Consider the following 72089-nt stretch of genomic DNA (forward strand, 5'->3'; position numbering starts at 1 on the left):
AAAATCCATGCTTCAGGATTTGACAAACTCTTGGAAAGCATTTTCTGCATCCTGCTGGTTGTGGAAGAACTTTCCCAGCAAAATGTTGTCGAGAAGCTTGAAGAAATGGTGGTTGGGCTGACAAGAAGTCAGGTGAATATGGCAGATAAGGCAAAACTCTGCAGCCCAATTTGTTCAACTTTTGAAGTATCCGTTGTATGATGTGTGGTCAGGCGTTGTCGTGGAGAAGAATTTGGCCCATTCTTTTGACAAATGCCTGCTGCAGTTTTTGGTGCATCTCATTGATTTGCTGAGCATACTGCTCAGATATAATGGTTTTGCCAGGATTGAAAAGAGCTGTAGTGGATCAGATGGATCAGATGGGCAGCAGACCACCAAACAGTGACCATGACCTTTTGTGGTGCAAGTTTAGCTTTGGGCAGTGCTTGAGAGCTTCTTCTCAGTCCAACCACTGAGCTGGTCATCACTGATTGTCATTTAAAATCCAGTTTTCATTGCACATTACAATCTGACTGAGAAATGGTTTGTTGTTGTTGCACAGAATAAGAAGATAACACTTCAAAACAATGATTTTTTTTGATTTCCAATCAGCTCACAAGGTACCCACTCACTGAGCCTTTTCACCTTTCCAATTTTCTCCAAATGCCAAATGACCATAGAATAGTCACCGTTGAGTTCTTGGGCAACTTCTCATTTAGCTGTAAGAGGATTAACTTTGACGATGCTCTTAGTTGATCATTGTCAACTCCCAATGGCTGGCCACTATGCTCCTCATCTTCAAAGCTCTGGTCTCCTGTGCAAAACTTCTTGAACCACCACTGCACTGTATATTCATTAGCATTTCCTGGGCCAAATGGGTTGTTGATGTTGCGAGTTGTCTCTGCTGCTTTACAACCCATTTTGAACTCAATAAAAATATCGCTTGAATTTACTTTTTGTCTAATACCATTTCCCTAGTCTCAAATAAATATAAACAGCAAGTAATAAGTCATTACCAAAAAACATAAAGCGAGAAATGCACATTAAAATGATGTATAACATAACCACATGTAAGAATGTATTCCAATATCAAACAACAAACTTCCAACAATTCAAAACCGCAATTACTTTTGTACCAATCTAAGAGTTTGATTCTCTTATATTTCAGGGAAGGAAACTGAGTCTCAGAGAGAGTAGATAACTGTCTCTATGATACTGAGTTAAGTGATGCTGCAAGTCACATAGCCAGTTAGTGATGGAATCATGACAAGAACCTACATCTCCTAAATGCAGGGCCTTACTGGTCTGGCCCATGGCCCCACTGGTATGATTCTGGTTTAGCTGGTGCCTGGTAAGCACTTGCCAAATATAACAGGCACTGTTGACTTATGGAAGACAAGATTTATGACTCGTATACCTGACTACAGGTCTGTCAACAATGGCCTTGTAAAAGATTAATAATCTTGTACATAATTCAGGCACTGAGCCACATGAAAAAACAGAAGGAACCATGCAGGCTGATGATGTAATCTAAGGACAAAGCTTCTTTAAATGTGAAATGCTATAAAAGACTCTACCACACAATTCTGTGGCAAAGAGATTGCAATTCCTGCTATTTTTTCAGTCACTCAATTCAAAAGGAAAAAAGAATATGTGCCCATTTCCCAAACCATTTACCTGGCCAAAAATGATGGCAAATACCCTCTCCACACCCAGCAGCACCACCATCTCCCTTCTGCAGGCCATGCTGGACCACATTAAAACTGTGTCCTGACATTCCCCTCATGCAGGAGACATTCCCTCACCAATCCTTTGTATAATATCAGAAATCTATTATTCTACAGATCATGAGACTCAGTACCTTTTTTTACTGGCCATAGTTCATGGCACATGGGATCTCAGTTCCCGGACCAGGAATCAAACCTGCAACTCCTGCATTGGACGCACAGAGTCTAAACTGCTAAACCACCAAGGAAGTCCAAGGCTCAGTACTTTGACAGAGGTGGCTTTGTCAGGCTTTTCCTTATTCATCCTCTCTTAGCGAGGGGTTCAGAAACTTCTTGGCTTAACAACAGGCTACCCTGCAGAAGGTACAAGACCATTCATCTTAGATTCAGGTGATATCCTACAAGGGGGCATGAGAGCCATTCATCTGAGGCAGGCCAAGTTCATATGCTTTTGCTCTAGTAAGAAGCTTTGGAGAGAGCTGTGACTGTCCACCAGTAGAAAGTTCAGAAGAGACTAGTTTCCTTCCAGGGATAGGTCTTTCTTCACCTGGCAGGCCAGTGGCCCTTGCTTTAGTAACACCTCCCTGCAGAATAGGTTGTTGGGCTAAGCTCATCAACAGAAAGACAGTGTGCAGAAACATAACATGAATGTGAAAAGAGGGAAGAGAACAACCGCTAACCACACTTCTTATGAATCAAGCACTGGTCTACATGCCGTACACATAAGAATTCATTTCTCCACTATGCCATCTCTCCCACTTTGCGGATAAAGAAACTGGCACAAAAAGGTCAGGGAACTGGTAGAGCTGAGTTTCGAACTCAACTCAAGCAACTTGGTCTCATTCAGCATCTTCTAAACCAGGAGTTTATAAACTCTATCTTGCAGGTTAACTCCAGCCTACCACCTATGTTCATAAATAACTCCCATTTTCTGTGCAGCTTTTATGCTTGCCTGGCAGAGTTTGTAGTTGCAACAGGGACTGTATGCCTCACAAAGCCTAAACTTGTTACTAGCTCTTTACAGAAAGAGTTTGTTGACCCTTCCTCTGAATTATACTGGGGAGGGAGAGGGACTGCCCTCCTCATACCTTTTAGAATACAAACACATCTGAAAGCTGTTATTACATAGACTAACATGCAATGCCTGGGAGAGAGTTTAGCATCTAATTCTTTCCCATTTGTCTTAAAGGTGAGGAAACTGAGGTCTGGGGACATGAGAAAAACTAGATCCCTAGATGACACTGATAACAACAGACACAGATCCAGAATCTAAACCTTCAATCTGCTGCCCTGCTGTGTTTGAGACAACACCTCAATTTTCAGTTAGCGCCTTAGCAGGAAATAGTCAAAGGTGAGTTGAGAGCAAGACTGAAACAAATCAGAGCGACCCTCCAGAAGATGGAGAAGGAAGTTAAAGGTAAGATCAGAGAGGCCGACAGTGAGAAAACCCAGTCTGTGCTGATAAATGTGTGACCCCATGAGTATAGTCCATGGAATTCTCCAGGCCGGAATACTGGAGTCAGTAGCCTTTCCCTTCTCCAGGGGATCTTCCCAACCCAGGGATCGAACCCAGGTCTCCCTCATTGCGGGTGGATTCTCTACCAACTGAGCCACCAGGGAAGCCTGATAAAAGTGTCTGGAGGCAGTTATTTCACAGTTTTGGCAGGGCAGGGCAACTCATGCCTGCCTGGATTCCCATCCCTTGACTTCTCTCTGAAACTAATGTAGACTGTCTGCTGGACTCTCAGAAGTAGAAGTTTTATAAATGTTATTAACCATGCATTCATTTAGTTCTAACTGGATGGTAAATGCCTTGAGGGACATTCCAAAAGTCATGAATACATGAGTATGGTCTGCAAAGAGGGCCCCACCCTGAGAACTTAGAATGGAAATATCGACCTGATTATTTCCTAATGTTTTTCAAGGCCCATCCATAAGAAAGCTCAGCCAAAATCTTTATTTCTGATCATCTTCATCATCTGTCATGTGCAAAGTCCTCATTTTATCTTAGAGCTTCAAAAGAAAACACTGTCAAAACCAGCTTCTTCATGACGTGTCATTTAATATGTTCGCCTTCATTTCCAAGGGAACAAAGTACATATTTTCCCAAATGCAATTGAAATTGTAACCCCTGCTCCTGCTTTTAGGGCTTTGGGGAGTCAGTGTTAATCAAATATTAATGAGAATCAAAAGAGCTAGAAATTGTTATATAATCTTTCATCTACAGAAGTGCAAATGATATTTCAAATCAGCATAATTCCACAGTTAGTGCATTGCTTTGTCGAATCCATTCAAAACCTCGTAGTCCAGATCATGAAAAGTGTTAGTTGCTTGGTCATGTCTGACTCTTTGCAACCCCGTGGACTTTAGCCTGCCAAGCTACCCTGTCTATGGAGTTCTCCAGGCAAGAATACTGGAATGGGTAGCCATTCGCTCTTCAGGAGATCTTCCTGACCCAGGGATTGAACCCAGGTCTCCTGCATTGTAGGCAGATTCTTTATCATTTGAGCCACCAGAGAAGCCGGTCCAAATCATATACATTCAAATACAAATATACTGGCATAGTCACTATCTAATATGACATTCTAGAAATTTTGGAAGCTTCAGATGTCATGATAGCACCAGTCCAGAGAAATAAAATATTTTGTAAATTATCAACCTTTTTGAAACTGTTTTCAGATGGAGCTGATGGCTCACATATGTGAATTTACTCAGTTGGGATGGATCAGAAAACTTGCCCTATTTGCCTAACCTCTGCTTCTCCAAGATTTGCAAGCCTGGTATTAATGCAGTCCCCACAGGTTATCATAGGAGCATCCATTTCAGCCAGAGTGCAGTGGGGTTTATGAATCAGTGTGGGAGGACCATCCCCTTTTCCTCAGCTCATACTTCCTGGCCACAACTGATTGGTCCAAAGGAGGACATGTGGCTCAACTGAGCCAGTGAGTTCCTTTCTCAGGATTTTGGATTCTGTGCTGAGTCAGTCAGTCTGAGCCCTAACATTTAAAGCTCCCAAACTGTCAGTTACCCTATTTTCTTTTATGCTGACAAGAAACGTCACGGAAGCTGGTTTGTGAGGAGAGAGAACAAAGCAGCTGTGCAGAGAGGAGGAACTGAGGAGAGCGACCATGGAGTCCTGAGTTCCTGACTTCAGCTTTTCCTGCAGATTCAAATTTGTATCCATGAGGATACCTTCATATCATTACAACAAAATGTTTTTTCTATTTAAGCTTATTGGAGTGGGGCTTCTGTCACTTGGCATTCAATGTCTTAATAAATAGACAGCATTAAAAAATTTTAAGGAGAAGATGAAATAGAACTGTGGTAGGGAAATATGTATACTTAACTAAGAAAGCTTTTTCACTCATAAGTAAGCTTCTCTGACTAAATTGAAAGCAGATTAATAAGGCCAGTGACTTGAACTTAGCTCAATAATTTTGTTGCTGTAGCTATTGTTTATTTTAATGGGTAATAAATAGCAAGGACTGGTGAGTGACATATTGATCACCTGGAGAAAAGAGAAGTAAAGCACGCAATGAAAGCATACTCCGCAGGCCAAAACTGAAGACCCACCCTCACTCTTACCATGTCTGGGGCTAGCTTTTGTCCCTGTCTCAATAAAGAGGACAATTATCTAGTTTGCTGTATAAGCAGAATCCCGGTAATCATCATCTCTCTCCTGTACCAAGTCCATCATTTCACCATTCCACCAGTCCCAGTTGTTCAGTCAAAGAGAAGTCCCTCATCTTTACCCATTTCTTTTCATTTCCACTGGATTCTTTACCACTAGCACCACCTGGGAAGCCCTCCATTGCTGCTACCCAAATCCAAAATTGTTGCATCATTTACTTGCTACTCAATCAGTCTTTCTGAAACCTTTAATTCCTAGCATTTCTTACTCCATGGTTCTAGTTAAAGGATGCTTTTTGAAGTGTAAATCTGATGATGACATCCATCTCCCCCCAAACACACACAATATACATCTTTTAAATGTTTTATCATTTCCTCTTTGCTGCAGGGCAATGATTCTCATTCCAAACTTCACAATAAAATCATCTGGAGGCCTTACAACAAGCAAACACACACACAAACAAAACTTAGGCCTGGGTCTCACTTCCAGAAGTCTGGATTGAGTTGTTCTGGAGTGGGATCTTCTTACCAGTATTTTTAAAACACTCCCTAGGTGATTCTGATGAAAAGTTAGAGTTGCAAGAGCTGCTCTAGGTATATAAGCCCCGCTTCATGCGGGCTGACATGGTCTTGCCTCTGCTTCCTTCTCTTCCCTCATTATCTGCCACATCCCCATCCACTGTTCTCCAGCCGCGCTGGTCTTCTCTTGGTTCCTCAGAATCCCCATACTCCTTCCTGCCTGGGTCTACGGCCTCTGAGCAGCTTTTTCCTGTGACGCACTCCCCTTTCTCTCCAGACCTTCACTCTGGGTCACCTCCTTAGGGAAGACTTCCTGGACCTTCCTGAGTAGGTCAACTCCCCATTCTGGCCCACTGAACTCTGCACCTTTCCTTTATAGCACTTGTCACTGCAAGCTTTCTATTTATGTGTAAGTCTCTGAATCACGTTTGTTTTCCCCACTAACCTATACACTCTGAGCAGGGCCCTGCTTGCTTTGCTCACCGCTGCATCTCCAGTCCACAGCTTTCCTCACAAAGAAAGAAGAGGAGGCCCTCTTTCTTTGTGATGAGGACCAGTGGAGGAGAGGGAAATATTTCCTGACGGCAGCCCTACTGCTATGGAAATTAAAATTCAGTGCCAAGATTTTTGTTATAAAACTAACAAAAACTTCAAAGGGAAATTCAAGTCTGAGTGGAATGGGCAATAAAAACCTTTAAGGGGCTTGTAGTTGATGGTGGATGGAGCGGGCAGGGCATAAAAGTCTCAAGTTAGGTGAAGGGTCCAGAGGAGAGGCTCTGACTTCACCAGGGCTGGTCTTCATTTCATCCCCATAAACTTCTACCTGTGGCTTACGTGGCGTAGGTTGAAAACACAAAAGGAGAACCTTTGCTCAGTAATCCCCCTGGGCCTTGGCAGGACAAGGCAGCAACCTGGTGGGGTCACTGGGGGGAGATTGTGGTTTTGTTTTGAGTTGCAGAGAGAGGACCCACTTCTCTAGATAGGACATCTAGTTTGGCGGCTAGACATGGAGCCAGACTCTCTCTTTTCAAACCCCTGCAGGGAGTTTGAGTTGCAGAGATAGGACCCACCAAACTAGATAGGACATCTAGTTTGGTGACTAGACATGGAGCCAGACTCTCTCTTTTCAAACCCCTGCAGGGAGCTCTGCTACTTACTTGCTGCGTGACCTGAGGACAAGTTCGTTACGTTCTCTGTTTCTGTTTTCAGACTGTATCATGAGGAAGATGACAGTGCAATGGGTATACAACATTATATAGATACAATCTCTTTAGCGATTCATTATAAAGATAATGGATTCTAGCTAACACAAGCACAAATTCTAGCTAACACAAGGCTTCTTCAGCCATTGTTTTTATAACTTTTTTTCTACTCTGAAACTCTACAAGGTTCCCCATTTTCACTTCTGCGTTGGCAGCAGTAGGAGCCCTAATAGTTGCAGGCTCTGAACCCTGCAGTCAACACCCCCAACCGCTAAGGTGCAGACTTGCTGCTGCGGTGGTTTAGTCACTGAGTCGCATCCAACTCTTGCAACCCCATAGACTGTAGCCTGCCAGGCTTCTCAGTCCTTGGGATTTCTCAGGCAAGAGTATTGCTGCTACCACGTGAGAAAAGGCTTCTGGTTTCTAAATAGGACCAAAGTGCGGCACATTTACAATATCTAAATTTTGGATCAATCATGATTGTGCAGATGGTTTACCTTCTGACTACAGGCACTAAAATGCCATTGCTGTCTGTGAACGTCTGTGAAGTGCACTATACTGTCCTTGCCCTGTGATACCTCTGAAGGCAAGTCTTTCACCTTCTGAAGGGAAGATGGAGGGCTTGCACCAGCACCCCTTCCTAGGATAGTGACTGAGGCAACCTTCTACATAGGACATCCTCCTGCCTCTGGCCCTGCCTTATCCCTGTAAATGCATTCCCAGGGCAGGGATAGGGGAGCATCACATTTATTCATATGTTCTGGAATGCCAGGATTCCCTGGTGGCTCAGATGATGAAGAATCTGCCTGCAATGCAGGAGACCTGGGTTTGATCCCTGGGTTGGGAAGATCCCCTGGAGAAGGGAACAGCCACCTACTCCAGTATTCTGGCCTGGAGAATTCCATGGACAGAGGAGCCTGGCAGGCTACAGTCCATGAGGTTAAGTTGCAAAGGGTTGGACACGACTGAGTGACTTTCGCTTTCTCCTTTACATAACCACAAACTTATTGTGGGCTTCGCTGGTGGCTCAGATGGTAAAGAATCAACCTGCAACGTGGGAGACCTGGGTTCGATCCCTGGGTGGGGAAGATCCCCTGGAGAAGGGCGTGGCAATCCACTCCAGTACTCTTGCCTGGAGAGTCCCCATGGACAGAGAAGCCTGGCAGACTACAGTCCATGGGGTCGCAAAGAGTCAGACACGACTGGGCGAATAAGTGCAAAGCACTGGAATGAAATGTTCTGAGCACACAGTAACACCTGATGGCACGGAGGACTGGATATTTGACACATCCTCAGGAACACATCCATTTAATCTAGAAAGTCCTTTTTGTTACAACCATACCAATCTCACCTGAAGTTCAGTTTGGCTAGCACTCATTGGAAGAGGAATGTGATGGTTCATTTCGTGTATCAACTGTACTGGACCACAGAGGGCCCAGACATTTTGGATGTGTCAGTGAGGGTGTTTCTGGATGAGATGAACACGTGCACAGGCAGACGGAGTAAAGCAGATTGTCCTCCCTACTGTGGGTGAGCCTCATCCAATCATTTGGGGACCTGAATAGAATAAAAAGGTTGACCCTCCCTCAAAGGAGAGGGAATTTCCTCTTGCTTGATCACCTTGAGCTGGGGCATTGGTTTTTCTCCTTCCCTGGAACTCAGACTGGCTCTTCCTAAAGTTGAAACTCTGCTGGCTTTTAGACTGGAACTACACTATTGGTTCTGCTGCTTTTAGGCTTTTGGACTCAGATTGGAAATAAACTGGTTTTCTTGGGTCTTCAGCTTGTTGAATGCAGATTTTATTGAGAGTGACTGCAAGTCTCACGGAGACTTGTCAGCCTCCATGATCACTAATTCCTTATAATAAATCTCTCCCTGTCTCTCTCTCTCTCTATATATATATATATACACACACACACACACATATGTATATTTATGTTTCCATACATATATATGGACTTCCCTGGTGGATCAAATGGTAAAGAATCTGCCTGCAATGTGGGAGACCTGAGTCGGATACCTAGATTGGGAAGATACCCTGGAGAAGGGAAGAGCTACCCACTCCAGTCTTCTTGCCTGGAGAATTCCATGGACAGAGGAGCCTGGCAGGCTACAGTCCACAGGGTCACAAAGAGTCAGACACGACTGAGCCACTTTCACTTTCTATACATATATATATTTGTATTTTTTTCTATTAGTTTTCTGGGGAACGCTAATACAAAGAGCTCCAAAAGATTTTTTGCCTTAATAAGGTCAGGAAAGCAAATGTTAACAACATTTCATTGCTAACAAAGAGTCAGAAGATTTTAGAGAAACACTAACATTGTGGACATGAGTCACTCACTATATAGTTCTGAGGGATTGGAAAAGGGGACTTAACACGTACTGAGTTCATGCTATGAGCCAGTCTCTTTCACAAACATCAATTTAATGGATTAAAGGCATATTTACAGAACTAAGAAATTAGTTTAAGAACAAGTCTGAGGCACCAGTTCTATTGCTTGTCTTTCCGCAAAACTATGGAATTTATTAAATTGAACAAGCCTCAAACATGGCCCTGACAAAGGCTATAGCAGGAGCCTTCCCTCACTAAAGGGAGCTGCAGAAACTTCAAAGAAGGTGTGATTTCTTTCCTTATATTAATTATCTGGGTGGTCACTTTAAAAATCCTATTCTTCCAGACAAAACGGCATCAATGTAGTGCAAAACAGGGGACTGGGCTATCTTTCTGCTTCCAAGACTCCAAACAGCTAGGACAGCATCTCACGTTGTCACAGTATGCCGGGTGGTCACTACCTAGAAATACAATGGATCCTTGTGACAGGTTTTAGGCAATCTTAGGGACACCTTCGTTACCTCACGGCTTTTTGTAGATTGCAGGAAGCCTTCCAGATTTCACACTGCCTGGTCATAGAAACTACAAGATTTTATTGCAAGATAGGAGGAAAGCGTTAGGAAGTTAGGTTTTCTGACCTGGGACTGAAGATAGCCACTCCTGGGGCCTCCCAGTGAGACATTTCTAGGACTTTTATCCACCTGATGAAATGGATAGAAAAGTCCAGTAATAAAAGAACTCGTGCTGAGTCAACAGGTTGGTAGAGTCTCAACCTCATTCACCCTTATACATGAAAAAGATCTAAACCACAGTGAACCAGTGAACACAGTGAAGGTGCTCGGTTGTGTCCAACTCTTTGTGATCCCATAGACTATAGCCTACTAGGCTCCTCCATCCATGGAATTTTCCAGGCAAGAGTACTGGAGTGGGTTGCCATTTCCTTTCTCCAGGGGATCTTCCCGACTCGGAGATCTAACTCAGGTCTCCCACATTGCAGGCAGACGCTTTACCATCTGAACTACCAGGGAAGCCCCTACAATTTGATCAAGTCATAACCCCAAACAGTGACTGACAAAAACGTTTTATAATGTACCAAAAGCAGTGACTAGAATTTATGACTGGAGACTTGATCTTTGTCATTTAGTTATGTCACTTACTTTCTCTGGGCTTCAGCCGGAAAAACTGGGGCACAATGAAAGTGAAAGTGAAGTCACTCTGTCATGTTCAACTGTTTGCGACCCTGTGGACTGTAGCCTACCAGGCTCCTCCTTCCATGGGATTGTCCAGTCAAGAGTACTGGAGTGGGGTGCCATTTCCTTCTCCAGGGGATCTTCCAAACCCAGGGAAGCCCTTGGGGTACAATGAGGAAGGCTGTAAGGAAGGGTAGGGCCATAGGATTTCTGAGATTCCTTTTACCTTTAAACCCCCAAGCTTTTCTGTTGTTACTATATAGAATGGTTTTATCAGCACAGTCATCCTTCCAGCTCACAAAAAGGTAAAAATTTGGCAGCCACAAACTCTCTTCATTTGGATTGCAGTGTCTTCAGCTTGTCAGTTCTCTGCTTAGTTTAACATGTGTGTGTTTCACTTGCTCAGTCGAGTCTGATTCTTTGTGATCCCACGGACTGTAGCCCACCAGGGTTCTCTGTACATGGGATTCTCCAGGCAAGAATACTGGAGTGGGTAGCCATTCCCTTCTCCAGGGCATCTTCCTGACCCAGGGATCTAACCCAGGTCTCCTGCATTGAAGGCAGACTCTTTATAGTCTGAGCCACCAAGGAAGCCCTGGAGCATTTGATACAACACAGTGCCCTGCGCTAGGTACTGGAAGTAAAAAATGAACTCACAGACTTGTGCAGTCTTGAGGAGGATCTAGGTTGCTAGTTTAAGATAATACACTCCAAGTCGTTATTTAACACACAAACACAGACATGTATCTGGCAGATTAAAAATGTGTCTTTGATATTTCTCCCTATAAGAGGGGGGTCAATCTTAGTGACTCACTTGTAACCCATTGAGTCTGTGACAGTGATGCTGTGTGATGTCGGAGGTTAGGTTGGCAAAGGCCTGGTTCTCTTGGGACTGATGGCTTGGGGGAAGTCATGCAGCATCCGGGAAGTTTGAGCACCCCAAGACCGTCATGCTGGTGTAGGTGCTCTGTTAATGAACCATGCCAAGCTCCCATAGAAATTCCACAACCACACACTCAGGAGAGAGCACAGTGGAGCCTTTGATGGTAGGAGCCCCAGCCAACATCTGACGGTAACAGCCTGAAAAATCCCCAGCAAGGCCTGCCTAGGCTGAGCTCTTCCTGAATTCCCAGCCCACAAAACTGTGACCAAAATAAAATGGTCAGTTTTAAGCTACTGATTTCAGGGTAATGTGTAACGCAGTAGTAGTCACCAGAACATCGGCACTGAAATTATCTTTGATTATTCCAGAATCAAAGTTAACACAGAGATATTTCTATTTCAAGAAAATTTTCCAATAAGTATATAGTCCATGCTCTAGGAGAAAAAGATAACAGTGGTATTAGTGACCTAAAACCCATATAAACAATCATGCCATGTTCTATACTATCTTATTTTTTTAAAGTATAACCTTGTGAAGTAGTTTAAGTTCCTTCAAATTAGAAACATATCCATGGAACTTTATATTCTGAACAACAAAAATTCAAGTTAAGAGAAATGAAACCAAGATGACTCATTAAATAACAACTACACTTGTCCTCTTTTGTGTTACCACTGCTCTTCTGGACAAATAAAAAAAAAATTTTTTTTCTGTTTGAAAAAAAAAAAAAGTTATCCTGAGTCTGTATTTACTCTAACTACAGTGAAACACTTTCTGGCCTGGGGATCGAAACAGTAATATAGGGAGATAAGAATAGTCTCCTGCCTCCTGTCCCTTCAGCTAGTTTGTGGGGCCCTTGACCATCCTGCCATAGATTCATAGATACTTTCAATACCATCAAGATTTGAGAGTTCTAATTAAACTGAAGTAGAGGGCATGATTCACCTCCTGAAAACGGCTGTGTTGTAACTCAGTGGACCTAGAGCTCATCTGAGGATGCAGCCTCCAGTCACTGCAGAAAACCTCTCTATTTACAGCTGACAATATAAAGGTCTACCTGGGAGAGCAGCTAAAAGCCAACCTTGCCTTTTCATTTTGGTTTCTCTATTTGCTAAGTGGTAATTATAGTCTTGACCTGCCTTAACTGTCACTGTGTAGGTTGTGGGAGGTTGCAAACTGAAAAAAAAAAAAAAAGCCTGAGAATTAAAACTGCCAAGTCAGCTTTGCAAATGTGGTAGTTTTCAAAATCAACTCAACTTGTTTTTTAAAAAAAGAGATTAAAATTTGCATTCACACTGGCCACATTTTTAATGGCCCACAGACAAGGGGAAAAAGTGGAAACAGTGACAGATTTTATTTTGGGGGCTCCAAAATCACTGCAGATGGTGACTGCAGCCATGAAATTAAAAGATGCTACTTGGAAGGAAGGCTATGGCAAATCTAGACAGCATATTAAAAAGCGGAGACATCTCTGCTGGCAAAGGTTTGCATAGTCAAAGCTCTGTTTTTTTTCAGTAGTTACATACAGATGTGAGAGTTGGACCATAAAGAAGGCTGAATGCTGAAGAATCAATGCCTTCAAATTGTGGTGCTAAAGAAGACTCTTGAGAGTCCCTTAGACTGCAAGGAAATCAAACCAATCAATCCTAAAGGTAATTAATCCTGAATATTCTTTGGAAAGACTGATGCTTAAGCTGGAGCTCTGATACTTTGGCCACCTAATGTGAAGAGCCGACTCATTGGAAAAGACCCTGATGCTGGGAAAGACTGAGGGCAGGATGAGAAGGGGATGACAGGGGATGAGATGGTTAGGTAGCATCACCGACTCAATGGACATGAGTTTGAGCAAACCCCAGGAGATAGTGAAGGACAGGGAAGCCTGGTGTGCTGCAGTCCTTGGAGATCACAGAGTCAGACTGGACTTAGGGACTGAACAACAACTGGCCACATTTGTCTGTACTGTTGTCTGCCTTTGCTATCTGAATTTTAATATTCACTGTATAAGTTGACTAAGTAAGTGGGTAAGTGTGAGTGAGAGACAGGGCATCAGAAAATAAACACAAAATTCATTCAAGGTCCTTCTGGGTTTCGAACTAACAAATGCAACAAGTAGGAAGACATCTATTTTCACCATTGCACCAACTGCAAGCGTATGTGTAATCCTATATTTTTAAAAAATAATGGAATAAGGGATTATCTAGATAAACAAATTACCCTTCTCCAGGGGAATCTTCCTGAGCCAGGGATCCAACCCTAGTCTCCTGCCTTGCAGGCAGATTCTTTACTATCTAAACCACCAGGGAATCCCAACAAACTAAGTAGGGTTTCTTTAAATGACTGTCCCTTCATTTATTTGGAATACGCTTAAAATTATCAAAGTTTGTCCAGCACAAAAGTTTTCAGGGGTGCTTCAGAGTATTATATATTCTGTATGTATATTACAGGAAAAAAGGATAAGTCTATATCAAATAACATTGGGTCTCAAGCCCATGACAAAAAGATGTTTTAAAATAGAGTTGTTTCTCTTTCTTTGCTAACTCAGTGTTCCCCCCATGATTTTCCCTTTCCTCCCATGTTTGTGAGGTCTCATTCTTCTCAGCTTGGCTCCTAGGCTGCATCCTCTCTGAGACCTTCTGATGGCACATGAATCCTCATCCTTCTGCTCCCAGGCTGGCTAAGGGCTGCCTTCCGTTCTCCGTCCGTGCAAGTCTCATGTTGAGCTGAAATGACTTGCTTACATCCCGTCTTCTCCATTAGTCTGGGAGCTCCATGGGGCTGAACACTGTAGCTTATTCTTTCACCTTCGTATCCGATGTATGGCTGTAGGTGTAGCAAGTGCCCAGACCATGCTGGAGAGCTTGTCCCTGGATCTGCCTGTCATCTCTTCTGTTATTCTGCATTTCTAATATGCAATATGTCTTTTCCTCTTAATCTTTATGATTTTCACTGGATCCCTTTGAATTTTGATTCCAAAGTTCTTAAAAGAGAGAGGTCCTGTCAGCTGGTGCACAGACTGCAGAAGTCGGGATGTGTGTGCGTGTGTGTGCGTGTGTGTGTGTGTATGTGTGTGTGTGTGTGATTATGTCTGAGAACTGAGTCACCGTCTCCCATTTCTGGCTTCGCGCCTCACATCTACAACCCACCCTTGTGCTCAATTTCCATTCTTTGTCTCATTTCCCTTTTGGAGCACATCTGAAGGTAAGAAAACTTCATCTTACTACTATATTTGTACTTGCCAAATACTATGCTGAATCCAGCTGCAATTCTTAAATTATTCTGGAGAAAGTGGTATATATCCAGTACAAAATAAATTTCCTTATACTCTCTAGCTATAAAAAGCTTGTTCTGTTTTTTTAAAAGTATGGCATGGTATAAGTAAAACTCTGTTTTGAACTTTTTTCTGGCATCGAAAAACATAGGGTGAAAATATTCCAAAGCCATTATGAGTCATTCTTTTAGGAATATCTAGTGGTATGGGGAATGGTCATGAGAAGTTAAAAAAAAAAAATAGAAAAACAACACATAGTATAAAGCTAAGCAAAATTGGATTCTATTTAAGTATGTTTAAAATTACTTTTTTCTCTTTCTTTCTTTCTCTCTGTATATAAAGGTGGCAAGGAAGTGTACAAAAATACAAACTCTAATTCAAAGATATAGTACTTACACTTTCTTCTTTATGTTTGCTTCCTGCATTTCTCGATTTATCACAATGATGATGTACGTTTCTATAGTCTGAAAAATCAAAATCCTGACATGCAATGTAAAGGATAAAAAACCTGAAAGAGTTAAAAACACAGAACAGACTGGGACATTTCAAAGAAAATCTAGGTTTTGTATTTTATCATAGATAAAGGGGCGAGGCAAACGGTCTTTCTTATTATAGAATTTTTTTCAAATGAATAAACTGTTTAAATTCTCAAGGGTAGAGAACAGTGTTAGGAAGCTCTAAACATCCAGCCCTCAGCTCACCCCACTAACCACATTGCCATCCTTCTTTTTCCTCCTCACTTTTTTCATAGCAGTTTTTCTTTTTTTAAAGGATCCCAGTTATCCTTTCATCTGCTTGGATATATTTTATTTTATACTGTTTGGATTTTCTCTTTAGGGATGGCTTCCAAAGCCTTAAAGCTTCTGAACGCCCACTCACGTGAGACAGCATCTTGACTCTGCAAGTATGTGCCCTTCAACCCCGCCTGGAGACGAACCCCATTGAAGTCCCTGAGAGCAAACATCTATGAAAAGCAAAGCGATCTGGTATTTACTCAACGCTACTCCTGTTCGGTGGGTCAGAGAACAGACTTCAGTGTCCAGGATAAAGCCGGGCCTTGGCAGCTCAAGCCTCCCCATTGTGATTCAAGATTCGGGGTGTAAACACATGCAGTGTTTAACCATCGCCAGTTTGCTTTGAATGTTTGATAGCCGTGACTGGGGCTCAGGAAGAACACAGTAGTGACTTCTTCACTGGAGCTGAAGTTGAGGCTTTATGTAGTATTTGGGCAAGCGGCCCCGGCAGCTGCAAGCCCTCAATGGGCGCTTTCTAGTCGCTGAGTGGGCTGGGCGGCGTTGCCGGGAGCCCCGGGGCTGGAGCTGCCGCCGGGCTGGGCCGCCCCGTCTCAGCGACAGGTGCTGAGGAAGAGGAGGAGAGCCCTCCCCACGGGCTCCCAAGCCACGAACTGCCATTTTTATCGCGTTTTTGTTTCGGGAACACAGGACCTTGGCAGGCAGAGATGTATCCTGTGGCTTGGTCTTTCTCTGCTCGGCCAGTGGGGATGAAAACAATAACAAAGACCCTGACTTTGCTAAATGACCAAGACTCCCTGAGATAACAAACCAGGACCGTTTTTGGCAGAAAGCCTTCTAGATGCTTGATGCCCTGTGACCTGCTGGGGTGGGAAGGAGGACTGGAAGGGAAGAGCTCTAAGTTATTTTTCGGTGCAGCCCAAGGGATGATCTCATCTTGTTGTGGATTGAAGACCCTGTTTATTATTAACTATCACTTACTGGGAACTTTGATGTGCTGGAGACTGACTTAAGGACTGCATGTTGTCTTGCTTGTCATAATCTTTCAATGTCTTTTGTTTTGTTTTTTTTCTTTTTTTTTAAGAAAGGAGAAAACTGAGTTTCAGAGAGGTTAAGTGATATGTTCAATATTGTTACACAGCTTATAAATGGTACAGCCAGAAATCCAACCCTGGTATGACTATAAAATAACTTTTACTCTTTCTGGGGGAAACACATAGCTTATGCTTATAAATTTTAACTTTAAGTTTCCAGGTGGCTGTGGCCTAGAAAAGGCGAGTTGGCCATGGGAATACAGAGTAAGTCAATAGTTTATATATTCTTTTCATTACAGAGAATTCCAGGAAAACTCAGATGAGGTTGAATCATTAGGCAGAAAGGTCCCTTCTTAATAATAAGAGCTTTTACCACCCAAGTATGGGCTCAGTGAGCTTGTTTTTTAAAAAAAATTGTCATAGTTCTTATTTTAAATAATTGTTCTTAAATTTTTTATTTAAAAAATAGCTGTTAGTTTTTAGAACAATTAACATTTGTGGAAGAAACTGAGTGTTACAGAGTTCCCTATACCCTCCACCCAGTTTCCACTATTATTAACATCTACTAATGCACCTTTGTTATAATCAATTAACTAATACCAAAATAGTATTAACTAAAGTCCATAGTTTATTCAGATTTCCTTGGTGTTTACCCAACGTCCTTCTCCTATGTCAGGATTCCATCTAGGACACCACATTGCCTTTAGTTGCCATGTCTTCTTAGGCTCCTCTTGGCTGTGAGAGTTTCTCAAGCTTCCGTTGGTTTTGATGACTTTGCCAGTTTTGAGGTATACTAGTGATTTTGTAAGAGGTAAGAGAATGTACCTCTCTGGGGACAAGTCTCATGTTTTTCTTGTGATTAGACTAACGTAATAGGTTCTGGTAGAGGACCTCAGATGTAAGGTGCCATTTTCATCACATCATATCAAGGGTATATACTATCAACATGACCTATGACTGTTGATGTTGACCTTGATCACATGGCTAAGGTAATGTTTATCAGATTTCCCCACTGGAAGGTTACCTCTCCCCTACCCCCACCTCCTATACTACTGTTCCTTCAAACTCGCTATTCATAGCCCACACTTAAGTGCGGTGCTCGTTGACTTTTAAAAATAGTCTTATTAATTTTCCTCCATCACACAAAGTGACTTCCTGTTTAGCCTGATTTGATACCATTTGTTAATTAATCTCTTCATCTCTGCTCCTACTCTCCAAATTAGTGCTCTCAAATCATAGACTTTCAGAGTTCAGAGAGTATAAAGTACATTAGCCCTTTTATGATTGTGTTATCTGACAGAGGAAGCAGAAATATATACATGTTTTGAAAGAATTTCATATTTAATAATCCCTGAAAGCAAGGAATCAATCATCATGGTGGTGATGGTGGTGTAGTCACCAAGTTGTGACTGATTCTTACAACCCCATGGATTGGATTATTACTCAACAGGTTCCTCTGTCCAAGTGATTTTCCAGGCAAGAATACTGAAGTGGGTTGCCAGTTCCTTCTCCAGGGGATCTTCCTGATCTAGGGATTGAGCTTGTATCTTCTATATTGGCAGGCAGGTATTTACCACTGAGCCACCAGGGAAGCCTTGCAATTATCATAGGATATTCAGAAATTTGTTGACTGTCCTGAGATTTATTTTAGGGACCAGAGTCATTCTGGCTCCTAAAATAAATGTCAGGTCACAGAGGTGGTGTCTCAACTTAAGGAAACAAAGTCTGCTTACTAAACATGGGAACAGATACTGTGAACATGGATTTCCCAACAAAACACAAAGGGCAGCTGATTCTTTGGTGCTGATGAGGAGGAGTACAAAGGTGATGAAGGAGGATATAAATTTGAAGTATCACTTCTTCAATGTTATATATATAAGCATTGGTTTGGATGTCAACAGTTTTAATAAAAGAAAATAAAATAGTATTTCCCTGGTGGTCTAGTGGTTAAGAATCTGTCTGTGAACATAGGTATGACCTAAAGCAAATTCCTTACGATTATACAGTGGAAGTGGCAAATAGATTTAAGGGATTAGATCTGATAGACAGAGTGCCTGAAGAACTATGTTTGTGATGTTGTACAGGAGGCAGTGATCAAGAACATCAGTATTGTGTTGGCCTCTTCTGTACATCAATATGAATCAGCCACAGGTATACTTATGTCTCCTGCTTCCTGAATCCCCCTCCTGTCCTGTCCCCATCCCACCCCACTAGGTTGTCACCGAGCACTGGGTTGAAATCACATGGTGGTGACAATGAAAAGACATATACATAGCCCAGTGTTTCCAACCTTTACAAGAACAAGAAGTTCTCTTGCAAGTCAAAATAAGTTCATGGAACCCTGTATAAGAGTCGTTGAATTTTACTATGCATTCATTGACAATGAATTATAAATTAGGGATGATAATCATGTTGGAGAAGGAAACGGCAACCCACTCCAGTATTCTTGCCTGGAGAATCCCAGGGACAGAGGAACCTGGTGGGCTGCTGTCTTTGGGGTCGCACAGAGTCGGACACGACTGAAGCGACTTAGTAGCAGCTTAATCATGTTACTACACTATAGCTTCCAAATGTGTTTGAAAAACCAGTGATATACATATGTGAAAACATGTTATCTAATGTGTGAAACATGTTATTTAATGTGTGAAAACATATCTATTAAGGCTGTAGCTAGTGTTTGCTGCATAAAGGCCTATAATGACCCACAATCAGGAAGGCATGCGTTTTTGCTCCTGCTCCTGCTGCCCACCCTACTCCCATGCCCATCACTAGGTTCCTGATCTAGCTCTTCTCCTCTAGTAGACGAACTGTTACATTTGGATTTCTAGTTTCTGTAGATCCACTTCCTCCTTACATTTCCACAGAACTTTATTTGAAATAAGTGCAGAGGGAGCTCTGTGTGGGCTGATGGATGGGCCTGGCTGGAATTTTGCTTTTCCAGGAGTCCAAGTAAGTCTTGGTCACATTAGTCAATGGCTTCCTCCATCCACAGCTCTTTAGAAGGTGTACCAACCCTGAGAACAGCAAGAAAGGGCAGCAACAAGTGAACATGTTTTGGGACCTTGAATCTGTTACTGTCTCATAGTGCACAGAGCCAGCTCAAATTAAAAAAGAGTGTAAGGTCAGGGCTCAGACTCATTCCTGGCATTGCTTGTGGGTCACTCTATCCTATTCTGGCTTAGATATGATGCATGTTTTTGTTCTCAGTAAACATTCTATTTTTTGGCGGAGTCACCGTCTACCCCCACTCTTTGGTTCCCCTGAAAGAAATTCTGATTTTCTATCCTAGTTGAGTTGCCTCAAGAAATCCTGGGAAGAAATTCAGTACTTCTCCCCAACTGCCCACATGGTTAGCTCACTCCCAGCCTGGAGGATAGAACCTGAGTTCATAAGAAAGACATGGGCTTCCTCCCTTTCCTTTTCCTCAGTCCCATACCAGCAACACAAAACCAAAGTGCAAACCTATCCTTCTCCTAACTCATACCAAAACACTAACATTAGAGATCTTTTGGTTTAGGCTTTAACCTGTTGTAAAACTCCAAAATGTTCCTAGAAGCATAGGTTATTGGTTAGGCCTTATCAGTAAGTTACCCAAGAATTAGCTTATCAGAACCTTTCCTAGTGGCAGATTTCAAAATTGAGAGGGTGAGATGAGGAGAACTCTGAGCCCTGCTCCTTCTATTGCCATCAACAGGTGAGAAAAGCAAAAAGGGAAAACTAAAGGTTAGAGATAGTAGGACCAAAATTAGGGGTCTTGTCCTATTGTCTCCCTTACCTCATAGCACATGGATCAAAAATTCTTTTTTAGAGCAGATATAGGCAGATGACTGAAAGACTGTAATTCAGTTCACACTGAAGGTAACTGGAGTATAGCAAGATTCCTGGGAGGTGCTCAAGACAGGGCCAGAATGGGCAAAGAATCAATGTCACCAAGACCATGAGTTGTAAGCTGGTCAATGGTAAGAAACACATAGCACTCACTGTGTTCTTGATACTGTTTTATGTGCTTCACATCCAAGAGAGAGGTGATGTTATTTGCTCCATTTATCAGGTGGGGAAATTACTTGCCCAACCCACTCAGGAAGTGACAGGGCTGAGGACTGAACCCAGGTAGTGTGGTTCCAGAGTCGGAACTTTGAAATAATGCTATGCTATAGTCCAGAGAGGTGGAGCTAAAAGCACCCTCTGGTTCTAGTTCAAGCACTGTCTCTAACGGTGTGGCTTTAGGGCAGGTCATTTCAGTTTTCTGGATTCAGTTTCATCAACTGTAGAAAGAAAAGATAAGAGTAGATGACACAAAGTTCTCTTATGCTTCAGCATTCAGTGGTTCTACATGGAACACGTATGGCCATGAATATGTAATAGCCCGTACAAGGAACAGAGTGAGGATGAGGGCAAATCTTATCCCTCTAATCCTATCTCCAGGGCTTCCTGTGCCCAGAGTTGCTTTTATGCCTTCCTTTCCTAATCCTCACTGATAATTATGCTTAATGGTGGAGATAACAGAGCTGATATAAAAGGGTGCTTCCAGGATTGAACAAAGGAGAGAGGGGAAGAGAAGGAGCTTTGCAGCCAGATGGAAGACCTGCCTGACAGCAACACAATGTTCACCAAGTTACCCCCTCAGAGCTGCAGCTTCTACATCTGCAGTGTTAAGAGGACCTCCTCCAAAGGTTTTTGTGTAGATTCAATAAGATACATAAAGAACCAAGGCCAGGGCCTAGCGCGTAGTAGGGGCTCAGTAGGTTTAGTTACTTTCCCATCTTTCTCCCTTCCTCACAGGTGACGTGAAGAGTTGTAAAGGCAATAGGATACCGTGTGACCTCATATCCTCCTCTACTGTCCCAGATTTCTGTGCTTACAAGACAGCTCTAAGTGATCTAAGTGAAAAGGCGTTACATTCCTTTTCTCCCCTTACATTTTAAACTTTTTATTTTTTACTGGGGTATAGCCGATTAACAATGTTGTGGTAGTTTCTGGTGAATAGCAAAGGGACTCAACCATACATATACATGTATCTTTTCTTCCCCAAACCCCTCTCTTGAGGTATTTGCCTAGCTTATAAAAACTCTCTCTTGTTTGGTAATGGCCCTTATACAAAGATCATTTCAGCTATAACTAATAGAAAATACAGAATATAAAGGTTTAAGCATAAAAGAAATTTGCTACCTATTATATATATGTAAGTTAAGTCCATTTGGTCCAACAGGATGTAAGCTTCAGGTGAGGCTCTGACGGCACCATGTGTATGTGGTGGTCAGGACTCCCCGTATAAAAATACCTTCTTAAGGTTTAGAGCCCTCACTGTTACAACATCATGTCTGTGGCATTCTGTTAATTGAAAGCAGTCACAGAAAAAAAAATCTATAGAAAATCAATGAATCACAAAGGAAGAGAACAAAAGAAGAATAAAGAAGAAAAGGCATTACAGAACTGCCAGAAAATAATTAACAAAATGGCAATGAGTCCATACCTTTCATAGTTACTTTAATGTAAATAGACCAAGTTCTTCTGTCAGAAGACAACAAGGTGCTGAGTGGATTAAAAAAAAACACACGACCCATCTATATGCTGCCTAAGACTCTTGCTTCAGATGTAGAATACATACAGACTGAAAATAAAGGAATGGAAGAGATTACTTCACACAAATGGGAACCAAAAGAAAAGTGTAGTAACTATACTCATATTAGACAAAGAGACACAGAAGTCATTATAAAGGGGTCAGTCCATCAAGGGTATATAATAATTGTAAGTATCTGTCCACCCAACATAAGAGCACCAAAATGTGTAAAGCAAATATGAAAAGACCTAAAGGGAGAAATAAATAGAAATCCAGTAGTAGTAGGGGACTTCGATACCTGTCAATGTTAACATCATCCAGACAAAAATTCAATAAGGAAAATTAGCCTTAAATCACATATTAAATTGTGTGGACTTAACAGGTGATGCAGTGGTAAAGAATCTGCATGCCAATGCAGAAGACACAGGAGACTCAGGTTCAATTCCTTGGTGGGGAAGATCCCCTGGAGTAGAAAATGGCAACCCACTCCAGTATTCTTGCCTGCAAAATCCCATGGACAGAGAAGACTGGTCACAAAGAATTGGATACAACTGAGTGACTGAGCACACACATGTACAGAACATATACAGACATATACAGAACATTCCATGCCCAAACAACAGAAAATACATTCTTCTTAAGCTCACACAAAACTTACTCCAGGATAGATCAAATGTTAGGCCGCAAAACAAATCTTAATAAAGTTAATGAAATTAAAATCATACCATCCATCTTTTCTAACTGTGATATGAAACTGGACATCAATTCAAAGAAAACTGGAAAATTCACAAAGACGTGGCAATTAAACAGCCTGCAACTAAACAATCATTGGGTCAACAAAGAAATCAAAAGAGAAATCAGAAAGTATCTTGAAGCAAATGAAAATGGAAATACAACATACTAAAATGTGTGGTTTGTAGCAAGAGAGCAGCTCTTAGAGGAAAGTTCATAATGATAAATGCTTACTAAGAAACAAAAAAGATCTCAAATAAAAAATCTAACTTTATACCTCAAGAAATAGAAGGAAAAAACAAACAACCAAGTCCAAAGTTAGTAGAAGGAAGGAAATAACAAAGATCAGAAAGGAAATAAGTGAAATAGAGACTAAAAAGACAACGGAAAGATCAATGAAGCCAAAAGCTGTTTTTTTATTTTTTATTTTTAAATAAGATAAATAGATAGGGCTTCCTTGATGGCTCAGCCAGTAAAGAATCTGCCTGCAATGCAGGAGATGGAACCCTGGGTTGGAAAGATACTCTGAGAAGGAAATGGCAACCCAGTCCAGTATTCCTGCCTGGAGAATCCTGTGGACAGAGGAGCCTGGAGGGTTATAGTCAATAGCGTCGCAAAAGTCAGAGATGACTGAAGCAACTGAGCACACAAAATAGATAAACTTTTAGCTAGATTCACCAAAAAAAAAAAAAAAAAAGAGGATGCAAAATGAAAGAGGAGACATTACAACTGGTACCACAGAAGCATAAAGGATAATAAAAGACAAACATGAACACTAAAAACCTGTACAAATTAGAAGAATGTATAAATTCGTAGAAACACATAGCCTACCAAGACTGGATCATGAAGAAATAGAAAATCTCAATAGGTTGATTACTTGTAAGGAGATCAAATCATTAATAAAAAACCTCCCAACAAATAAAACTTCAGGACCAGATGGTTTTATTGGTGAATTCTACCAATCTTTTAAAGAAGAACTAACATCAATTTTTCTGAAACTCTTCCAGAAAAAAGAAAAGGGAACACTTCCAACCTTATTTTACAAAACTAGTATTACCCTAATACTAAAACCAGAAAAGGACACCACAAGAAAAGAAAATTACATGTCAGTATTCCTGATAAACTTAGACACAAAGAATCTTTAACTGATTATTAGTAAACTGCATCCAACAATACATTAAAAGGATCATATACCATGATCAATTAGGATTTATTCCAACAGTGTAAGGATGATTCAACATCTGCAAATCAATGTAATATGTCATATTAACAAATTGAAAGATAAAAGTCACACAATCATCTCAATAGATATAGAAAAAGCTTTTGGCAAAATTCAGCCCATTTGTGATGAGAGTTCTCAACAATGTAGATACAGAGGGAACATATCTTAACATAATAAAGCTCATATATGACAAGCCCCCAAATTACATCATTATTAATAGTGGAAAGGTGAAAGCTTTTCCTCTAAGACCAGAAACAATACAAGGGTGCCCACTCTTGCTACTTTTATTTCATATAGTATTGGAAATCCAAGCCAGAGCAGTTAGACAAGAAAAAGAAATAAAAGGCATCCAAATCAGAAAGAAGCAAACTGTTACTATTAGCAGATGGCATCCTATCATGTATTGAATGCCCTAAAGACCTCACAAAAAAACTATTGGAACTAATAAAAAATTCAATTAAGCTTGAATATATAAAATCAATAAAAAATCAGTTGCATTCTACATGCTAATAACTAATTATCAGAAAGAGAAATTAAGAAAATAATCCCATTTACAATTGCATAAAAAAGAACAAAATACTTAGGGATAAATTTAACCAAGGAGGTAAAAGACCTGTAAATTTAAAACCATAAGATATTGATGAAAAAAATTGAAGTAGGCACATGTAAGTGAAGATCTATGCTCATGGGTTAGAAGAGTTAATATTTATTTTTACTTTTTTTTACAAGTCTAAAAAATTATGCTGTATCTCATTATTATTAAGAGTTAATATTTTAAAATGTCCATACTACCCCAAGCAATCTACAGAGGCAATATAACCCCTATCTAAATTCTAAAGACATTTACATAGAAATAGAACAAATAATCCTAAAATCTGTACGGAATCAGAAAAGACTCTAAATAGCTAAAACAATCTTGAGAAAAAAGGATAAAACAGGAGGCGACACATTTCTTGATTTCAAACTATGTTTCAAAGCTACAGTAATCAAAAGAGTATAGTACTGACATAAAAAACAGACACATAGATAAATGGAACAGAAAAGAGAGTCCAGTAATAAACCTACATGTATAGAATCAGTTAGTTTACAACAAGGGAATCAAGAACACATAATTGGGAAAGACAGTCTCTTCAACAAATGGTGCTGGTAAAGCTGAACAGCCACATGCAGAAGACTAAAAGTGGACACTACTCAATACCATACTTAAAATTCAACTCAAAATGGATCAATGGCTTAAACATGAGACCCAAAATCATAAAATTCCTAAAAGAAAACAGGTTCCATGACATTGCTCTTGGCAATGATTTTTTTTTTTTTTTGTATTTGACACTAAAAGCAAAGGCAATAAAAGCAAAAATAAACAAATATAGCTTTTTACACCAAAGTAAAAAGCTTCTGCACAGCAAAGGAAACTATCAACAAAATGAAAACAGAGCAGGAAAAAATAGTTGTAAATCATATATCTGATGAGGGGTTTGTACTCAAAATACATAAAAAATTCATACAAGTCAACTGAGGGGAAAAAAGAAACAAGAAATTTGATTTAAAAATGGGTAGAGAAAAAAAAAAAAGGGTAGAGGAGCTAAATAGGCATTTCTCCAAAGATAACATGCAGATGGCCAACAGGTACCTGAAAAGCTGCTGAACATCAACAATCATCAGGGAAATGTAAATCAAAATCACACACCTGTTAGAATGGCTATTAGAAAAATGACAAGAAGTAACAAATGTTGGCAAGAATGTGGAGCAAAATTCCCACATTACTGTTGGTGAGAGTGTAACTTGGTGCAGCCACTATGGAAAACTGTATAGAGGATCTTCAAAAAATTAAATATTGAACTACCATTTAATACAGCAATTTCACTTCTGGGAATAAATATTACCAAAGGGAATGAAAATATTAACTCAAAAAGTATATGTACCCCCATGTTCATTGCAGCATTATTAACAATAGCCAAGATATAGAAATGACTTGTGCCCATTGAAGAATGAATGAATAATGAAAATGTGATATGTATGTATTTCAGCCACTAGAGAAGGAAATCTTGTTATTTGTGACAACATGGGTAGACACTGAGGGCATATGTTAAGTGAAATAAGTCAGACAGAAAGAGACAAATGGCATGTGATTGATCCTACTTATACATGGAATCTAAAATCAAGCAAACAGACAAGCAAAACCCCAAATCACAGATACAGAACAGATTGGTGGTTGCCAGAAACAAGGGACTAGGGTGGGCAGACTGTCTGAAGGTAGCCAAAAAGTTTAAACTTCCAATCATAAAGGAAATAAGCCCTGGGGATGTAACATATATTATGGTGACTATAATTAACAGTACTATATTGCATATTTGAAAGTTGTAAAGAGAGCTGATCTTAAAAGTTTTCATCACAAGAAAAAAGTGTAATTGTGTGTGTTGATGGATGTTAACTAAACTTATTGTGGTTATCATATTATGATATATACATATACCAAATCTTTATGTTTAAAAACGCTAAACCAGTGTAATGTTAGATGCCAATTATATCTCAAATTTTTTTAAATAGGAAAAAATGAAATAATGTTCAGCCATAAAAAGGACATCTTGTCATTTTCAACAGTATAGATAAAACTTGACAGCATTATGCTAAGTGAAATAAGTTTGACAGAGAAAGATAAATACTATATGATTTCACTTGATTTCACTTATAAGTGAAAACAAAACTCATAGAAATAGAGAATAGATTGCTGCTTGCCAGAGAAGGGGTTGAGGGTATTGGGGATATTAGTTGAAGGTAGTAAAAATGTACAAATTTCCAGGTATGGAATAAATACATTCTGGTATATGTACAGGCTGGTGAGTACGTTTAATAATACTGTATTATATAGTTGAAAGTTGATAAAAGAATAGATCTGAAAAATTTTCATCACAAGGAAAAAAATTTGTAACTCCGCAAGGTGATGGATTTTTAACTAATCTTATTGTAGTAATCATTTGCACAAATACACACATCATTATTTTGTACATCTTAAACATACAATATTAAATGTCAACTAAATCTCAATAAAACTGGACAAAAGAATACAAACAAATCACAACAAAAGAGTGAAAGTGCCAACTGAAATTCAGTGTGGACCTATGTAAGGTCGCAGAGTCTGGGAGGTGTGGTTCATTGGGGGCTATCTTTAGTGACTAGCTACTGCTACTGGATAACCAGGCTTCTAGCAATTTCCCCTTTTAACTCCCTTGAATTAAGTAGAGTCAGATTCTGCTGCTTAAAACTGAAATCTCTTTAATTAATAAGTACCTGAACATCCCTAATATAAAAGGGCAGGATAAGCAAAAGAGAAAAATACAGGAGAAGTTACTAGAAGTCAGTTACTAAAAATCAGTGGTATAGTTTTCTATATGTACACATTTATGTGTACACACATGACTATTTCCAAATATCTTAAAACTTTTTAGAAAATCAAATTTTACTATCTTTTTCAAGATACTGTATGATTTTATTAGCAAATGTTGTGTATATATATTTCTAAAATATAAAGATTCTTTTTATAAATCCATGAGACCATTATGATACTTAACAATATTTTTAAAATATTTAATATCAATTAACAAGGACAAGATGGTTGGGTAGAATGACGTGTGCTCATCTTCTCTTGCGAGAATTCCAAAATTACAACTTGCTACTGAACAACCATTGACAGGAGAATGTTGGATCCCACTGAAAAAAAATACCCCACATCCAAGGGCAAAGGAGAAGCCCCAGCAAGATGGTAGAAGGGGCAAAATTGCATTTAGAATCAAACCCCATACCCGCGAGAGATGTTCCAAGGGATCAAGCAAAACCTTGTGCGCGCCAGGAGACCCCGCAGAGACTGAGCCAGACCCGCCTTTGAGTGTCTCCTGCAGAGGTACGGGTCAGCAGTGGCCTGTCGCAGGGGCAGGGGCTCTAGGTGCAGCAGACCTGGGTGCGGCATAAGCCCTCTTGGAGGAGGTCATCATCAACCCCAACATAGAGCTGCCAGAACTTATATTAGACTGGGGAACAAGACCCAGTCTCCCCCTCAGTCTGTCTCTCCCATCAGGAAGCTTCCATAAGCCTCCCATCCTTCTCCATCAGAGGGCAGAGAGAATGAAAACCACAATCACAGAAAAGTAAGCAATCTGATCACATGGACCACCATCTCCTCTAACTCAGTGAAACTATGAGCCATGCTGTGTGGGGCCACCCAAGATAGACGGGTCATGGTGGAGAGTTCTGACAAAATGCAGTCCACTGGAAAAGGGAATGGCAAACCACTTCAGTATTCTTGCCTTGAGAAACCCATGAACAGTATGAAAAGGCAAATAGGACATTGAAAGATGAACTCCCCATGTTGGTTGAAGAGATGGAGCCAAAGCAACAACAGCACCCAGTTGTGGATATGACTGGTGATGGAAGTTAAGTCCGATGCTGTAAAGAGCAATATTGCATAGGAACCTGGAATGTTAGGTCCATGAATCAAGGCAAATTGGAAGTGGTCAAACAGGAGATGGCAAGAGTGAACATTGACATTTTAGGAATCGGTGAAATAAAATGGACTGGAGTGGGTGAATTTAACTCAGACGACTATTATACCTACTACTGTGGGCAGGAATCCCTTAGAAGAAATGGAGTAGCCATCATAGTCAACAAAATAATCTGAAATGCAGTACTTGGACATAATCTCAAAAAAGACAGAATGATCTCTGTTCGTTTTCAAGGCAAACCACTCAATATCACAATAATCCAAGTCTATGCCCTGACCAGTAATGCTGAAGAAGCTGAAGATGGATGGTTCTATGAAAACCTACAGACCTTTTAGAACTAACACCCAAAAAAGATGTCATTTTCATCATAGGGGATTGGAATGCAAAAGTAGGAAGTCAAGAAACACCTGGAGTAACAGGCAAATTTGGCCTTGGAGTACATAATAAAGCAGGGCAAAGGCTAATAGAGTTTTGCCAAGAGAATGCACTGGTCATAGCAAACACCCTCTTCCAAAAACACAAGAGAAAACTCTACACATGGACATTACCAGATGGTCAACACCAAAATCAGATTGATTATATTCTTTGCGGCCAAAGATGGAGAAGCTCTATACAGTCAGCAAAACAAGACCGGGAGCTGACTGTGTGTGGCTCAGACCATGAACTCCTTGTAGCCAAATTCAGACTGAAATTGAAGAAAGTATGGAAAACCACTAGATCATTCAGGTATGACCTAAATCAAATCCCTTATGATTATACAGTAGAAGTGACAAATAAATTCAAGGGATTAAATTTGATAGAGTGTCTGAAGAACAATGGACTGAGGATCGTGACACTGTACAGGAGGCAGTGATCAAGACCATCCACAAGAAAAAGAAATGAAAAAAGGCAAAATGGTTGTCTGAGGAGGCCTTACAAATAGCTGTGAAAAGAAGAGAAGTAAAAGGCAAAGGAGAAAAGGAAAGATATACCCGTTTGAATGCAGAGTTCCAAAGAATAACAAGGAGAGATAAGAAAGCTTTCCTCAGTGATCAATACAAAGAAATAGAGGAAAACAACAGAATGGGAAAGACTAGAGATTTCTGCAAGAAAATCAGAGCTACCAAGGGAACATTTCATGCAAAGATGGGCACAATAAAGGACAGAAACAGTATGGACCTAACAGAAACAGAAGGTATTAAGAGGAGGTGGCAAGAATATACAGAAGAACTATACAAAAAAGATCTTCATGATCCAGATAATCATGATGGTGTGATCACTCACCTAGAGCCAGACATCCTGGCTCTGTGAAGTCAAGTGGGCCTTAGGAAGCATCACTACAAACAAAGTTAGTGGAGGTGATAGAATTCCAGCTGAGCCATTTCAAATCCTAAAAGATGATGCTGTGAAAGTGCTGCACGCAATATGCCAGCAAATTTGGAAAACTCAGCAGTGGCCACAGGACTGGAACAGGTCAGTTTTCATTCCAATCCCAGAGAAAGGCAATGCCAAAGAATGTTCAAACTACTGCACAATTGCACTCATTTCACACACTAGCAAAGTAATGCTCAAAATTCTCCAAGCCAGGCTTCAACAGTACATGAACTGTGAATTTCCAGATGTTCAAACTGGATTTCGAAAAGGCAGAGGAACCAGAGATGAAATTGCCAACATCCGTTGGATCATCGAAAAAGCAAGAGACTTCCAGAAAAACATCTACCTCTGCTTTATTTGCAATGCCAAAGCCTTTGACTGTGTGGATCACAACAAACTGTGGAAAATTCTTCAAGATGGGAATACCAGACCACCTGACCTGCCTCCTGAGAAATCTGTATTCAGATCAAGAAGCAACAGTTAGAACCAGACATGGAACAACAGACTGGTTCCAAATCGGGAAAGGAGTACATCAAGACAGTAATTGTCACCCTGTTTATTTAACTTCTATGCAGAGTACATCATGTGAAATGCTGGCCTGGATGAAGCACAAGCTGGAATCAAGATTGCTGGGAGAAATATCAATAACCTTATATACACAGATGACACCACCCTTATGGCAGAAAGTGAAGAGGAACTAAAGAACATCTTGATGAAAGTGAAAGAGGAGAGTGAAAGAGCTGGCTTAAAATCAACATTCAAAAAACTAAGATCATGGCATCTGGTCCTATCACTTCATGGCAAATAGATGGGGAAACAATGGAAATAGTGACAGACTTTATTTTCTTGGGCTCCAAAATCACTGCAGATGGTGATTGCAGCCATGAAATTAAAAAACGCTTGCTCCTTGGAAGAACAGTTATGACCAACCTAGACAGCATATTAAAAAGCAGAGACATTACTTTGCCAACAAAGGTCCATGTAGTCAAAGTTATGGTTTCTCTAGTAGTCATGTATGGATGTGAGAGTTAGATTATAAAGAAAGCTGAGTGCTGAAAAATTGATGCTTTTGAACTGTGGTGTTGAAGAAGACTGTTGATAGTCCCTTGGACTGCAAGGAGATCAAACCAGTCAATCCTAAAGGAAATAATTCCTGAATGTTCATTGGAAGGACTGATGCTGAGGCTGAAACTCCAGTACTTTGGCCCCCTGATGGGAACAACTGACTCATTTGAAAAGACCCTGATGCTGGAAGATTGAGGGCAGGAGGAGAAGAGGACAACAGAGGATGAGATGGTTAGATGGCATCAGTAACTCAATGGACATGAGTTTGAGCAAGCTCTGAGAGTTGGCGATGGACAGGGAAGCCTGGCATGCTGTGGTTCACGCTGTCACAAGGAGTTGGACATGACTGATTGACTGAACTTAACCAAATATCATAAAAGCATTCAGATTTCCCCAATTGTCTAATACATGACTTTCAACATTATATTTTTAATCTCTGATGCGTAAGAAAAAGAGGTTTGAGATTCTATAATACGAAGCTCATAACTTAGATAGTGCATCAATCAAAATATTTATTAAACTTTTCTTATGAATCCATGACTAGGCTTGATATTTTGAGCATTAGGGATAGTAGTTCCCAGAGGTGGCAGGCTCCATGAACTCAAACAAGAAAGAAAACACTCACACATGCACACACAACATACACACACACATGAGACTTCTCTATTTGTTGCACTCCTATTCATTCTCTATGACCAGCTTAAATTTTACCTTTTCTCCTGCCTTAATTCTATATATTTCCCTAGGCAGAGCTATTTGTTCACTTCTTTGGCTTCTCGTTGCTCTTTGTAGCTAGTTCAATATATCATTTATCCTGGTTGATGCTAATGTTTTGTTATGTGCAGCAGGCAGAATTCTAACATGACCCCTCAATGAGTCCTTTGTATAATTCCCTCGCATTGCCTTGGAGGAGGGTCTGTGAATATGAGATGTTATTCCCATGATTATATAACCTATATGGCAAAAGGTGTGCCAAATTGCTTGACTTTAAGATAGCAAGATTACTCTTTGTGGGACTTACCTACTTGATCAGGTCAGTTTTGAAAAGAGATGAGGCTCTTCAAAAGAGACTTGAAGTGTGAGAGGGATTTGATACAAAGAAGATAATCTTGTACTTGCTTGGAGATGGAAGGGGCCACAGGGCAAGGAAGGGAGGCAGCTTCTATAATCTGAGGACGACCCTCGGCTGATGATTAGAAGGATCTTCAGTCCCACAATCCCAAGGAACTGAATTCTGTCACAAGCACAAATGCTTGGAGTCAGATGCTAGCAACAGGCAAGAATGCAGCCTACCTAACACCTTGATTTCAGCCCTGTGAGACCATGAGCAGAGAACCCACTTGGGCTATACCCAGACTTCTGACTTGCAGAGCTGTGAGCTAATAAACTAAATTGCTAAATTTGTAATTTCCTACACAGCCATTGTGACAGACTTTATTTTCCTGGGCTCCAAAATCACTGCAGATAGGGACTGCAGCCAAGAAATTAAAAGACGCTTGCTCCTTGGAAGAAAAGCTATGACAAACCTAGACAGCATATTAAAAAGAAGAGCTATTACTTTGCTGACAAAGGTCCATCAAGTCAAAGCTATGGTTTTTCCAGTAGTCATGTATGGATGTGAGAGTTGGACCCTAAAGAAGGCTCAGCACTGAAGAACTGATGCTTTTGAATTGTGGTGTTGGAGAAGACTCTTGAGAGTCCCTTGGACTGCTAGGAGATCAAACCAGACAATCCTAAAGGAAATCAATCCTGAATATTCATTGGAAGGACTGATGCTGAGGCTGAAACTCCAAACTCCATACTTTGGCCACCTGATGTCTAGAGCCAATTTTCATTAGAAAAGACCATGATGCTGGGAAAGATTGAAGACACGAGGAGAAGGGGACAACAGATGTTGAGATGGTTGGATGGCATCACCGATTGAACAGATATGAGTTTGAGCAAGCTCCAGGAGCTGGTGAAGGACAGGGATGCCTGGCATGCTGCGGTCCATGGGGTCACAAAGAGTTGGACTTGACTGAGCAACTGAACAACAACAACACAGCCACAGAAACTAACAGATTATGCATCTGTCTTCTTCACTGAACAAAGATCACCTGGAAGGCAGGGTTTGTTTCTTAATTTTCAATGTAGTCCCCTATAAGCAAAGTACCTAACTCAGAGCAGTGGTTTAATAAGTGCTTGTTGAATAAAATTTTGCAGTGTTGTATAGGAAATTAGAGACAAAGATTCAGTGTACTCAGTTTATTTCAGTAAGTGTTCTTCAAATGCTCACTAGGTGCTCAGCACCATGCCAAGGTCAAGTTCCTCCAAGGCAGCATCTCTGACTCAGTTTCCAGTGTATCTTATATTGATAAAACATTGGGTTTTTGAACATTACTGATGCAGAGACAGTTAACTGGATTTATAGTATTAGAGATACAAGTTGATGAGGAAATGAATATAAAAGATAAGAAAAGTTCCAAAACTTATTTTGAGGAATAGCTTTATTATGCTGCCTTTTAGAACTTCTGATTAATGCCAGTCATGACTATAACTTTGGGCAATTCATTTAATCTTTCTGACCAGCAATTTCCTCACTAATAAAGAGGTAGGATACAGGATGTCACTTGTCAGCATAAAATTCTATGTCATCTATGAGTTTCATGCGTTCTTTCCATCGCTACTCACTATGGTGATAATGACATGGCCACATTCTGACATGCAGGCTTCAGAAATGAAAAGGTCACAATAATCCCCACATTAAACACGATGACTGCCTTATCTTCTTCCAATAGGTTAAAAGGAGCATCTCAGAATCCTCAAGAAATAAGAAGAAAACATACTCATATTTTGAAAAATCTCTCAATGTTTTAACTAAGTTTTTTTAAGGGTAAACAGTTTTTGTACTCTGAAAAAGTTCGGGCCTTATAGCATAACTGGAAGAATCCCAGCTGAAAAGGCTTGACATTTGACTATCTGGACAGCAAAAGAGCATGTACTCAAAATGAAAAGAAAATGACATGATGCTTAAACTATGCTTTAAAGTCCTGCCTGCCACCCATTGTGGGGGGAAGGAGCTTGGATGATGTAAGAAAGAGTAAGGGTGGATGAAGACATTAAAAGTGCGCAATATCCAGTGGCTTCCAGTTGGCTGGCCTGTTTTAACCCAGGAAAATAAGAGGTGTTGGTAACTAACTTTGGTCCCCTCTGCAAATGGAAAAATATTCAGAAAAAAATACTTCTCATTCACTTCGCAAATATTTATTGAGTTCCAACCATGTGCTAGGTACTGTCCTAAATGATAAGGATATAGTCATGAACCTGCCTATGGACCCTATAATTTCACATATATTAAGTAGGGCTCACTTGGGCTCACTTGGGAAGTCAGTGTTGTTTTCAGTTAGCTGAATGTCCACTATATGCTCAGCTACAGAGGCAGATTCTCAGTAAAACTAATGAACTTCAGTCTTCATGGCTGCTTGCTTTTATGGGCCCCCTGTTCTGTGTGTCTTGCTCAGGGATTTGGAACTCATGGATACACAGACCCTGCGCCAGCCAGGGGGTTGTCCTCTATATCCTGATCTACAGGGAAGATCAGTGGGCTCCTAGGAACCCCTTAAATTTTGTTGGTGCCTAGTGACATTCTATACTACATGGGGGCCTCTCCAAGTACCCTGAGCCCAACTCTGGCATCAAGAAGATTCTGATTAAAATGCCGCTCCCCTATCAGGGCACCTTTTGCCCTGCAACCCCCTCCTCCTGCCCAGGACTTACCGGATGCCAGACCTGGCTTAGTTGAATCAGCCCCTGAGGCTATGGCCAAATGGCCAGCTGGAGCCCTCTCCAGTGATATCAAAGGTCTGCAGCCTCTGAGGGCCTTTCCTAGGACACAAAGCACCTTTAGGGCAAGAAATTGAGCTGTGGGATGACCAACAAGTTCTGAAGCTAAAAAAACCTTTTCTAAGCCATCAATAACAAAAAATATATTTCTATCTACTATGCCAGCAGAAAGACAAAATTATCTTTCTATTCTCTCATTTATTATTAAATTTTATAATAAATGGTATTATAAAATTTTTACCATGTGAAAATCAAAGCGTATAAAAACAAACATACAGGGAAAATGTGCATTATATATGTGGGTCAACCAGTTAAATTGTAACAGTAACAATGATTGTTAATTAATACTAGGGATAATAATGCTATTTTCCTGGATGCTTTTTGGAATTTGTAATTTGTTATCATTTCTGTTTTTCATTTAAAATAGATTTCTACCCTGAATCTAGTTTCATCTCTTTCATAAAGAGGGCTCCCTATTTAAGAAACATCAGGCCTTGTAAATCTTCAGATCTACTCTGATAGGGCTCCTTTTCTTAAAGAAGTGAGCAGGAAAAAAAAAAAAAGAAAGCCATAAGAAATCACTAAAATCATGAGAAACCAATTTCCACAGCTTTTCTTTACTCCATTAAATCCTCACCTTCTCCTATTTGGCCTTCTTATAAGTTAGTCGCTCGGTTGTGTCTGACTCTTTGCAAACTGATGGACTGTAGCCTGCCAGGCTTCTCTGTCCATGGAATTCTCTAGGCAAGAATATTGGAGTGGGTTGCCACTTCCTTCTCCAGGGGAATTTTCCCAACCCATGGATTGAACCCAGGTTTCCTATATTGCACGCAGATTCTTTACCACTCAGCTATCAGGGAAACCCATCCTATTTGACCTTGCATCTATTTGAAAAACTTCAATGAGTCAAATGCCAAGAAGGAGTATTCAAAATATCTAAATACAAAAGGGGCTTCCTTAGTGGCTTAGAAGGTAAAGAATCTGCCTGTAACCCAGGAGACCCGCCTGACCCAACCTCATTGAAAAAAAATCAAGGATCCAACTCCACCTTCCTAATTTGGAAGAAGACAAACTTGTCTGAATTGGTTTTTGGAACAGGAATTACCTTAGAAGTGCAGTTCCAGAAACTGAGGAGCGTATGATTTTGTTAGTACATTTCTCTTAAAATGAGTTATTAATTCAGAGGCGGCCACTATCAAATGTCTTCCTACAACACATCAACCACTATTTTCCATCTATTCAGGAGGGAATGGCAAGGCTGAGAGCCAATGAAGGGGAGAGAAATGACTGCTGATTTTGTTGCAACGAAACCAAAGGACGCTTGATTTATCAGTACATTTGGCACACTCTTTTTCAGGGGTGTGTTGGGGAGGAAGAGTGGGGTGGTGGAAATTAAGGGTTGTAAATTTTATAAATCAGGCCCTCTAAAGTAGGCCAATTGGTCAGCTGCAAACTTGGCAGCATTGTGAAGCATGTGTGCTGGGGCAGCTTCAGAACACAATGTTCTGTTCACTCCGCGAGCAAAGGAAAGTGGAATAAGGGCTCAACCCAGGACACCGCGAGGGCTCAGCAGAGACAGGCAAGGAGGCCGAGAGACAGAGGAAATGCTAAGGAAGAAGGCAATATCCTGAGACTGGTGGACACAAAAGAGAGAGAGAGAGAGTGTATGGGAGAGAGAGAGATTGATTACCGCCCCTGAGAGAGGTGCTGTAGTTCTGATGTTTACTCAAACTAAATTCTGGAAATTTCAGAGCAGTTGTGCGATTAATGATTAAAAGTAATAACTGAATGTTCTATGTCAGAGTAATGATGAAATTTTGAAAAATTTGCTTGGGAATAATGCTGAGTCTATAAACTATGAACTATAAAGATGTGTGGCATAAAGAGAAAAGGAATATTAAAAAAAAAAAGGGAATAGCCTGAAACACAGACTTTTTAACTCCAAATGTAATCAGGACTTGCCAGGGCTTTTTCAAACCATATTTATATTTCATACTGTTTCAATAATTACTTGGATGCTACTGAATAACAGGATAATGTAGAATATATAAAAATAATTTAACATAGCTGGCATATTTGAGTATTTAGCCTTCTCGGATATTTTCAAATGGCTTATAAGAAAATAAACTGAACCCTTCAAGCACAAAAAATAAAGGAAAGAAGGAAAGAAATAGTGTTAACAGTTCAAGAAAAACAAGGAAGTAATAGTAAATTATACTTTAATTCATAAAACATTCTGTGGAATGATACTGACCACCCGTATTCTGGAGATTTTTATTTTCGTTCAAATGATTTTGAATCGTGCTGCAGTGATATTCCATTAGAATCATTTACAACTGATAGTATGCAATGATTTAGCTCACACATGTTTTCCTTCAAATATCTGATACTATCATAAGCTTGAAAGGAGGACAGAGGTAAAACTAGTGATAATTGCTTAATTTCAAATGTGCATGACCATTTAAAACTTTTAAGTTGAAAATAACTTCTTAAAGGATGTCTTTGATTTACTGCAGAGAAGAATTTCAAGTTTAAATGCAAAAATGGTTTTTACTTACTAGCATCACATCCTCCTCCACATAGGAAAAAAAAAGCACCTTATTTACCAGTGTAAAAAATCAGAGACCGTAGTGGCCAAGACTCAGCTGGTCTTTATGAAGGAGTTTATAGCTTTCAGCTGAAATCTCTAAGTGCGAACTCTCATTCTCAGCTGCTGGCTCCCTAAGAGCTCCCTGTGGCCTCTGACCCCATTTCCATGGAGACAGAGGTGGGAAGGGTAAAAATAAGTTAAAGGGAAAACTTTTTTTTTTTTTTGAAGGCAGTATTTTCAAATCCCCGCTCCTCCAATACTGATGAGTGTTCAAGTTAAAACTGGCCATACATCAGTAACTGAAATGTACTTCATTCTTCAGGGTTAAATGGCTGAAAATAAGGTATTTGCTTGCAAAGGTATGTTTCCATGGAAAAAAAGAAAAGAAAAGAAAACACCCATTCTGTTGGGTACTGTTTAAGCTGAAAATTGGAGCTCAAATGAAGTTAAAATGGTTGCTGCCATTTAAAAATGGAAAGAGAATCCTACTGGTTTCCAGAGTCTGGTTTTGGGCTGAGAGCTGTGACTGTTGAGTGTCAAGACACTGCAGATTTCTGCATTGGGGGTGGGAGTATAGGTTGGTACTTTCCCATATGTCAGAAAGCTGGGATCTTCATCAGGATAATTAAATATAGGATGGTTTGCCTCATGTGTATCAGTTAATCCATTGTTTTGCTGTAAGCTTTTGTTCCTGACCATCTAACTGAGGCTAATAAAAGCAGATAGGATGCTACAACTCCTGCTGTAACCACCAGCTCTACACCTGCTTCCAGTAGCCATTCACTGAGTCATGCCTACATACCTGCTACTGGACGATGTATGTTCTCACCTAATGACAGCCCCCTGGGGGGAAAAAACATTTTATTAGGGAAAAACTCAAACATACACAAAATCAGAGAGAGTAGTCTAATGAGCGTCATGAGCTCATGTCTCATTTATGGCAATCATTAATTCTTTTGAAGCAAATCTTAGATATTTTTATCCATGAAGATTTAGTATGTATTTATAAAATACAAGGACTCATTAAAAATAAAAATACCATTACACCACACTGAAAAACATCAACAATTATTTTCTAATATCAACAAATATCAGTGAGATGGCTTTTTGAGTTCATGACTATTGCTTTTGTTATATTATTATTCACATTTTACAGTTATAGAGACTGAAGGCAAGAGAAGTTAAAAATTCTGCACAATATCTCACAGAAGTAGGAGAACCTACTTATAGGTTGAGGTGTAGATGAACACAAGCCCATGTTCTCAATATCTAGCAAAACAAAGAGACTAGCATTTTTGTGTGTGTTTATGTACTATGTGCTACACTTTGTTCTGACTACTTGTCTTATTTAATTCACACAACAATCCAGTGAGGGGTGGATGCCATTTTCTGCATTTTGCAGATAAGGAAGTGAAGGCAAGAGGGCTCAGACAATAGCTAGTACATGGTGCATCCAGTTAAAGGACACATTCATTCACTCTCTCATTTACTCATCAACTTCCTGTCATTATATTTATCTAGGCATCTATATATCCATTTATTTGCATAGATAATATATTTTCATGGCACAAAACTCTAAAGTTCAAAATGGTACACGTGGAAAAATGTGTATTACGTCTGTCCCGCATCCCTCTCCCCCATCATCCAGTTCCTATCTCCAGAGGCAAGCAATATTTGGAGTTTCGGGAATCCTTCCCTTGGTACTTCATGCACACACACAAGGAAATGCATATCCGTCCCCTCCTATTTTTACACGAAGGCAGCAGGCTATACACACTGTTCTGCACCTAAGGGTTTTCACTTAGCATGTTCTGAAGTTTACTACTCTTTTTTTTAAACACAGGACCCACACTGGTACACCCAGCCCATTCACATTGGGAAGCAAACCCACGTCTGAATCTCTAAATCTCTAAATCTTAACTTCCACATAAATATTTAATGTTAACTTGGAACTTCCATGTTTTCCTCATTCACATTTTGAGCCTGCCTAAGCACTGTTTCGGAGAAGGCAATGGCACCCCACTCCAGTACTCTTGCCTGGAAAATCCCATGGGCGGAGGAGCCTGGTAGGCTGCGGTCCATGGGGTCGCTAAGAGTCGGACACGGCTGAGCGACTTCACTTTCACATTTCACTTTCCTTCATTGGAGAAGGAAATGGCAACCCACTCCAGTGTTCTTGCTTGGAGAATCCCAGGGACTTGGGAGCCTGGTGCGCTGCCGTCTATGGGGTTGCAGGGAGTCGGCCAAGACTGAAGCGACTTAGCAGCAGCAGCAGCTGCAAGCACTCTTTAAAATCAACTCATTCTGCTACCATTGCCTTATGAAATGCTCTGAAACTGACTTTAAAAGTAAGATACATTGGATTGTGTTGCCTGAGATCCTAACAAAGTTTCATTTAAAAATAATCCAGGGTTATAATTAGCCAGCCTTTAGATGTTCTTTATTCTCTTCACTTTGTATGACAATTAAGTGTTCTCAAAGAGGATATAAGAGGACTTACAATAAAAGACTCCATCAATTAATTTGTATAATACAAATGAAAAATAAGGATGGAAAAATATTTTAAAATGTCTCTTTGATGAATTTCTAATGACAGGGGTCTGCAATCATAAATCCTAATACCTCTACATCTTTGGCCTTCTCAAAGAGTGCTAGTGGTAAAAAAATGGCTGCTGATGCCAGAGACATAAGAGATGGGGGTTTGATCCCTGGGTGGGGAAGATCCCCTTGAGGAGGGCATGGCAACTACTCTAGTATTCTTGCCTGGGAACTCCATGGACAGAGGAGCTGGCAGGCTACAGTCCATAGGGTTGCAAAGAGGTGGACATGACTGAAGCAACTTAGCACGCACATACATATAAAGTGTTTACAATGATCCCAAGTTGGTATTGTCCACAGATACCTAGCAGAAGCAAAATAAATCCTCTTTAAATCCAGGCTTCAAATGAATTCTTATGGGTCAAATTTCAAGGAACATGCACCACCATCCTTCTCTCCACCCCACCTCCCAGATCGCAGTAACATGGAGAAACAGGCCACCCCAAGGAAGAATGAGCAAAACAACCAACTATCGAAACAGACCCACAAAGGCAGGAGGTGGTGGAATTATCAGATATAAAGTTAAAAGAAAATAGAAGGATTTGAAAAAGAGTAAAAATATATGAAAGAGAGGCTTAGAGATACTGAGCATGGGGAGATATGATCCAGTGTAATCAGACTGCTAGAAAAGATCACAGGAAAACTTAGAGTTTAAGTTACATGAAAATTGTATAACTGAATTTTTATCTCTATGCAAAGACCAATTCTTAGATTTAGACATCCCAGTAAATCCCTAGGAAAATCAAATAGAAAGCTGATGGAGCTACCTTTTAGAGAAACTAGAAGTAAAATAAAAACCAGTTTGAGAGAAAGGCAGGTTTACTATAAAAGTACAATTAGACAGTTGACTTTTCAACAACACAGAAAGGGGGAAATATTAGAATATTGTTTTTAAACTGCTGAAGATAAAATAACTATCATGGTAGAACTATTTACCCAGTGAAACTATCATTTAAAAATAGGATAAAACAGTGAACCTTTCATAAAAAACTGAGAGAATTTGCCACCACCAGATCTAAAAAGATCTCCTACATGACAGATTTCATGAAGAAAAGGATTCCAAGAAGACTTAAATTACAAGGAAAATAATAAGCATCAAGAATAGTACTGCACTGGTATCTAAACATGAACAATGGAATAAAACAATAATATCTAATTTATGGAGTTAAGACATAAATTTAAAAACTAAAATCCCTGATTAATAAAACATGTCAGGAACAGCTCCCTTCAACATTAAAATGTCATATGCTTCTTATATTGTTCAGAGTAGAAATGCTGATTAAATTCAGACTTTAAAAATTAAATATGCATATTAAAATGATTTCTAGGAAAAACACTAAGAGCATAAAACAAGCAGAAGAAAAAATAGAATGAGGAAAAAGTAGATCTCCAGTAACCCAAAGAAGCAAAAAAGAGAAACCAAATAAAAAGGAAAAATGAGAGCTAACAGAATGTAAAAATAAGACAGTAGGAAGGCATTAAAACAGACCTGTAATCAATATAGGTGGACTAAACTCCTCAGTTACAAGACTATTAGCTTGCATTTTTTGAAAGGTAATAAGTTGTCTTACAAGGTCCACATTCAACAAAAACTTAAGTACAGGAAAAGGATGTTACAGTTAAGGATGTATATTAAAGTACAGTTAAAGGATGAAAACCTAAATGATAAGCAGAGAACAAGAGAAAGTTAGCAAGACTGTTCTAATATCAGACAAAACACACTTCTAGGCTGAAAGCTTTACTATAAATAAAGTGAATTATCACATTTTCCTAGAAGTTTCAATTCACCAGGAAAATACAGCAACTCTAATTCACATATCCCCAAAATGTAACTTCAAAATATACAAACAAAATACAAATAGAACTACAAGAAGAAACTGATAAATTCATGATCACACAGTATCTGTTATTCTCAAGCTTAAGTGAGCACCAGAACTACATTTAGGGCTTGTTAAAACACAAACTGCTGAGCCTGTCCTTATCGTTTCTGATTCAGTAGGTCTGAGGTGGGGCCCAAGAACTGTATTACTAGCAAGGTAGTGTTACTGGTCCAGGGCCCACGCTGTGAGACCTACGGCTCTAGACAAGTATGCACCAAGAGACATGTTTAGGAACGTTTACAGCCACTTGGTCATTCTTGAAAAGTTCTGACAATTGTTAGTCACTCAACAACAGATACTATCAACAGCTCATAATATATTAGACAATTGAATGTCTAATCTGAGCATAGTTTTATGTTGGAAAAAGAGTGAATGTGTACATCTTTACCAAATTCCTTGGAACTGAAACTGATTCTTTAAGGGGAAAAAAAGTTCAAGAGAGTAGTGCTGATATATTAACAAATATTAGCTCCATCAAGAAAGACTAAAATGAAGAAGACACATTTCTAACCTCTGAGACTATTGTCAAGGAGAAGAACCATATCTTTCCCAAATTTTGGTGGTGGTGGTGGGAAATATGTTTGTGGAGTGCATGTGCAGCTCTCGGGATCTACTGAGTTTTAGTTTGAAGACATGTATCTACTACAATGTAAGTCTATCAGGAGATATTTTCTATATTATTCAAATGAAGTATGGAGTAGACTGATTTCAGCAGTTCTTGGATTTAGCCTCTGTGGGCCTCTAGAAGTCCCTGAGGTTAAAAAAAAATTTTTTTTTTTGGTAATAATTCTATGACACTATTATTCTTTGACAATTAGATTCAAGGGATTAGATCTGATAGACAGAGTGCCTGAAGAAGTATGGATGGAGGGAGGATTGTGACATTGTACAGGAGGCAGTGATCAAGACCATCCCCAAGAAAAAGAAATGCAAAAAGGCAAAATGGTTGTCTGAGGAGGCCTTACAAATAGCTTAGAAAGGAAGAGAAATGAAAGGCAAAGGAAAAACAGGAAAGATATACCCATTTGAATGCAGAGTTCCAAAGAATAGCAAGGAGAGATAAGAAAACCTTCCTTAGCGATCAATGCACAGAAATAAAGGAAAACAATAGAAGGGAAAGACTAGAGATCTCTTCAAGAAAATTAGAGATATCAAGGGAATATTTCATGCAAAGATGGGCATAATAAAGGACAGAAATAGTATGGACCTAACAGAAGCAGATGATATTAAGAAGAGGTGGCAAGAATATACAGAAGAACTATACAAAAAAGATCTTCATGGCCCAGATAATCATGATGGTGTGATCACTCACCTAGAGCCAGACATCCTGGCTCTGTGAAGTCAAGTGGGCCTTAGAAATCATCACTACGAACAAAGTTAGTGATAGAATTCCAGCTGAGCCATTTCAAATCCTAAAAGATGATGCTGTGAAAGTGCTGCACGCAATATGCCAGCAAATTTGGAAAACTCAGCAGTGGCCACAGGACTGGAACAGGTCAGTTTTCATTCCAATCCCAAAGAAAGGCAATGCCAAAGAATGTTCAAACTACTGCACAATTGCACTCATTTCACACACTAGCAAAGTAATGCTCAAAATTCTCCAAGCCAGGCTTCAATAGTAGTTGAATTGTGAATTTCCAGATGTTCAAACTGGATTTCGAAAAGGCAGAGGAACCAGAGATGAAATTGCCAACATCTGTTGGATCATCAAAAAAGCAAGAGAGTTTCAGAAAAACATCTACCTTTGCTTTATTGACTATGCCAAAGCCTTTGACTGTGTGGATCACAATAAACTGTGGAAAATTCTTCAAGATGGGAATACCAGACCACCTGACCTGCCTCCTGAGAAATCTGTATTCAGATCAAGAAGCAAGTTAGAACCAGACATAGAACAACAGACTGGTTCCAAACCGGGAAAGGAGTATATCAAGGCTATAATTGTCACCCTGTTTATTTAACTTCTATGCAGAAGTTCTATCATGTGAAATACCAGGCTGGATGAAGCACAAGCTGTAATCAAGATTGCTGGGAGAAATATCAATAACCTCAGATATGCAGATGACACTACCCTATGGAAGAAAGTGAAGAGGAACTAAAGAGTCTCTTGATGAAGGTGAAAGAGGAGAGTGAAAAGGCTGGCTTAAAATCAACATTCAGAAAAGTAAGATCATGGCATTTGGTCCCATTACTTCATGGCAAATAGATGGGGAAACAATGGAAACAGTGACAGACTTTATTTTCTTGGGCTCCAAAATCACTGCAGATGGTGACTGCAGCCATGAAATTAAAAGATGTTTGATCCTTGGAAGAAAAGTTATGACCAACCTAGACAGCATATTAAAAAGCAGAGACTCTACTTTGCCAACAAAGGTTCATCTAGTCAAAGCTATGGTTTTTCCAGTAGTGGATACTCACATCCAGTATGGATGTGAGAATTTGGGCTATAAAGAAAGCTGAGCGCTGAAGAATTGATGCTTTTGAACTGTGGTGTTGGAGAAGACTCTTGGGAGTCCCTTGGACTGCAAGGAGACCAAACCAGTGAATCCTAAAGGAAATCATTCCTGAATATTCACTGGAAGTACTGATGCTGAAGCTGAAACTCCAATAATTTGGCCACCTGATGCAAAGAATACCTGACTCATTTAAAAAGACCCTGATGCTGGGGAAGATTGAAGGTGGGAGGAGAAGGGGATGACAGAGGATGAGATGGTTGGATGGTATTGCTGACTCAATGGACATGAGTTTGAGTAAGCTCTGGGAGTTGATGATGGACAGGGAAGCCTGGCATGCTGCAGTCCATGGGATCGCAAAGAGTTGGACAAAGCTCAGTGACTGACATTATTTGCCTTTTTCACTGTATTGATATTTGCACCTGTTGGTGCTTGACCACAGACCAAAACAGTGGCATCAAACTATGCTAGCAGATACTGAATTCTTCAATAACACACTAGCAGTGAAAATAGAGACAGTTTCTTTTAAGAACATCTTTGATCAAACATAAAAATGATTAATCTTATTAAATGTAAACTATTAAGTACTATTAAGTATCAGTTCAGTTCAGTTCAGTCGCTCAGTTGTGTCCAACTCTTTGCGACCCCATGAACTGCAGCATGCCAGGCCTCCCTGTCCATCACCAACTCCCGGAGTCCACCCAAACCCATGTCCATTGAGTCGGTGATGCCATCCAATCATCTCATCCTCTGTCGTCCCTTTCTACTCCTGCCCAGCATCAGGGTCTTTTGAAATGAATCAGCTTTTCTCATCAGGTGGCCAAAGTACTGGAGTTTCAGCTTCAGCATCAGACCTTCCAAAGAACACCCAGGACTGATCTCCTTTAGGATGGACTGGTTGGATCTCCTTGCAGTCCAAGGGACTCTCAAGAGTCTTCTCCAACACCACAGTTCAAAAGCATCAATTCTTCTGCACTCAGCCTTCTTTATAGTATTCCATGTGACAAAATGGGAAGGGCATGTAAGACACTTCTGCTGCCCACTAAAACAGGATGCTTGTCTTGAGGAAAAGTGCACATTTAAATGTATGGGTTGCAAGCTAAATAGTTATTTTTCACAGAACACAAGATTTCATTTGCAAGAACGACTGACAGACAAATTATAGTTATTCAGACTTGAGTATTTGTCAAACATTTTCTGAAAAATTAATGAAGTGAGTCTGCCACTTCAAGGGAAGCAACCCACAGTATTCTTTGCCAATGATAAAATCCAAGCTTTCAAGTGAAAATTAGATCTTTGGAACACTCATATCCACCGCTGTGAGCTTGACAACAATCTAATACTTGAAGACATTGCTGATGGGATTGGTAATGATGTTAATGATCATGAGTGTTCAATATTAGAACAATAAACTTTATTAATGTGTCAAAAATTTTAGAAGCAGCACATAACTCAATGAACCAGTATTTTTCACATGACCAACGAATGGGTAAAACAGCTGTTAAAAGTGAAAGACAGACAAAAGAATTTTAACATGACAAAGTAACCCTTAAAAAACAACTACATACAAGGAGAGTTTGGGGAAGTATTAAAGAAAAATATCAAAAACTACTTGAAAAAGCAATTGAAACACTCCTCTGTTTTCCAACTGTATATCTGTATGGAATTTTCTTTACATACTTCAACTACAACATTTATCAACAAGATGAAAAGCGGATGAAAATCCAGCTGTCTACTATTTAGCTGGATGTTAAAGATATTTGTAGCAATGCAACAATGTTATTTTTCTATTTTTTTTCTGAAAAATATAGTTCATTTTCATAAAATATGTTATTTATATAAACATGTAATGGATTTATTATTATTTTTAAATGAATACATAAACATTGAATTTTTCTCATGCTATAAATAAGGAAGGATTATACTTAACATAAACAAAAGCTCTTTGAGGTCCTCAGTTTTTAAGGGTTAAGGGGCCTTAAGACTCAGAAGTATAAGAATTAAACTAACCATGATTAATCTTTCTGCTCATGGCCTAATCCTAAATTGAGTACAGATTTGAATGGACTGAGGAGACAAATTTGGAAGCAACAACAAAGAATATCAATTTTTAAAATTTTGGCAAAGCAATGATTTACAGCTAGGGGTGATAGTGACCACTCTCCCCTCCAGGGGCACTTGAGATGTCTGCAGACGTTTCTGGTTGTCACGCTGGGTGGATGGAGATTATAGGGAAGAGGTGCTACTGGCATCCATTGTGGAGGCCAGGGATGCTACTAAACATCTTACAAAGCACAGGGCAGCTTTCCCTCAACAAAGAATTATCCAGCACAAAGTATCAGTGGTGCTGAGGTTGAGAAACCCTTCAGTTAATTACAATAGACAGATATAAAAACTGCCTGTCAGAACAAAGAGAAAACTAAACCATTTAAATGTATGCATCTAAAACACCACAGTTTTCAATCAAGATATGTACAAATCAGCATAGGAGAATAGGCCGAAGCCATGAAATTGTTCTCTGATTTACCGGTGAGACCAGTTGGTCATTTTCCAAAAGGGGCTAATATCTGTGGTCTAGTCTATTATTAAAATTCTAATAAAAATTTCCAAGTTCATTCTATCTCACTTATACACTGTAAGTCAACTCTGGTAGTGTGCATCTGTATATTTCTGAACATAAGCAAATGTGAGGTGGGTAAGCCTGAATATGAATTAAAAACACACTGTAAATAACATCTTGTGCTCTGACTCAAGACAACTGAAGGTTCCTTAATACTTCATAAAACACAAGACTAATAAAATTAGCAAGACATCAAAATAATAAAAACAAAACCCCCTCACATTAGTAGTATTCTATTTAGTACTGAAGGAGCTAGTTAATAACTGCTGGGCCAACTAATGACATCAGTTTGATAGAAAGGAATTATAAGCTCCTAGAACCACAGGACTGGAAAAGGTCAGTTTCCATTTCAATCCCTAAGAAAGGCAATCCGAAAGAATGGTCACACTACCACACAATTGCACTCATCTCACACGCTAGTAAAGTAATGCTCAAAATTCTCCAAGCCAGGCTTCAGCAATACATGAACTGTGAACTTCCAGATGCTCAAGCTGGTTTTAGAAAAGGCAGAGGAACCAGAGATCAAATTGCCAACATCCTCTGGATCATCAAAAAAGCAAGAGAGTTCCAGAAAAAACATCTATTTCTGCTTTACTGACTACGCCAAAGCCTTCGACTGTGTGGATCACAATAAACTGTGGAAAATTCTGAAAGAGATGGGAATACCAGACCACCTGACCTGCCTCTTGAGAAACCTGTATGCAGGTCAGGAAGCAACAGTTAGAACTGGGCATGGAACAACAGACTGGTTCCAAATAGGAAAAGGAGTACGTCAAGACTGTGTATTGTCACCCTGCTTATTTAATTTATATGCAGAGTACATCATGAGAAATGCTAGGCTGGAGGAAGCATAAGCTGGAATCAAGATTGCCAGGAGAAATGTCAATAACCTCAGTTACGCAGATGACACCACCCTTACGGCAGAAAATGAAGAGGAACTAAAAAGCCTCTTGATTTAAGTGAAAGAGGAGAGTGAAAAAGTTGGCTTAAAGCTTAACATTCAGAAAACTAAGATCATGGCATCTGGTCCCATCACGTCATGGAAAATAGATGGGGAGACAGTGGAAACGGTGTCAGACTTTATTTTTTGGGGCTCCAAAATCACTGCAGATGGTGATTGCAGCCATGAAATTAAAAGACACTTACTCCTTGGAAGGAAAGTTATGAACAACCTGGATAGCATATTAAAAAGCAGAGACATTACTTTGTGAACAAAAGTCCGTCTAGTCAAGGCTATGGTTTTTCCAGTGGTCATGTATGGATGTGAGAGTTGGACTGTGAAGAAAGCTGAGCACCAAAAAATTGATGCTTTTGAACTGTGGTGTTGGAGAAGACACTTCAAAGTCCCTTGGACTGCAAGGAGATCCAACCAGTCCATCCTAAAGGAGATCAGTCCTGGGTGTTCATTGGATGGACTGATGCTGAAGCTGAAACTCCAATACTTTGGCCACCTCATGGGAAGAGTTGACTCATTGGAAAAGACCCTGATGCTGGGAGGGATTGGGGGCAGGAGGAGAAGGGGACGACAGAGGATGAGATGGCTGGATGGCATCACCAACTCGATGGGCAGGAGTTTGAGTAAACTCCGGGAGCTGGTGATGGACAGGGAGGCCTGGCGTGCTGTGATTCATGCGGTCACAGAGTCGGACACGACTGAGCAACTGAACTGAACTGAACTGAACTGAGAATCAATCAATTAATTGATCAATTATAAACTCCTAGAATCAATTAATCAACTGTTGTCAGTTGAATTATGTGCTCTCCTATCCCCAAAACCTGGGTTGAAGTCCTAATCCTCTATACCTGAGAATGTGCTCATATTTGGAAACAGGGTCTGCACAGATGTAGTCAAGTTAATAGGAGGTCATGTTGGATTTGGGTGGGCCCTAAACACAATGACTGGTACCCTGCTAATGAGAGAGAGGTTTAGAAACACACACAGAGGGAAGAAGTCCCTATGTGGACAGGAGTAGAGATGGGAGCAACGCAGCTACATGCCAAGAAGCAGTAAGGATTTCTGGCAACTGCTAAAACTAGGAAGGGGCAAGAAAAGGTGATCCTTTGTTAGGGCATTCAGAGGGAGCATGGCCCTACTACTATCTTGATTTTGGATTTTTAAGAACCATGACACAATACATTTCTGCTCTTTTAAGCCACCGTTTGTGATGCTTTGTTAGGGCAGTCTAAGGAAACCAATACCCCTACCTATTTACATCAAAGTCTCTTCTTCAAAACTCTTAGAGATTATTTTGTGGCACTGACCTCTGAAGTTCCAGTGACAAATCACACACTACTTAAAAAATAGGTTCAATGTTGGATGGTTCTAAAAGGTATAGAGTTCTTTACATAATGAGCAAGTTGGTTGCTTACATTATTTTATTTTTATCAACCACCCCATCTAGAATTCTGTCATCTATACCACCTATCATGATGTACTTTGGCAAATGGGTCACTCAAAGTGCAACTCATCCAAAGGCAGAAACTGAGATCCTTAAAGCCTACATCAACTCATCTTCAGAGTAGAAAGTAGCAAAAATGTGTGAAGTTACCCAATGAGTTTCTAAGAAGCTGTGGGTCTTACAAATGAGGATGGGTGACACCACCTCAAGCATTCAAATTCCCTTATAAATAAGTTTGCTGGGAGAATTAGGCCCACAGGGTAAGGGTCCAGTTTAGAACAGAAAGGATAAGTGACTTTTTAACTTTCACAAAATCAGTAGAAGAAATGGATTTAGTTTTGTTACACTGAACTTCTAGTGGCTTTCTGACTCCCTTGCAGAATGCCTTCCCCAAGCACACAGTTGGAAACTCATCATTTAGCCCATTGTGTACTGTCCCTTGTGAGGTGAGATATTAATAAGGTGTTTAATAAACACTCACCAATTAGTTTACTCCTGACCCATTGACGGTCCTTCTTTCACAGAGATTGAAATTCTATTTATAATAAATTCACTCAGTATTCACGTGGGCGATGCATACATTTCAAAATGTTCAGCTGCAATTTGGATCTAAATAGTTGACACTTTGAGTACTGCCAAAGGTTTATTCAGAAGTGGATTGGCTGTTTCAACAACAAATCCTTGAAAACATCTGTAGAATAAAGCCAACTGACAAAAATATTTATGTTACGGTTTTCAGCTGTGACATAAGGGGACATTCCGTCTTAAGTGCTTTGCATTTTTTGTAAGAGCTTTGGCCACAAGGATGCTCTGTGGGCTGGGCTTTCCTCATTATCATCTTGTCCTGTCGTTCCTTCCTGTTGGTTCCAGGTTACAAGATGCTTCAGATGGAAACTTTGATAGCCTCATGTCTCAACATCTCATTGTCCACACTTAAAAACTAAAATCAAGATGACAGCCAAATTGAAACCACTTTTAAGGTTGAAGAACGATGACTTCAGAGCAGGTATTGGTTAATTATGATGAGATGCTGAAGAAGAAGAAGATGAAAACAGTTAAAAGCTAACAATTACGGAGTGCTTACCAGTCACTGTACCAGACATAGTATCTCATTTTACCCTCTCAACAACTAAGTAAAGTAAGTATGTTTTATCTCCATCTTGTAGATGAGAAAACTAAGGTTTAGGGAAGTTAAGCCTACTTTCTCTAGGTCTTAGAGCTGATAAGCTAGGGGCCTGCAATGCAGGAGGTCTGGGCTCAATCCTTGGGTCAGAAAGACCCCCTGGTGAAGAGAATAGCTACCAACTCCAGTATTCTTGCCTAGAGAATTCCATGGGCAGAGGAGCCTGGTGGGCTACAGTCCATGGGGTCAGTCCATGGGGTCAGTCATGACTGAGTGACTAACATGTCCACTTTCAGCACTGAACTCAGTTTTGACTTACAAGGTTACTACATTACTTAGATTCAACTGTGTTTCCAGAGACATTGCATGGTTTATATAGTAGAAATTCTGATTTCTGCTATGTATAATGAGTATGTGTAACCTACATTTTCAGTGTTACTATTCCAGGCTTCCTTGATAGCTCAGTTGGTAAAGAATCTGCCTGTAATGCAGGAGACCTGAGTTCGATCTCTGGGTTGGGAGGGTCCTGAGAGAAGGGAAAGGCTACCCACTTCAGTATTCTGGCCTGGAGAATTCCACAGACTCTTTCGTCCACGGGGTTGCAAAGAGTAGGACATGACTGAGTGACTTTCACTTCACTTCACTTTACTGGATAAAAGGCAAACTAGCTTGCCCAGGGAAGAACAAGGGCAGCAAGTGAAAATCTGGTCCTTTAGATTCACAGAGGAAGTGGGTATCCAAGAAAATATTCCCTTCTATGTAGTTGTCTTGTGGCAGAGGATAATAAAACCCTGAGGCAATTATCTTGGCAACTTAAGCACCCTGATTTTTGTTTAATTTCATGCAAGAATGTGGGACTGATTTTGCCCAAATAATGTTTCAGTTTTTCATTTTGAAATGCTAGTTAAAGGATGCAGACCTATTTCTACAAGTCTGATAGCTTGATACCCCCTCCCACCCTCTCCCACCTCTCCCTAAAGGGATCTGGCCTAGGGAGGCCAGTCTCCAAGTTGTGGTGTGTTGTGTAAGAGCCTCAGAACCAGACTATCTGGGTCCAATTATCAGCCTCATTACTCATTAGCTGTGAGATCTTGGAGAAGTTATAACATTTCTTTATGCTTCAGTTTCATTCTCTTAAAACACAGATAATACTTGTAAGTCCTCATAGAGTTGCTGGGTGGACTAAGTTAATTCACACATGGAAAGCACTTGGAACAGCACCTGACCTAGAGTATGGCTCGTTAAGTGCTGGCTAACACCTTCACCATCATCATCTTCTAGCTCCTTGGAGAAATTTAGGTGTCTGACACTGCTATAAACTCTGCTTTTCAATATGGAAAATGAAAGGGTCCAAAGATCTTCATTTATATTTCAAAACTTCCTGGAGAACTTTTAATAGGTATTAGGACCTTTATTATTATTTATGTCTGTACTCAGCAACAATTTTCCAGATAATGCAATGAGCTAGAGAAATCTCAAAAAATCCAACTTTTGTGAAATTATCTTTTTGAAAAGTAATCAATAAAGGAGTCTGTTTTTAACGAAGTTACTTCTGGTTTGAGAGAACATAATAAAGCATATAGCACAGTGCCTAGCGCATGGTAGACATTCAATAAAAGTCACTATCACTACTACTAATGGAACATCTTCTTATCTGTTTTGTGGTTTATTGGTACTTTACCCCAAAGTGAGCTTTTTTTCTGTGGATTATACTTTTTTTCCCCCAGCTTCTGAACACTGCAAATGTTGATTTTTGAAGCAGTATAATCATAATTTCTTCTTCTCTGAACTTTCTGGCTAAAAATATCTGCCTTGCCCTGTCCTCTAAAGCTGGAATTAGAAAAATTTAACCTGGGTGTGAAAGAATAAATCAATTAGAGCATGTACACCCTTCACAATAGCATTCTGTTGGGCGTTGCTTATAACCAAAGTCTCCAATTTCAGGTTCGTCAATAGAACCTGTCTCAAGTGTCATTGTGGATAGTGGACCATTAACATTAGCTCAAAGTAAGTAAGTGCATGGAAGGATTCAAGTTTCAGCCTTTTTCTTGATGAGGATCAGTAACTCTAGGAATAGGACTGCGGGGATAAAATACCTGCTATGAAAACATGTCCTTTGAATGAGCAAACATATTGTTTCAATAGGGAAAATGTTGTTTCAATAGAGAATCATTATTGTAACAGATCACAGTTTATTTTTGATGCAATCTAAAATAAGTCTACTACTAAGTAATACATACTAATTTCAAGAAAAAAAAACAGGACAACTTTTTTTTTCAAGAAAATGAACAGGACAATTAAAATCACCTGTGTAATATGGCCATAAAATCAAACTACTTTGATTGCTATGGTGCATAGCTTGGTGGATTATTTTTCTGTGTGTGTACATATATATGTATTTTTGTCAATATTTACATTTGGGGAAATTTTGATGGCTTTAATTTTTATGTAGTTAATTATTCAACTTCTCCTTCACAGCTTCTCTATTTGTATCATACTTGATGTCCTTCCCCATGTCATACCATTGTTAGTTGTGTTTTTATCTATTGCTATCATGGTTAACTTTCTTTAATTTATCTTTTTGGTCTACATGAAATTGATTTGGTTTAGGAGTGAGTAAGAGGCCTAACTTTATGTTTCTTCAGATGTCTGGCCTGTTGCTCAGACACAGCTTTTAAAATAATTGATCCCCATGTTGATTTGAGATACTTTTAGCACATGGTAAGTTCACATATAGCTTTGGGTTTGTTTCTGTACTTTCTATTCTGCTTTTTTTTTAATTGATTCATCTATTCCTGCATAGAACCACATTTATCAATTACTATCAGCTTAGAAGCTAAATTTGGCAATTTATACAAGGCTTGTGCTTAAGTTTAATCATAGACATTCTACCATTACCTTTCAAGAAATACTAATTTGTTTTAATAATATATGTACAGTATGTACATTTAAGTGGTATAAATTACACTAAAATGTCAATAGTGAATAGTAAGTCTCCTCTTTTCTTCTCTGTCAGTTACTTCCCATTCTGGAGCCAACCACTATTTCTTTACTTTTTTTTTTTAAACTGCTATTTCTTATACATCTTCCAGTGCTATTCTATGCTTATATAGAATAGAAATATGATGTTAAATTGGCACTTTCAGTGAAGAACCTAAGATGACAGATATTAGCTTGCCAGATACTGAAGTGAATATCATACCAAAATATAAATCCTCAATGGAAACAGAAGCCAATTTTGTGACCTTCAACTTTGTACCCACTTTGTGGGTATAAAATAGTGGGTTGCTGATGGAAAAGGAGAGTGAGATAAATTTGTGATTTTGAAAATGATTTCCTTGGAGAGAGCAGTGCATGACCCACCCCCTCCGGTGTAGAGGGCGCCTTCCGTGGGACTCATTTGACACGGGGGCCTGGCCGAGTGACAGACGCTAACAGTGTGGTGTCTCCCACCCGCCTGAGAGCCAAAGAAACAGCTGGGCAGAGCCATGGGCGTTTGGGTCACGTGGGTTGGCTCCGGAAGCTCATCGTGTGTCAATACAAAAAATGGGTCATTTTCATGTACCAGGGTGGACTGCAGAGGGGGGAGAGAGAGAGAGGGATGGGGAAGGGGAGGGAAAGAGTTATGTTAAGTCACGCGCAATAGTCCATCTAGGTGGGAAAGAGAGCTCAGCGTTCATAATCTGGAGGAGGACTGCAAGGTTGCCAGGAGGAAGACTAGGCAGTACCCCTAATGAGAGCACATCAAGGACATCAGGGGAAAACAGGTGAGATGCCTCCAATGGTGGGAGGATTGTCACTACACAGCCACAACGGTATCCTCTGAGCAGGATGAGGACCATCCCAACCCGTGTGGACTGAGGGCATTTCTAAGGCAGTGACTTTGATTTTAAAACTGGGAAGGTCCTAGAAACCTGGAACAAGTTGGTCACCCTACACCTGAGTAAAAACTGTCTGTTTCACTCACCTGTCGGGCCTAGAGAGTATTTGCTTTTGTTTAACTGCTAAGTTGTGTCCTGCTCTTTGCCACCCCATGGACTGTAGCCCTCTAGGCTCCTCTGTCCATGGGGATTTCCAGGCAAGAATACTAGAGTGGGTGGACATTTTCTTCTCCAGGAGATCTTCCTGACCCAGGGATCAAACTTGTGTCTCCTGCATTGGCAGGTGGATTCTTTACCGCTGAGCCACCTGGGAAGCCCCTCAGAATGTACAGCACCATTTTTACTTTCAAGCTCTCTTTACCTTGCATCATCCCACCCTAGAGTGGTCAGAAATAACTAGTAGTAAGTAGCAGCAGAGTTGAGCTAGAGAAAGCAAGTCTCACTTGAAAGAGAGGTGCAATGGTAACTTAACTTTGAGTTCACAGTTTTGAGTATGGTATAGGACTGGGCATTCTAATTTGTTAATTGAGCTTGAGAAATCTAAATTGATACTGGTGATCTAAAGTGATACAAAACTTTGTATAACTCACAACTGGTCAGAAAAATCATGGTAATGAATTTTCATCTAGGGGTAGGAGACCTTTCCCAGTGAATACATTTTAATGGGTCAGTGGGACATAAAATAAAGTCACTGTGTGATTTCACTCATGAGTTATGCTGTTTCAATATGCTAGCTGTATATTTGTGTAGTATGTTACACATCCTGCTCTGCTTCACCTTTTTCATTCAACAAGGTACTGTGGAGCTTATCCTATGGACAGAGATTTGTTATATTCATTCAGGTCTTTTATTTTTTAGATTTATTCTACTTATAAGTGATAACATACTTTGTCTTTCTCTGTCTGGCTTATTTCACTAAACATCCTCCAGGTCCTTCATGTTGTTTTAGATGGCAAATTTTCATTTTAATGGTATTCCATTGTATGTATGTGTACCATATCCTTGTTCATTCATTGATGGACACTTAAGTTGACTCCATATCTTGATTACTGTAAGTAATGCTGCTATGAACACGGGGGTGCATGCACCTTTTTGAGTCAGTCTTTTTGTTTGTTTTCTTTGAATATATGCCCAGGAATGCTGCTTTCCCCATGTTGTTCTGTTTTGCTTTGCTTTTTTAATATTCTATCTTTATCTTTAATTTTTACTATTTTAATTACAATATGTCTTGTTAAGTATCCTCCTTGGATTGATCTTGCTTGATGCTTTTCGTGCTCCTGGATCTAGATGTCTAGATGCTCCTGGATATAGATCTGTTTATTTTTCTGCCTGAGTTAGTGAAGTTTTCAACTGTTATGTTTTCAAATAAATATGTTCTCTGCCTCTTTTTTCCTCCTTTTTTGGGACCCCTTTAATTCAAATGCTATGCTTGATGTTTACCCAGTGGTCTCTTAATCTGTCTTCATTTCTTTTTTCTATTCAACTTCAGTCATTTCTACTACTCTGTCTTCTGGCTTGCTGATCCAATTCCCTGTATCATTAAATCTACTATTGGTTCCTTCTAGTGTGTCTTTCATTATTGCATCCTTCATCTCTGTTTAACTCTTCCTTTTATTTTCTCTTTGTTAGTAACTTACAGGTGTTTCAGGTGTCCAACAAAAAAATAAAAATAACTTTTAATGTTAAAAATTGGGGAATAACACAAAAAAATAAAAAAGGTCTATGCCAAAATTGAAAATTTCCTTTGTAAACAACCCTTGGAATGAAAAGGAAATCGAATCAAAAACTGGAAAACGACTAAGAAATGCTGATAACAGAACTACATAGCAGAATTGCTTGGTGGGAGAAAATACAGTTAGCTGGTTTCAGAACAATGTAATACATATCTATTGGAAAAATAAGAATTACAACAGCCAGCTTCTGTTACATCTGTTTGTTCTGTTCATCCATTCTTCTATCATCTTTACAATCATTACCTTGACGTGAACTTTGTCTTTTCCCCATCTCCACTTAACTCTTCTTCTGGGGCTTTATCTTGTTCCTTCATTTGGAACATATCCCTCTGTTGCCTCATTTTGCCTAACTTGCCAATTTTATTTTGATGTATCTAGTGGGTTGTTCCCCAGCCTTGGAGAAATGGCCTTTTGTAGATGTCTTATATATCCCAGCAGCATGCTCACTTCTGGTCACCAGAATTATGTGCTTAAGGGGTGCCTTTGTGTGGGCTGCATGTGAAGTCCTTCTGTGGTGGTAGGCTGAGTACCAGTGGTGGTCTTTTAGGGTGAGACAGGCTGGCCCCTGGTCTGGTTGGTTTCTAGGCCCTAACTTGTGTGGAGGCTGCTGACCACTGGTTGGCAGGGCTGGGTCATGATGTGTCGGTTATGGAATTCCAGGGGCCCCAGTGCTAGTCCTGGCTCATGAGGCAAAGCATTGGTTCTGGGTGGTTGGGGGGCCAAAGTTTCTATATGTACTGTTGGCCTGCTGGTGAGTTGGGCTGGATCCTGGCTGGCTATTAATGTAGCTGAGGGTAACAGAGGCTGTCTGTTGTAATTCTTATTTTTTCAAAACATCTGGATATGTATTATATTGTTCTGAAACCAGCTAATTGTATTTTCTCCCACCAAGCAATTCTGCTATGTAGTTATAGTATCAGCATTTCTTAGTCATTTTTCAGGTTTTGATTTGATTTCCTTTCCATTCCAAGGGTTGTTTACAGAGGAATTTTTGTTTTATTCCCCAATTTTTAACATTAAAAGTTAGTTTTACATTTTTGCTGGACACCTGAAACCTGACACAACCTTGCAAATTAACTATGTATGGATGTGAGAGGTGGACAATAAAAAAGGCTGAGCGCCAAAGAATTGATGTCCTCAAATTGTGGTGCTGGAGAAGACTCTTGAGAGTCCCTTGGGCAGCAAGGAGATAAACCAGTCAAGTCTAAAGGAAATCAACTCTGACTATTCATTGGAAGGACTGATGCTGAAGCTGAAGCTCCACTTTGGCCATCTGATGCAAAGAACCAACTCATTGGAAAAGACCCTCATGATGGGAAAGATTGAAGGCAGAAAGAGAAGGGAATGGCAGAGGATGAGATGGTTGGATGGCATCACTGACTCAATGGACATGAGTTTGAACAAGCTCTGGGAGATGGTGAAGGACAGGGAAGACTGGCCTGCTGCAGTCCATGGGGTCGTAGAGAATTGGACATGACTGAGTAACTGAATAGCAACAACGATTTTGAAAAAGCTAAATTTATTTTGATAGGATAACTTAAAAAAAAAAGCTTTCGGTGGAGAACTCCTTTCTGTTTCACCTAAGGCTAGATGTCCCTGAATAAAGAAAGGAGTGTGGGGGGGGGGGGCAGTGGGGGGGGGGGACAGGATAAGTTTGGGAGGAAAGGGAGGCTGCATAAATTTCTTGTCCAGAATCCCTTTCTTGTCCCCAACCACTGAGGACAGTGTGAAGAGAGAGGGAGGTATAAATAGGGATACATGGAAGGTGATGCAGCAGCAACTATGGATTTAGAGATCAACCAGGTAAGGCTTTTGCATGTCAAGAACCATCATCTGTATAATAGCCCAGCATGCTGTTGAGAAAATTAAATGAAATAATGATGTAACAGTGTTCTATACATTCCTTTTTTCTCTTCTGTATAGGAAGTTGAGATTATAAGATATGCCTATCCCACTGGACCATGATCTTGGATGCTGAAGCTTTGATCTAGTACTATAGCTGGACAGCAATGCTATCTTTGATGTTACTTACAAAATTTTTTTTTTAATTGGAAAAAAAGTACTTCAGTGAATGAGACCTCCAGAGGTTAATTCATTACAGTGTTATTCTCATTTAAAAATTCTGCTATCTGCCCTAAATTTCTAAGTGTTCTGTGTAAGGGGGAGGGGCTGTGAGAAGGGTGTATGTCTTGAGGAGAGGACTGGGGGGAATGACAAAACTCTGAGGGCCTGTCCATCTGCTGGCATGAAGGAGATGGTGAGGGAGTATGATGGTAGAGAGGAAAAAGGAGAAGGTAAGAAGAGAAGGCAAAATGCTAATAAATTGGGAAATGTCTTATTTTCTGTTCTTTTTGCTCTCACTGGTAACAGATTTTCTAACAAGTCTATTAGTTGCTGCTGTTCAGTTGCTCAGTCGAGTTTGACTCTTTCCAGCCCCATGGACTGCAGCACGCCAGGCTTCCCTGTCCTTCATCATCTCCCGCAGCTTGCCCAAACTCACGTCCATCAAGTCGGTGATGCCATCCAACCATCTCATCCTCTGTCGTCCCCTTCTCCTCCTACCCTCAATCTTTCCCACCATCAGGGTCTTTTCCAGTGAGTCAGCTCTTCGCATCAGATGACCAAAGTATGGGAGCTTCAGCATCAGTCCTTCTAATGAATCTTCAGGGTTGATTTCCTTTAGGATTGACTGGTTTGGTCTCCTTGCAGTCCAAGGGACTCTCAAGCACCTTCTCCAGCACCACAGTCCAAAGGCATCAATTATTCAGCACTTGGCTTTCTTTATAGTCCAACAAACAGTAGAATCTCTCAAACACTGACTAGAGAGGATCTCTTGTCAGGTCTGGTGACATGAGTGACAAAAGCAAAAGTGAATAACTGAAAAACTGAATATCCAAATGCTGGTTAACTGAGAGTTGGCTCTAAAAAGAGTGAAAACATCTGCTGGCTTCTTTGAAGGAAAAAAAAAATCCCTCTGGGTTTTTCCTGCAACAAATCCTGTTCTCAATTTTCTCTTTGGGAGGGATCCAGGAAAAAAATGACCTCTCCCATTCTAGTAATGAATTCTATTCCCTTTTGAACTTTAAATATGTTAATTTAATCCCCAGATGGTCACCAAAAAATATGTATTGTCAAGTCATAGATCTTGACACACCATTTCAAGGCTCGCCCCTGCCCTCTTGCTCCAATTTCTCTGGTTCTGGTTCTAAACAGAGACAACATCAAAGGGAACATGTCTGGCCTGGTCCAGCCCAGGCCTGTACCACCAGTATTTACAAGAAGCTTGCCTTTTTGTCATGGTGTCCCTTCACTGAGTTGAAGCATGCCCAAGCCTCCAAGAATTTCAGAGACTGGCTAAGAACTGTCAGTGGACTGGGATCAAAACCACACTACCTATTTATTTCTGGACTTGAAATCACCCCCATTCAGAACACATTATCCTACAGTACAGTAAACACTGCCCAACTGGGATCTTCTTTATTTAGTTTATGTTTGTAAAATAATTCAAGTACTAGCCTTCATTAAAAGATATATAGAGTGTGTTAATCTGAAGGTCAAGAAATATTTTATGAACCTGAGTCTGTGGGTGATCAGACTGACTTGAGCTTCTGGTAATACTAATGCTTCTTGCCTCTCAGTGTCTGATTGGAGAGACATAGATTCCTTTGAAAATGGGATGTTATTGTTCTAATCTGGGCCTTTCTGGCATTTATTAAGTACAGGGGCCTGTACTAGAGGCTGGAGTCTAGAAACTATAGGAGAACTTGTACCTGTCCTCTGGGAACTTCCCCTTTTCTCCGCAGTGTCCAGACCTATTCTCAGGGTCACCCCGAATCTCCCAATTTATGCAAGTGGGCCAAAGGTGCACATACAGAAAACATTATGTGACCATTTGAGCATTGATTTAAGCATTTGTAGAAACTGTGTACAGGCATCTAAAGATTTATTAGAACCATTCGCAAGCTATTAATGAAGTTTTCCTCAAGAAGTGCTTTGTATGCTCAGAACTGGAAGAGGATACTCATATGATGAGCTACAGATCTCCTTCCAAGAAACCAACAGTTGAGGAGAGCAGGTAAGAAATGTAAACACAGCCCCATAACATGAGGAAGAGATTAAGGTCCCTGAGATACATAATCCCTGTCATTTAGGCCACTTATTATATCCAAAGGTGTCTTCTCACTGGCTCTCTACCTATTTTGTTTTCTTCCTTTTTTTACATGTATTAGAAGCAGCCTATAACAAGAAGGCATACAAGAAAATAGTGATAACACTAGTACTAGGAAAAAAGCATGGCCATCATCACGAATGTCTTCAAATCCTACTGGTCAACTCTTTCCACAAATTGGCCTCAAGAGTCTTGTGTCTTCAACACTTCCTGTTCTTCCCCTCTCAGCCACCTATTCCCATTGATGGCTATACCCTGGATCTTACCACCTGGAACTTTCCCTTAAGCTCAAATTTATCAATCGTGGGCCAACTTCTATTCTTCCTACTCCTCTCTTCCTCTCATATTCCCTTTTAGCTTCTTATCTGATTATTCATCCCCCCACTACTTTCAGTACACCAGCTTTTTAATATTTCTTTCTATCCACATTGATTATCCCTACATATGGCATCACTTCCGTCCTTATCCAAACCAGACACACAAATGCATCACTTTCACCACTTTATGATGTAACTGTCTGCCCAAACTCCAAACCTGGATCAACCAAATTATCTTCTATCTCCTATTTTTCTTTTAAACTTTCTGGCCACACCACGTGGCATGTGGGGTCTTAGTTCCCCAACTCAGGATCGAACCCACAGCCCCTGCAGTGGAGGTGTGGGGACCGCCAGGGAAGTCCCTGCTATCTTCTATTTTTACCTGTCACTCCCCTGCCTATTGCTGCCCTCCACAGAGTCTTCAAACTCATGGCTCCTTGGTGTCCTCTGTGTCTTTAAAATAATTTCCATACTCTAAGCCCTTTCTCATTCTCCACTAGCGCCAGAATTTCACTACTCTCTTCCCGCTACCCTCCCCATCTCTTCTGTCCCCTTATATTATAGGAAATTAAAACCATCACGTATGACAGCCTTAAACCCAAGGGCTCTTTTTTTATGATATATAAACCTCCTCACTGCCCCCATCTCCTTACCTTCAGCTTCAACAGAAGTGGTATCCCTCCCTGAACACAGCTCATTCCTCTGCATTGCTGGAGCAGCTTTCACAGGAGTATAATTGGGAAGAAATACAGTTTCTATGCATCAGCTACAATCTTTTCTTCTGAAATATCTCTAAGACCCTTGCTTAGAGAACTGTGTCCCAACATCTATTCTCATAATTGGATGTCACAACTACATCTAGGCTCTTCACATTTATCATTATCAAATTAGTAGGCAAGTGAGAAGAAAATTTGTGATGAGATACAAATATGCTAAGTTCTTGAATACCCTATTCCAGACTCTAGTTTGGATATTGCATTGCCAACCTGCCCAAGATTTACACTTTTTATGTAATTTTTTGGTTTGTTTCTTGTTAGCCATTATCAGATGGATTTAAGAGGACAAGGTTCACATTTATCCACATATGGGGGGATCACAACTAGTTTCAAGTATGTCAACAGTAAGTTGATAGGAAAGTGGAAAGTAGGAGGGAAATGCTCATGAAAGTTAGTAAAAAAAAAAAAAAGAAAAGAAAAAGAAACTTCAGAAGATCCTCAACAGGAGAAAACTATCTCTAGGAAGTCCTTCATGCCAAATCAACTGATTTCAACAATCGCAAACTATATTTATAAATGGGCGTGGTTGGGAGTTGTTTCATGTAATTGCTAAGTCTTCTCTGGAGGCACAGTCTTTGGGAAAACAGCGCTCCAAGTCAAATAAATCTTTAGGTAAAGCCTCAGCCTGCCCACCACTGAGCCTGGCCTTCAGCACTCTGAAGAGGATTGCCCCAGCCATCAGATACACAGAATTACACAGTTTAAGCTGTGCTGAAGCTGAAGCTCCAATACTTTGGCCACCCGATGCAAAGGGCCAACTCATTATAAAAGACCCTGATGGTGGGAAAGAATGAAGGCAGGAGGAGAAGGGGACAACACAGGATGAGATGGCATCACTGACTCAATGAAAATGAGTTTGAGCAAGCTCCGGGAGATGATGAAGGACAGGGAAGCCTGGCATGCTGCAGTCAATGGGGTCACAAAGAGTTGGACATGACTGAGCAACTGAACAACAACTAAACAATAACACAGTTTATAATATTTTCAAGCTAAGTCAACCTTCTAAACCAGGAGGCATTCCTGGGAGATGACCTACTTCCCTTGACTAGGATCCTCCTACAAACCTGCTGATATAGTTCTCATCCAGAAAGAATTCAAACCTTGAGAAGGAGGACTTTAATACCTAGGATCCATGTCCTGGGTGTTTGCTAAATCCTCTGTGAGAAACTCTTGTAGATCAAACTCAGTGCAGCATGATCCAGACTATGGGGTCAGGTAATCCTGGATTTGACTCAAACTTTAGATAAGATACTTTTTTAAGTCTTGGTTTCCTCATTTGTAAACTGGGGACAATAACAGTATCTATTTAAAGAGTGGTTCCAAGGGTTAATTCTGAAGCCCTTAGCTTTGCAGCTAATAGAAAGTGTTATCTACAACTTATAATAATTACTTTTGTCATTTCATCTAAGATTGCATCATCTGCAAATTTAGAAGGAATCTCCATCATTGGGAAACATGTTCAAGGGTCATGACTGACTCTGAGGATGTAAAAAGAAACAGCAAATTCTGGGTGAATATATTTGATTTGAAATTCTTAGGCCAAGTCACTTCCCGATACACCACATGAGTAGCCAGTTCTTTGTGGTAGGAAAATCTGAAGACTCCCTGGACCCAGTAACCCACAAAACAGCTGGGCTTACAGGAGCTGAGAAAATGGATTATAACTGGGGAGAGTCAAGCTAGAGTTGGACAAGTGGGGAAAAACCCAATCTGAAGTTTTAGGAGGGAAACGATTTAGGACTAAACAAGGTGTGTGTTGACTTCAATGAAGAAGGCAGATTATGAATCAAAATATGCCCCTCCCACCCAATAAATTGCCATCAACTTGAACATTTTCTGCAGTTCTACGTGCAAGTGCTACCAATGGACAGATAGTGATGTGCTATGTCTGTACTTACAGATGTAACTAGAGCTACAGTCTATTATCTAGATCTATAGCCCATGTCTCTGTCTATAGGTATAGAATACAAAGGCTACTCACCAAACTGTTTACATCAGTTATCTCTGGATGTGCAGGGCTGTTGATGTTCAGAAATATTATTTTTTTGCTGTGTTTTCTGGTGAGTATATACTGCACTTGTAATGAGACAATCACAGAATTTTAATTAAAAAATACACCAGAGGGAAACATATTAGGTAGGTATTGACTTCCCCTTTCCTCTCGTAAGAGCAGACGTGTGAGACATGTCGTGAGGGAAAATCCTGCCAACAAGGAGTCAGGTGGGGACGGACTGTGGACGGAAGGTTTGGGGAAAATCCTTTGAATCTGCTTGTGCTTTCCCCACTTAACTTTTGTCCGTGGAATTTTATTTGCCTTTGTGTTAAAGTAAAACCAGAAGTATTTTGGCCTGGCCTCCTTGTTTACCTCTCAGATCTTCGTATGTAAAGCCCTCTGTTCACATGCTCCCCTGAAGCTGGAGGATTAGAGGTGGTGGATTTTAGATGATGTGTCTTGAAAGGAGACTAGTTACAGACAACTAAGAAACTGATTTTAAGTTTTCCAATGCACATAGGTAAAGTCGCTATTAGCCCTGTAGAGAATTGTAGGCTGTCTGTCTTGGATTCCCAGGTTAATACTTTGGCAGAGATTCGGCTCTGGAATCCATGCAAGACTTCTGATGGGTAGGAGGAGAAGGAGGTACAGATATGGAGAGAAATAAGGTTTTGACATCTGTGTGGACTGTGATGTGGTGCAGCTCCCTGACCCAGAATGACGCAGTCCTAGAATCACACTAGAGACGAGACCTACATGTGTGATGAGAAGAGAAGGAAGCCAAGGGTTTCACTGCACCGCTTGTTCTTGGATCTCTGAGGGCTGTCCTTCCAACAGCCTCTGAAACCAACAGAGATATCACATTCAAGCTAAACATCGCTGCATACCTAACAAGTACTAAACAAGTGCTAGATGGTGGATACACAAAGCTTATAAAAATAGCTAATAATCAATACTTCTTATTCTGTAGCAAGTGTGTCCTTTATGTGTTTTATATAGTTACATCCTTGCAATATCTAAACAAGGTGGTTGTTGTTCACTTGTTAAGTTGTGTTCGACTCTTCACAAGCCATGGACTGTGGCCTGCCAGGCTCCTCTGTCCATGGGATTTCCCAGGCAAGAATACTGGAGTGGGCGCCATTTCCTTCTCCAGGGATCTCTTTGACCCAGGGATTGAACCCCACATCTCCTGCACTGGCAGGCATATTCTTTACCACTGAGCCAGTCGCTATCTGAACAAGGTAGGTAGTAGTATTATATCCATTCTACACATAAGCAAACCTAGGATTACAGTTTAGATAAAATTGCTGAAGTACACACAGATAGTAATTGTTGGTGCAGGTGTAGGGGCCCAGGTGGACTTCAGAGACTGAGTTTTTTTATTTCCAAGAAGAGAGGTCTCTGGCCTTAAGTGGTCACAGACTAGTGGGACAGGCAACCAATAATCAAAGACAGAAATATTAATTGGCCCATAGTCCTATGGGAACATGAAGAAGAATGTGAGGTCAGAGGAGGAGTCTCAGAAGACTTGAAGTTTGACCACAATGAATAGTTCACCAGCCCACAATAAGTACAACAGCTAACTTCTAAACTGCATTTACTGCATCCCAGGCACTGTTCTAGGCTGCACATATCAACTAATTTTGATCTTACAATTTTGGGGACATCATAGGGGATCCAAAGTGCTTAATTAAGAAAGGGTGATAAATGGGTTGAATAATCCCAACACCCAGTGGCTTCTAATGGATGACTTCAATTCCTCCCACCCTTGTGTAATTTACTATTTTGGATTTGGTTTTTAAACTCACAGTTAGTTAAGTATCTAGAATTTAGAAAATGACTATTGTCTCAGTAGTCTTCAGATCCATCAAAGTGTCTCAGTTATAGCTCTCATTTTTAACTTAAGAGGCAAAAAATGAATAACAGCTATCATTAGCCAGAATGCAGATGTTACGACACTCCTCTCTATTCTGTCTTCTGAGCTATAGTCAGTGAGTGGCCCCAGTCTATGGATTTTTAGTGTGTCTTTCTCCTGAATGATATTTTTCTCTGAAGTTTAATTTTCTCTGTGGGTTATATGAGCATTCTTATTTTAGGGCTGATGTCATGAAATCCAGAGTTTAAGTGGAGGAGTTGATTTTTAACTTTTGGCATACATTCTTGTTAAAGCAGCCATCCTCAGAGGTACCTTTCAATATCAGATGGGGGGCATGATGCTTATAGAAGCTCTGTTTAGAAAGATGATGTTATTGACCTGTATTAATATCCTAGGGTTGTGGTAACAGATTACCACAAATTGGGTGACTTAAAACAGCAGAAAGTTATGCTCCCAGTTCTGAAGACAAGAAGTACGAAATGAAGCTGTCAGCAGGGTCGCAGTGCCTCTGCAAACTCTAGGGGAGACTCTGTTCTAGGGGAGATTCTCTTCTAGCTCCTGGAGGCTTTAGATTTTCCATGGCTTGTGTTTGCATAACTAGAAGCTCTGCCTCCATCTCTACCCGATCTTCTCTTCTTGACGTCTATCCCTTCGTCTCTAGTGAGGATGTTACCATTGGATTTAGGGCCCATCTGGATAATTCAGAGTGATTTCATCTTAAGATCTCCAATTCAATTACATCTATGAAAGCTCTTCCCCCTACCTGCCTTTTTTTGTTTTTTTTCCCCAAAATAAGATCATATTCTAAGGTTCCAGGGGGATAGAACATGGACATATCCTTTTGGGTACCACCATTGAGCTTATCACAGGACCCACAGTCAGGAGGTCTTGAAGGTAACAAAGGTGCTTTTGCTATAGTGATGATGGCTTTATACTGATTTACCTGTAAGCTCCTGCCTCCTTTACCCCAAATGTAAAGCGAATACACACGAACTAGCCTAATTTAGAGGCTGAAGCAGGGATTGCAAACTGGTGGACCCAATGTCAGCTCTAATCAAGAGATGTGTTTTGGTTGCTCTTTGTGGTGCTTTAATATTTTTGAGTTAGTTGAGTATGTGAAAAATTGGAGTATTTTTGCATAAAAGTCCCAGGTTTCTGGCTTTTCTGGGAAGTCAGAGCTAACAATACTGGGCCCACATTTGCTCTCAGTGACCAGGCTGGAGCCCGCAGAGGAACTGCTCCTTTCCAGGGGGTTTGAATTCTCTACACTGCGACAGTCCTAGCCACTCCCTGTTGTTTACCCCAGGGCCATTTCACTCATGGCCATTAGTGGCTTTGTTCCTGAGTTTTTGAGTTGGCAATCCTTGTCCATGGGCATGTTATCCAGGGCAGCTGAGCACTCCAGTGGAAATTCAAGCAATGACCCTGATTTGCTCTGACCAGGGAGCTAAACTGCAAATTATTGTCAAAGAATCTGTGTAGACAAGGATAATGAGCCATTTTAGATTTACCCTATGTATCCACTGGCAGCCAAGACTTATAATCCAAAGATGTTCACCCTGTTACTGTGATATAGAGCCTACATTTTCATAGTCTAACTTTTTTCAGGCCCAGCCTTGTGTAAACATGATTTATAATCTTGAATTTTGCAGGCTAACTTAACTCCAGAAGCCTTGCTTGTTGCTTTATGTATGGACCAAAGGTTTTATCTTTATATAACACCCTTTATATAACATGATGAATATTTCCCTGCTCCTGATAAATTTTGTTTGTTGAATTTACCTCCACAGAGCTTACCTGAGCTAAATCTCCTAGCATCTCATTACCTAAGACCTTTCTCTAAGGACACACAAAGCAAAATGGAAACTCTCTTTTCAACAGCAGTGGTTTTAACAGATGCCTATTGCTTTTGCTTTGACTCTTGAGTCCAGATCTCAGAGAGCTGGGAATAGCCTTGAAATACAGAGGTATACAGAAACCTTCAACATGTAACACTCATCTATTATTTGCAATTAGAATGACAGTTGGTGGTGAATAATTAAGCAGACATTGACCTTGCTAGTGTTCCCACGGAGGCATTTTCTCTGGGATTAACTGTTCTTGCCCAGATTTCCCCATGCCATTCTTAATAATAATAATAATGGACATGATTTCTGTTTGCAGCAGGGAGATATATTTTCACGTGTACTATTCTCATGAACAAAATAAAAATTCATTTATATATTTTTTGCTTCTTTAAATACATTCCAATATAATAAATCCAGGTGTCTTTTTTTTAAAATCATATATCCACTTTCTAGTAGGTTAGACCTATAACATCTTTCTTCATTAACAATGAATATCAAATTGATTAATTTAGCAGAGACAGTCTTGGGTAACTGACTTATTAAGTGGCAAATGGAACATTCAGAGTACACATAAAGCCATCACTTTTAAAAAATCCCACTAAAGTAATTCCACAGAAGTAGAGATGTGAATAGCAACAGACTGGTTTACAATCTATTAAAAAGCCACCTGCTTTAGTGCACCAAAGAAAAGAATTTCTTTTCAGTATATAAGATACAAAAAGAAGTCATCACTTAAAGAATGATTAAAAAGCATGTCTTAAAGGACATGCTTAAGGGACATCTCATTGTGTACTTCATGAATGTTGCAGAAAGAAACTTAGCTGCCCATTCAGGTAATCCAACAGTGCAATTCTACCCATTTCATTGAAAATACCTTGGAAGAAAACTCTTGTGTCTAACGGAAAAAAGACAAACCTAGTTCTTGTCTTTGCTTGAAATTTGAAAGAGCTGAATGGTAAAGGATGATCACTGACTCTCAGGATTGTCACTAGACTTTTCTCTGTGAAAGATGCTTATTGAAGATCATGGCGATATGGCATGAATTGAGCAATGGGACAGGTCCAAGGAGAAAAATGCTGATTAGCAAGACCTGCAGGCTATAACCCTCCATCCTTGACATCTGTTACTGGTTTTTCTGAATAATGAATTTCATTCTTATAAATTACTTTGAAATACTTATAGACTCAGAAGTGTAGTTAGTGATGATAAATAGCTGTATGTGAGGATACTGCAGCTCAATCCATCTTCATTTTTCAAATTGTTGTTTCTTTGGAGAGAAAATAGGCACAGCCATTAACTGCTGGCAAGGAAAGGCTGACTAAGAGATTGACAACAAAATGATTCACAAAATGTATATTCCATTGCACATGGGCCATGAAGCTTGTAGTTACTTTTTCATTCAGTTTTTCCTAACAACAAAATAGTCTTGAGCCGTTAGCTCCTGTGTTTGAGAACTGTCCTCCCTGAGAACAAACTTTAATCTCAAAATGAATTGGTTTTCTAAGTGTCTTTGGAATTTTTTTTCATTCTTTAAGCTATAATGACTTCAGTACTAACATCACTGTTGAAATAACATATATTTATCAATTATCTAATGAATACCTGCTACTTTGGAGAGCTCAGGGAAGAAGAGGACAAAGTAATAGGACATGATCTCAGCCCCAGGTGGCTTGGGATCCACTCAGGGTGGAGACACACACCAAGAGAAGCATTTAAATAGCAACTTAAAGAAGTGCTAGAGCAGGAGGGCTGTCACAAACAGTAAGCATCAGGATAAGCTGGGGTGGGCAGGCTGTGAAATGCCAGTACAATGCACAGAAATGGAGATGGCATCTTAAGGAAGTGGGATACAGGTCCAAGAAATTTAGCCATCAAATCACTGGATTTGATGAAGAGAGTAGTTGTCAACAGCATGGCCTCTGAAAAGCAGTCCCCCTGAGGAAGTAATTGAACATCTCCATTCACGAATTTCCTCACATGTAAAATGCACGGAATAATAGCCACTGCCTCATGGGGCTGCTCTGAAGACGGCACGAGGCAGCAGACACGGCGTGGTTAGTGTGACTGGCCTGCTGTTTGTGTCACCCTGGCAATTATTATGTTTTTAATTATATTCTCCCCAGCTTTATCCATAGTTCCAAGACATCTTCAATTTCTAAAGTAATTTATGATACACACTGTAGATCAGTGTCATGAAATATAATTAGATATGTTGACTCTGTTTCCCTCATTGTAGCCACAAACACTTGTTTGGATCCTTTCATGTTGCTTGTCTCCATGGGTATTTAAAAGTTAAACTTCTAGAAGGGTCCTCTTATGAATCATTACTAGAAAAATAAAGCTTTTTAATTTGGGTTCATATGTGATTTGACAGCTACAGAGTTTGGCCTGGCCCCAGGTTTGCAGATTGATAAATTAACAACCTCTCAGCTCGTCTGCTGAGCGTGTGTGTGTGTGTGAGTGTGTGTGTGTGTGTGTGTGTGTGTGTGTGTGTCTTTGCTGCTTTTTTCCCTGAGATTTGAAGGCCCACAATATGAGCAATTTTCCAAACTTACAGCATCCTTCTGGCACAGATCATTGTCCCCAGAGGCTAGTAACTGGCTTCAGTTGTTATGTGAAGAATGTTTTAACAACACCACCTTTCTAAAGTGATAGAACACAGAGGCATCTTAAGGCATTTTGACTTTGGTTCAGACAGCTTGCACAGCTAGGCAGCTCCTCTCATGTCTTCCCCTTCGACCCTGGTGGATTCAGCCAGGTGGGTAGTTTGACCCCTGGAGTAGGGGTGGAGCTTCATAGAAACCCAGAAGAAATGAAAGTGGAGTGTTGGGCACCTACATGAATAAGAGGGTGGTTTTGTGACTAAACATGGCAGTTCCCTATCTCTTTGAACTATTTTAGCCCCTTCCTGCATAGCCATCCTCTCGCTGCCGCCCACCCCTCCTTCCCACATGCCCTGGTGACTTATGCGCTCTTGACAGGATTCTGCCAAGGTTACAACACTGGTCTTAAACATATTGACTGAGGCTTCCTCATCAACTCAACTCAAGTACCAGCAAAACTGCCGGATGTGTCTTCCTTTAACTTTCCTGTTTCCCAAACTTTCCTGCTTCTAAGGCTTAACTGGGATACCTGCAAAAAGGGAATTTCTGATTCCATGGTTCTGAGGTAGAGTCCAAGGGTCTCATTCTTCATACAACCCAGGTGATTCTTATGATCTGGCAAATTTGGAAAACACTGATTTAGCTTTTATGGGAGCATCCATCACGTCTTGACATTGGATTTTTGCAGGTAACAGGGGTGTGTGTGCTAGGGAGGGATGGATAGTTAAGTATTTGTTGAGAAAAAGAGAATGAATAAATGCAATGGCTATTTTTAGAAAATTTACTAGCCTGCTCAGGCTTAACATCTGAATGCTCATAAACTAAGTGTCTTTTAGATTTAAATCCCATTGTTACTTGAGGAAAAAATGTATTGTCTGTATATAGCCTAAAGTTTTCATAATAAAATTATAAGATATATTATCTGAAAACAACTTTTCTCACATTTTTCTTCTTGGTGCACTTAGGGATGTGAAGATCTATAGAATAAAAATGTTCTCTTGAGCCTTCTTATCAGTTACATGACCCTCATCTCTCCAGTATATCTTCAGGAGAAGGAGACTTTTTTTCCATCACTTGTACAGAATACCTAAATAGGTAGACTTCATGCCCAGGAATACATTTTCTGCTTGGTGACAGCAACTTGGCTGAGTCACCATGTAAGTTAACTCCCAGGATTCATTTTAAATGACATAAATCATAGGATGGTTACATTTTTTAAATGAAAAAATTTACATTTGAGTAAGGTCAGTAGACAATAGTGGTGTATCAATGATAACTTCCTGATTTTGATCCACTGTTATGCAAGGTTGCTAATATTTATGGAATGTAGGTGAATCATATATAGAAATTCTCTGTACTGTTTAAAAAATTCTTTGATATCTGAAACTATTTCAAAATTAAAAAATAAGTAATTTAAACTTTAGGTATAATAAAAATTAGTGCATTTACCACCCAGATTTTATAAATGTTAGCATTCTGTCTTATTTGCTTGACACTTAAATTTTTTTTTTTTAATTTGGGAATAATTGCTTTATGGTACTTGTTGGTTTCTGCCATATAACAAAGCAAATCAGTCATAACTATATACATATACTCCCTCTCTCTTGAGTTTCCCTCCTACCCCCCACACCCAATCCTATCCCTCTAGGTCATCATAGAATGCCAGGCTGGGCTCCCTGTGTTATATAGCATCTTCCTACTAACTATCTATTTTACACATTTTAAAAAAGGCAGACCTTTAAAGAGCCAGTCTGTTCTTACGTCACTTTATTCTTCCACTAGCAGTGAGTGGAAGTTTTTTTCCTTTGTCCTCTTCAATGCCTAGTACCATTAGGCTTTGTAGTTATTTCCATTTCAATGTGTAAAGAAGGATGGAATTTGTTTCAGTTCCTATCACCTTAAAAGATGAGTGAGGTTGAACGTCTTTTAACAGGCTTATTGGTCATCCAGGTTTTTTGTTCTTATATTGCTATTCTTTGTCGATGAAAGAGAAAGTAGCTCCCACCCATCTCCTTCATCTCAAGTCAAGATATTAGGGATTTAAAGAGCCTAAAGAAATGTGTCCTGCACTGGGGCCCCTGACTTCCTGTAGGAAATGCTAAGGGGATGGCTGAGCAAAGGTAAGGTGGTTGTATTAGTGGCTTGGACCATTAGGATTGGCCTGGGCAAGTGATGCTGGAGTGTTTCTTATGGATGAAGTATGATTCAATGGGAGAATGTGCTTTGGCAGGGTCTTTATGGATCTTTATGAGAGAACTGCTTCAGTGGGTAAAAGACTCCAATCGAAGGAAACTGTCAGATATCCAGGGAGTGGAGGAAGGAGCTAGTAACCAGCTGAACTTGCCTGACTCCAGCAAACTACAGGTGAGAAACCCCTGATAACTCTGCCGGAGGAATTGCTAAAAAACACAAACATGCCTCTGAGAGATGGCCTCAACCCCCCAGCTAGAGGAAACTAAGATCACTTTG

The 72089-nt window shown here is 40.0% G+C and overlaps 1 long non-coding RNA gene across 1 annotated transcript; it reads right to left on the bottom strand.

The window, feature by feature from the left end:
- Positions 1-19074: 19074 nt before the first annotated feature.
- Positions 19075-34795, bottom strand: LOC122683877. The gene is made up of 3 exons (XR_006337861.1): positions 34701-34795; positions 31966-32178; positions 19075-19530 (listed from the first exon to the last, which is right to left on the bottom strand). It is a non-coding gene; the product is annotated as an uncharacterized LOC122683877 (long non-coding RNA).
- Between the last annotated feature and the right edge of the window lie 37294 nt (positions 34796-72089).

Source organism: Cervus elaphus, chromosome 25 (genome assembly GCF_910594005.1).
Source record: "Cervus elaphus chromosome 25, mCerEla1.1, whole genome shotgun sequence".
Taxonomy (NCBI): Eukaryota; Metazoa; Chordata; class Mammalia; order Artiodactyla; family Cervidae; genus Cervus; species Cervus elaphus.